Source organism: Neoarius graeffei, chromosome 24 (genome assembly GCF_027579695.1).
Source record: "Neoarius graeffei isolate fNeoGra1 chromosome 24, fNeoGra1.pri, whole genome shotgun sequence".
In the NCBI taxonomy this organism is placed as follows: Eukaryota; Metazoa; Chordata; class Actinopteri; order Siluriformes; family Ariidae; genus Neoarius; species Neoarius graeffei.
Genome location: NC_083592.1, coordinates 17112603 through 17168057, shown reverse-complemented (window position 1 = coordinate 17168057; position 55455 = coordinate 17112603). Strand labels below are relative to the sequence as shown.

At 41.1% G+C, this 55455-nt stretch overlaps 1 protein-coding gene across 1 annotated transcript; it reads right to left on the bottom strand.

Annotated features, from left to right (window-relative positions):
* Positions 1 to 26028: 26028 nt before the first annotated feature.
* zcchc8 (zinc finger, CCHC domain containing 8) lies at positions 26029 to 44611 on the bottom strand. The gene is made up of 14 exons (XM_060906825.1): positions 44422 to 44611; positions 37156 to 37198; positions 36991 to 37065; positions 36779 to 36884; positions 34587 to 34664; positions 34370 to 34473; positions 34173 to 34238; positions 31512 to 31572; positions 31286 to 31422; positions 30812 to 30954; positions 30601 to 30710; positions 28633 to 28719; positions 28440 to 28554; positions 26029 to 28310 (listed from the first exon to the last, which is right to left on the bottom strand). Exons 1-14 carry the CDS (start codon positions 44603 to 44605, stop codon positions 27442 to 27444), a joined length of 2178 nt encoding a protein of 725 aa, XP_060762808.1. The 5' UTR covers positions 44606 to 44611; the 3' UTR covers positions 26029 to 27441.
* Positions 44612 to 55455: the final 10844 nt, after the last annotated feature.

Below are 55455 nucleotides of genomic sequence, written 5' to 3'. Positions count from 1 at the left end.
CGAAGCCAGAAAAGGCTGTGACGAAGCTTAAACCAATCACATCACTCTTTCCTCTGACGTATGCGACGCGACGGGGCTAACTGGTAGATTAAACTCTTACCGAAGCCGGTCGGGAGTAAGGCGAAAACGTCCTTCCTTTCAATAAATACCTCCAGGGCTGCTCTTTGCTCCGTTTTCAATGAGAACTTCCCGTTGAATGCTTTCAATACAGCATCTATGCGTAATAGATGTGGAAGTGTGAATGAAGCGCTTCCGGCATAGATTCTGTAAACAATCTATGGCTTCCGGTCGCAGTTCTACTACGTCAGTGCCTTGAACACGCCTCTACCCAGGGCCGTTGGAGATGCTCAGAGTTGATTGGTTCCCGATTTTTCGGGAGCTTGGAAGAGCTGTAGATAGCTTGCCTGGCCAGACTAAGCTCGCAACAGGCCCTCGTGTTGCGTCATGCTTAGTATGGGCGGGCCCAGGCTAACTCCCTCCCACTGCCTATCATGCACTATTGAAAAAAGCGCCACGATTTGGATTCACCAGCATGCCACTCGCTGTTTGAATACAGGCTAGCAGCAATACTAAACTCTGCAAAATAGGCTAACTGTGCGCAGGAGTCTTGGTTCCCGCTGTAACACAGTGTTACGAAAATAAATTGTGCAGTCATCCAAACCATGAATTTACATTTAGTATATCAGGCTACCAGGCCGCCAAAACAATGGTTTGAATGACTACAATTTAGAGAGCACAACTCTGTAACTGAACAGGTGCATTGGATATTTCCCAGTGAGGTAATTTAAAAAGTCTCTGGGTAATTGTTCAAGGAAAGATGAATCCCGCGCACTGTCCTTTCCTTATTGTTCCCGAAACGTTGCACTTGTGGTAAGGAGGACAGTGCGTTAGCCACGACCGAAATGTTGTGAGCAAAGTTCCTGTGGAAAGGAATGCACGGGATGCATATTTCATTTAACATTTATTTTCGTAACAATCTATTATAGCGGGAACCAAGACTCCCACGCCAGGGATGTTTACTGACATTTACTTATGTATTGCCTTTTCAATGTATTAAATTCATATTCTGCTGCTAAAATTACGCCAATACACCTAAGGTGACTTGACTTGGACTTGACTTGACTTATTATAGGACTTGACTTGACTTGACATAGCCTGTGACTTGACTTGACTTGACTTGACTTGCCCAAGACAAAAAAGACTTGGGACTTACTTGGGACTTGCACATGTGTAACTTGGTCCCATCTCTGGACCAGTGTGCTTTTTTCATAATGACTGAGCATATCAGCCAATATTTTGTTTCAGCCAAACAGAAAACTAAAGCGTATCTATACTGAAAAAAAAGATATCCAGATAGGATACACTATATGGCCAAAAGTTTGTGGACATCTAACCATCACAATCATATGTGCTTTTTGAACATCCCAATCCAGATTTGGTCCCCCTGTTGCTGTTATAATAACCTCCACTCTTCTGAGAAGGTTTTCCACCAGATTTTGGAGCATGGCTGTGGGGATTTGTATTCATTCAGATATTTTATCAAATATCTTACATCTACACATCTTATATCTTACATCACACACGAGTATTTATCATGCCATAGACAAGTGTGTGATGAAACATGAAACCATAACAAATTTATGCATTAGCATAACCCAAGGGTAGCATCATAAAGAAATTTATTCATTCTTACTTTCAGGAAGTGCTTTATCCTGGTCAGAGTTGTAGTAAATCCAGGGCCTACCTCGGGACAACTGGGCATCAGGCATGCACCCTAGATGTCAAGTCAAGTCAAGTTTATTTCTATAGCGCTTTTAACAATAGACATTATCGCAAAGCAGCTTTACAGAATTTGAATGACTTTAATCATGAGCTAATTTTATTCTTAATCTAAGGGGGGGGGGGGGGGGGGGTCGTGAAAACACAGGTTGTTAGGTATTGCCCAAGGTCACCTGAATAAGTAGGAACAATATACATATTGCACTGAGTACAAGCAGGGACTCCGGCAACTAACTATGACAGCATAACTAAAAGGGGAGAGCCAGAAGGTAACACAGGCATGAGGGAGCCCCTCATAAAGCAGCCAGCCACTACACTGTCAACAAACTCGAGTGAGCAAGCGAGTGGGGGACTGACAGCATCCATAGATCCCAGTTTACCAAAACACTCTATGTCTGAGAACCCTCCAGATCTACTCCTTTACCTCATAAACACCATGAACAAAAGGCTTGACTAAACAGATATGTTTTCAGCCTAGACTTAAACGCTGAGACTGTGTCTGATTTCCGAACACTACTTGGAAGGCTGTTCCATAACTGTGGGGCTTTGTAAGAAAAGGCTCTGCCCCCTGATGTAGCCTTCACTATATGAGGTACCAGCAGATAGCCTACACCTTTTGATCTAAGTAGGCGTGGCGGGTCATAGAGGACCAGAAGTTCACTCAGGTACTGTGGTGCGAAACCATTCAGTGCTTTAAAGGTCAATAGTAGTATTTTATAATCAGTACAAAATTTGATTGGGAGCCAATGCAGTGTGGATAAGACAGGGGTGATGTGGTCATATTTTCTAGTTCTAGTAAGGACTCTTGCTGCTGCATTTTGAACTACCTGGAGCTTGTTTATGCACTTATTGGAACATCCAGACAGTAAGGCATTACAGTAATCCAAACTGGAGGTAACGAAAGCATGAACTAGTTTTTCCGCGTCATGTATATGTAATATTAAATTTCTCATCTTAGCAATATTTCTGAGATGAAAGAAAGCTATCTGGGTAATGTTATCAATGTCAAGTCAAGTTTATTTGTATAGCGCTTTTAACAATAAACATTGTCACAAAGCAGCTTTACAGAATTTGAACGACTTAAAATATGAGCTAATTTTATCCCTAATCTATCCCCAATGAGCACGCCTGTGGCGACGGTGGCAAGGAAAAACTACCTCAGACGACATAAGGAAGAAACCTCGAGAGGAACCAGACTCAAAAGGGAACCCATCCCCATCTGGGCAACAACAGACAACATGACTATAACATTAATAGTCCTAACATAAAGTCAGCTTCGTTGATTCTATAAACCCCCCACCGACGGAAACCCGAGCGCAAAACCATTCATGACAATCATAGTCCCAAAGTCAGCAAGTCAACTGCAGTCCTAAAGTCAGCAAGTCAACTGCAGTCCCCAGCCACAAAAGCACCACTGCAAGAGTCCAGAATGCCCTACAGGCACGACCCCCAACTGTCCACATGGGGCCGCCCTCCACAGGAGTGATGCGAGCAATGTGAGTTTTGAATGAAAGACTGGGGTCAATAATCACTCCAAGGCCTTTTACTGCTGCACGTGAAGAAACAGAAAGGCCATCCAGAGTTACTGTGTAATCAGAAAACTTACTTCTAGCTGCATGTGGTCCTAGTACAAGTACTTCAGTCTTGTCAGAGTTAAGCAGAAGGAAGTTAATAAGCATCCAGTGTCTAATGTCCTTCACACATTCCTCAATTCTATTAAGCTGATGTCTCTCATCAGGTTTTACAGAAGCATACAACTGTGTGTCATCAGCATAGCAGTGGAAACTAATACAAAGTTTACGAATAATATCACCCAGAGGTAACATATATAAAGAAAAAAGCAGTGGACCCAAGACAGAACCTTGTGGAATGCCAAACTTTACCTCAGTATGTCTCGAAAAATTACCATTTACATCAACATACTGACAGCGATCAGTTAAATAAGACCTGAGCCAGGAGAGAGCCATTCCCTTAACTCCCACAACATTTTCTAGTCTATCCAGAAGAATGGAATGATCAGTGGTATCAAATGCTGCACTAAGGTCAAGCAACACAAGCAGCGAGACGCAGCCCTGATCAGACGCCAACAGTAGGTCATTTACTACTTTAACCAGAGCTGTCTCTGTGCTATGATGAGGTCTAAATCCTGACATACATTTCATGGATGTTATTCCTATATAAATATAAGCATAACTGCTGTGCCACAGCTTTTTCAAGGATCTTGGAGATAAAGGGGAGGTTTGATATTGGCTGATAATTGGACAGCTGACAGGGATCAAGGTCAGGTTTTTTAATCAGGGGTTTGATAACTGCTAGTTTAAAGGATTTGGGTACATAGCCAATCCTAAAAGAAGAATTTATTATTTTTAGAAGCAATTCAATTACTTCAGGTATTATCTGTTTGAATAGACGTATAGAGGGCGGCACAGTGGTGTAGTGGTTAGTGCTGTCGCCTCACAGCAAGAAGGTCTGGGTTTGAGCCCTGTGGCCGGCGAGGGTCTTTCTGTGCAGAGTTTGCATGTTCTCCATGTGGGGGTGCTCTGGTTTCCCCCACAGTCCAAAGACATGCAGGTTAGGTTAACTGGTGACTCTAAATTGACTGTAGGTGTGAATGGTTGTCTGTGTCTATGTGTCAGCCCTGTGATGACCTGGTGACTTGTCCAGGGTGTACCCCGCCTTTCGCCTGTAGTCACCTGGGATAGGCTCCAGCTTGCCTGTGACCCTGTAGAACAGGATAAAGTGGCTAGTAAGAATGAGATGAGATTCTCAATTTTGTCATTAAAAAAATTAATGAAGTCATTGCTACTACATACTACAGGTGTGCATGTGTCGATAGTGGACTTATTCCTGGCTAATTTTGCTCCAGTATTAAATCGGAAACTAGGATTATTTTTGTTATCTTCTATTAGGAAGGAGAGATATGTTGATCTAGCAGCACTAAGAGCTTTTCTATACTTCAGGAAGCTCTCCTTCCACGCTAATTTGAACGCTACCAGTTTTGTTTGACGCCATTTACGTTGCAATTTTTGAGTGGTCTGTTTTAAAGTGCAAGTGTCATCATTATACCAGGGTGCTAATTTTTTGTCTCTGACCATTTTAAGAGGAGTTACATTATCTAAAGTATGGTGGAATGTTGACTCTAAGCATTCAGTTGCCTGATCAAGTTCTGCAGGGGCTGACAGTGACCCAATCAAAGTTGATAACTCTGGGAGATCATTTATATAGCTCTGTGCAGTAGTTGACGTGAATGTACGTTTAATACAATAACGTGGTGAGGTGCATATATTATTACTCAGACATATTTTGAATGAGATGAGATGAGATAATGATCTGAGATAACTTCAGACTGTGGAAGTATGACTATATTTTCTATGTTTAACCCAAATGTTAGTATTAAATCGAGGGTGTGACCACCATTATGGGTCGGCCCTATGACATTCTGATTAATCCTTACTGAATCTAAAATGGACACAAACACTGTTTTCAAAGGGTCTTCTGGGTTATTGAAATGAATATTAAAATCTCCAACAACTAAAGCTTTGTCTAAGGAAATAACCAGGTCTGAGATAAAATTTGCAAATTCAGAAAGAAACTCCGAATATGGCCCCAGGGGCCTGTCAATAATAAGTAATGGAATTAACTGGGTAGACCTATTTTTCGAGGCTACATACATTATATAAGTATGAAGAACTTCAAATGTATTAAATTTATAACCAGGTTTTTGTGTTACACCTAGATAATCATTATAAATAACCGCGACGCCTCCTCCTCTGCCAGTTAGATGAGGCTGGTGTATATAACTGTATCCAGGAGGAGTTCATTCACCATTAGCGCTTTAGATGTAAGAGATCTAATATATATTAGCCCCACCTTTAGATCAAAGGTGCTGGCAGCAGCTGTACAGTCAGTATGATCTAATTTTATATTGATTAGGTTACTGGAACAAACTCTCTGAATATTTCTACTTCTTTGTTGAGCCTTCCCAGATACTATATGGCCACACTGCATTGAGATGGGGCCAGAGCATACTACAGCATCAGACATTGCCTTTGCTAATTTAAACACCTCTATAAAGTTACTCTTAGTAACCTCAAACTGATGAAGGCATATATCATTCGCTCCTACATGGATAACTATCTTTGAGAACCTGTGCTTGCCAAGGACCCTAAGATTACCTGCTCTGTCTGGCGCCCTGGCTCCTGGTATACACCTGACTAAAGCTGCTGGTGCCCCTAAAGGCCTAGCTAATTTCACATGCTGTATGATAGAGTCCTCTATAACCAGAGCTCTTTCAGGTTTCTCAGCGGGTGCATCACTAAGGAGAGCAAACCTGTTCGACACGTGAAGCGGAGAGGAGTGGCGCTCCCATTGGCGAGCCTCAGCGGTAGCTTTGGCTCTACGCTTATGCTGCTGAGTCATCACCCGTTCACCCCACTGTAAGGGCTCTAATGCCGGAGTTGGGGGATTACTAACTCCACCTAGGGCATCCAGACTTTCCCCTGCAGAAACTACACTGTTCTCATTCCCACTAGTCTTCTCTAAAGCCTGGATACGCACTTCTAAAACTGCAATCTTCTCCATCAGAGAGCTAAGTAATCTGCACTTATCACAAGTAAAGCTGTCACTAGTGACGGAGGAAGAATGACTAAACATCCTGCACTCAGCACACTGAAGAAGCTGAAGGTGTGCCATGATGAAAAGATTCACGTATCTTGGACTGTGAAGATATGACTCCATTCCACTGGAAGGTACTATGCACACACACACACACACACACACACACACACACACACACACTTATTCATGCCAGGAGCAATATAGCATAGCCAAGCCACCTACTGCCATGCTTTTGCAAGGTAGGAGGAAACTAGAGACCAAAGAGGAAACCCACATCAACACATTACAGCCCCCATAATTAAAAAATAAACAAGACAAATTTATTTTTTTTTAGATTTCAATTTTGGCATCTACCTAAGATTATAACAGCACCAACAACAGTTGTAAGAAAAATATAACCCCAATTCCAAAAAAGTTGGGACACTGTGTAAACTGTAAATAAAAACAGAATGCAATAATTTGCAAATAATGGAAACCCTATAGTTAATTAAAAATAGAACAACATATCAAATGTTGAAACTGAGAAATTTTATTGTTTTTTGAAAAATATATGCTCATTTTGAATTTGATGTCACATGTCTATCGTGGAAATTGCTGTATGGGCTCAGGAACACTTCAGAAAACCATCATCTGTGAAAACAGTTCATTACTGCATCCACAAATGCAAGTTAAAACCATATATAAACAATATCCAGAAACATCGCCACCTTTTCTGGGCCCAAGCTCTTACGATGGACTGAGGCAAAGTGGAAAATTGTTCTGAGGTCTGATGAATCAAAATTAGAAATTCTTTTTAGAAATCATGGACATCACATCCTCCAGGCTAAAGAGGAGATGGCCCATCCGGCTTGTTGTCAGCATTAGTGCACATGACATGGGTAGCTTGTACATCTGGGAAGGCATTGTTAATGCTGAATGGTATATACATATTTCAGAGCAATATACTGCCATCCAGACAAAATCTTTTTCAGGCCTCCTTTTTTCAACAAGACAATGCCAAACCACTTTCTGCACATATTAAAACTGCACGGCTCTGTAGTAAAAGAGTCCAGGTGCTAAATTGGCCTGCCTGCAGTCCAGACCTGTCTCCCATTTAAAACATTTGACGCATTATGCAGAGCAAAATATGACAAAGGAGACCCTGAACTGTTAAACAGCTGAAACTGTATATCAGGCAAGAATGGGACAACATTTCTCTTTCAAAACTATCGTGGTTGGTCTCCTAAGTTCCCAGATGTTTACAGAGTGGTGTTAAAAGTAGAAGTGATGCAACACAGTGGCAAACATGTACCTGTCCCAACTTTTTTTGAAACATGTTGCTGACATCAAATTCAAAATGAGCATATATTTTTCAAAAAACAATAAAATTTCTCAGTTTCAACATTTGATATGTTGTCTTTGTACTATTTTCAATTAAATATACAGTTTCCATGATTTGCAAATTATCGCATTCTGTTTTTATTTACAGTTTACACAGCATCCAAAGATTTTTTTTTTTTGAAGTGAGGTTGTACATTGGTATGAAGTAAGGCTGGGGCTGATTTCTTTCTAGAGCAGACTGTAGATTCATGCAGTCCATCCTTGAATGTCAGTCACATATGATATATTTGTATTTTTGTCCTCCATGCCAATGCCAAAGACCCATTTTATGAAAATTTAATGGACAGTAAAGTAGTCTGATTCTGAGTCACATAATTTTTCTGTTGTGGTTACCAGCCAGACTGAATTTCTGGCTTCAGTGCACAACACTAATGTAATGAGAGATGGAAAAGAAGAAGAAGAAGAAGAAGAAGAAGAAGATACTTTGATGCTTATGTACTTTCTCTCATATGGCTGATTCCACTTGAGCTTCTCTTGTAGACAAACCCCTCTAGCTATTCTGGATTGGGCCTCAAAGTATTTAAGAGCAGAAAAGCCCACACAAAGACCCCAGGGTGACCCCAGCAATTATAGAGTGAGCATCATATGAAATACAAATATAACACAGAGTGAAACAACCCCAAGCATTGATCTCCATTTGGACTGATATTTTTCAGCCTGATTCACTGACACATCTGTAACATGCAATCAGCAGTTTAAGAGTGTTATGGGGACACCTGAACTGAAATGGACATTGTTAATATTGAACAAACACAAAACAGGGCACAGTAAACCCCATGTTACTGTTGGGGTGACAACAGCCTGAGCGAGGAATTGTATAAAATCTTAATTATAAAAGATTGTTCATTCTCAAAAACAAGGGAGATATGTGACAGAGATATCTGTTTGGCATATTTGCAACTGGTACAGGCTGGTTTGATTGCTATTTGTTTTGGATAGTTCTAGTTAAATCCTTGAAACTTATCTTCGCTCGCACATCTGCTCTCTGTTTCCATCAGGTTATCCTGACCAGTGATGTAATATTTCATCACCCATTGACATTATCCTGTTATACATAGATAGCTTTGTCAATCACATCTTCCAATCATATAGCTACAACACATTCTTGAATGTTGATACATACTCATGTTTGTCCTACAGTAAACTGAGAAACATCTCTGAACAGCTGTATCTGCGTCAGTGACTGTTGCTCTTGGATATATCTGTGAGGCAGAATCTCCAAGGTGGCAGATGTCATTCCTAGAGCTTACCTTGTCAATTCAACCTCCTTCAGTACAGACCTATTAGTTTTCTAGGGGCTCATCCGGATTTTCATGTGGAAGGTAAGAAATTTTTTTTAAGTATCTTAGGTTCTGGGGCGGCACGGTGGTGTAGTGGTTAGCGCTGTCGCCTCACAGCAAGAAGGTCCTAGGTTCGAGCCCCGGGGCCGGCGAGGGCCTTTCTGTGCGGAGTTTGCATGTTCTCCCCGTGTCCGCGTGGGTTTCCTCCGGGTGCTCCGGTTTCCCCCACAGTCCAAAGACATGCAGGTTAGGTTAACTGGTGACTCTAAATTAACCGTAGGTGTGAGTGTGAATGGTTGTCTGTGTCTATGTGTCAGCCCTGTGATGACCTGGCGACTTGTCCAGGGTGTACCCCGCCTTTCGCCCGTAGTCAGCTGGGATAGGCTCCAGCTTGCCTGCGACCCTGTAGAAGGATAAAGCGGCTAGAGATAATGAGATGAGATGAGATCTTAGGTTCTCTTCTAGCCCTGTGATGACCTGGCGACTTGTCCAGGGTGTACCCCGCCTTTCGCCTGTAGTCAGCTGGGATAGGCTCCAGCTTGCCTGCGACCCTGTAGAACAGGATAAAGCGGCTAGAGATAATGAGATGAGGTTCTCTTCTTCCATCTGGAGAGCTGAGATTTGGTTATTCCAATTGCACATGTACATGCATCGTATAAATAGTCCTATGGTGTTTCCTGGGGCGATTGGTTGAAATAGATTTGATGATCCCAATCATGCGCTGATTGGATGGAACATTGTTGGTTATCCCAATTGTGGGCTAGTTGGATGAAATAATAATAATAATAATAATTTCAATTTATATAATGCCTTTCTCACACCCGAGGTCACCATACAATTAGGGAAAGGGAGAAAAAAAGGGTCCACCAAAAGAGGGTCAGGATGTAATTCCAATGGCATAGCTACCCACAGTCCCACCAAAAGGTGCACAAAGATAAATCCCACACCACCTGCACAGCTGCTGTGACGCTGCCAGGCAACATCACCCAGAACACCGTGCCATGGATCCACAAAGCGAGCATGGAAGCACCGCCACACAGAGCGGCGGTATGTCCCAAACCACCTGCACAGCCAACACAACACCACTGGGCAACATCGCCCGGAACACTGCACCAAGCACAGAAGCATCGTCGCATAGAGCGGTAGACAACCCTGATGTTAAAAGAGCAATGAGCTCATTGCAGTCCATAGTGAGGAGCACAGGCATCACCCACGGCAGACCAAGGCCCGAAGGGAACTAACACCCAAAACTGGGTCCGGACAACCCGGACAATTGGGTCCACAACCGGCAAACAAAACTTATCTCAATCGTGGGTCGATTGGATGAAATAGTTTTGGTTATCCCAATCGCATACATATGTTCATTGTATAAATAGTCCTATAGTGTTCGCCCCCTTGAATTGCCACCTTAACATGGTGGAGGGGTCTCAGTGATTCTAGAAGCTATGTTGTCGGGGGCATTTGCCCCGGTAGGGTCTCCCAAGGCAAACAGGTCCTAGATGAGAGGTCAGACTAAGAGCAGTTCTGAAGAGGCAAAGGCTAGGAGAAGGGTACTCCAAAATCAAATCACCACTGTCTCATGGGTCAACCCTGTTGGGAGGGACTTCGGGAGTAAACCCCGAGGAAGAATCCAGAGCCAGAGTCCCTAAGGCAGCTCAACGCCATTCTCGACTTTGTGCTGGCAACTCCTGCGGCTGATCTGGAGCCGATTGTACTTGTCCTTGCTTCTCCATTGGATCACTCCAGCGATGCAGAGAAGGGGGACATGCTACCTGGGTAACAGCTTGTCCTCCATATACTTACCCTGGCCTTGTGCTTTGGAGAGGAAACTTCAACATTGCAAGCACCTTGCAGTGGCAACAACACGGGAAGGAGCAGTCTACCAATAATAAGTCTTGTGCTCATTGGCGAAGAACTGGATGTCAGGGGCTCCTTCTGATGGTGGGAGAGGCCCTCGCGCCTCATTGGGCAACTACTGCCCGCCTTAAGCTGGGCAGCTCCCAGACAATAAGGTGTTGCTCCACCACGGCCTGCCAACTGCATTGGGTGTATGTAGTTTAGGACCCAATTCCGAAAAGCAGCTCGTCAACCCTACACCAAGCAACAATCGCGAGAAGAAACCTTTTGCCCTAAAGCCAGGCACCTGGAACGTACAGACAATGATCCCTGGCCTGACTGATGACTTTGAGTTTGTAGATGATGCTCGCAAGACTGCAGTCATCGACTTGGAGCTTAGCTGCCTGAAGATGGACATCGTTGCATTGCAAGAGACCAGGCTGCTGGAATCTGAATCCTTGAAAGAGAAGAACTTCACCTTCTTCTGGCAAGGGAAAGCAATAGAAGAGACAAGAGAACATGGAGTCAGTTTTGCCATCCACAACACCTTGCTGAATTCCATCATACCACCTACTGAAGGATCAGAGAGGATCCTCTTTCTACAGCTCCACACCTCAGCTGGACCTGCGCACCTCATTAGTGCATATGCACCAACACTTATCTCTGCTAGTGAAATAAAGGATCGGTTTTATGATGACCTCAGCACTGTGGTTGAAAGAATCCCCAGAAACGAGGCCCTGTTTATCCTCAGTGACTTCAGTGCCAGAATTGGCGCAGACCATGATTCCTGGCCATCTTGCCTGGACCATTTTGGAATCGGTAAGGCAAATGAAAATGGCCAGCACCTGTTGGAGTTCTGCTGTCACCAAAACCTCTGCATAAACAACACCTTCTTCAACACCAAGCCACAACACTGGGTCTCCTGGTGTCACCCCGGCTCCAAACACTGGCATCAGCTTGACTTGATTATCACCAGACGTAGCAGCCTCTCAAACATCAGAGTGACTCGTAGCTACCAGAGTGCAGTGTGACACAGATCACTTGCTTGTAGGAAGCATGATCAAGCTCCAGGCAAAGAAGATCCACCAGTCCAAGAAACCCGGAAGACCCCGTATTGACACAGGGAAGACTCGCATCCAGGAAAGAGGAGAGGAATTCAATCAAGCCCTACTGAACAGCCTAGAAAACCCACCCTTGGGCAACACACCACAGAGATGGGCTCACTTTCAAGACTCCATCTACCAAGCAGCCATGTCAGTTTTTGGAAAAAAGACAGCCAGAACTGCTGATTGGTTTGAAGCCTCCTCAGAAATCCTGATGCCCTTTATTGAAGAGAAGAGGGAATCCCTGATTGCATACAAAAGCAACCCAATCCAGGAGAATCTGGAAAGTTTTAGATCTGCCCGAAGCAGAATGCAATCAACAGCCAGGCAATGCAATGCGCTAATCAATATTGGCTCGACCTATGCAAGAGGATCCAAGATGCTGCAGACATGGGCAACATAAGAGAAACGTACAATGGAATCAAGATTGCTCTCGGACCAATGCAAAAGAAGTGTGCCCCACTGAAGTCCTCCACTGGAAACACCATCATGGATCGAGACCAACAAATGCATTGCTGGGTTGAGCACTACTCTGAACTCTACTCCATAGAAAACTCTGTCTCAGCTGAAGCCATGAATACCATAGAAAGCTTTCCTGTCCTGGACAACTTGGATAGAAAACCAGATCTTGATGAACTGAATGAAGCATTGAAGGCCCTTTCATCTAGAAAAGCTCCCAGAGAAGACAGCATCCCTGCAGAGATCTTGAAGTGCCTCAGCAACACTGCTCACCTAGAGCTCCTGGAGATACTGCGCCTCTGCTGGAATGAAGGTCAGGTACCTCAGGACATGAGAGACTGCAACATCATGACTCTCTACAAAAACAAAGGTGACCGTAGCAATTGCAACAACTATCATGGGATTTCTCTGCTCAGCATTGTTGGCAAGCTCTTCGCTAGAGTGGTACTGAGAAGACTCAGAGTGATCACAGAGAGAGTGTACCCTGAGTCACAGTGCAGATTCAGAGCCAAGAGGTCCACCATTGACATGGTCTTCTCCATCCGACAACTACAGGAGAAGTGTAGAGAGCAACAAAAACCACTCTTTGTTGCCTTCATTGATCTTACCAAGGCCTTCAACCTTGTCAGCCGGGATGGTCTTTTCCAGATCCTGGAGAAGATTGGATGCCCACCCAAACTCCACAGCATCATCGAGTCATTTCACGCCAACATGAAAGGCACAGTTGTCTTTGATGGCTCAACCTCAGAACCCTTCACCATCCATAGCGGCATGAAACAGGAGTGCGTGCTGACTCCAACTCTCTTTGGCATCTTTTTCTTGTTGCTTCTCAAGCATGCTTTTGGCTCTTCAGCTGATGGTGTGTACTTAAGAACATGGTCAGATGGGAACTTGCTCACCCTTTCCTGTCTGAAGGCCAAGACTAGAGTCAAGCAGAGGTGCCTCCGAGACTTTCTCTTTGCCAACAATGCTGCCATAACCACTCACTCAGCCCTTGAGCTCCAGAGGATGATGAACTTCTTCAGCGAAGCCTGAAAGCAATATGGACTCACCATTAGCACCAAGAAAAAATGCAAGTCATGGAACAAGGTGCAGATGCAACACTGAACACCAGAATTGGAGACCATGCACTTGAAGTAATCCACGAGTTCACTTACCTGGAGTCAATGATAGCTGACAACCTATCCCCGGAGAGCAAAGTGAACCATCAAATTGGCAAAGCAGCTACCGCCATGTCTCGCCTGAACAAGAGAGCCTGGACAAACAAAAAGCTGAAGGAGAAGACCAAGGTGCAGATCTACAGGGCATGTGTGGTGAGTACTCTCCTATATGGAAGTGAGACGTGGACCCTAAAAGCAGCCCAAGAAAAGCGACTAAACACCTTCCACATGCGCTGCCTTCGAAGGATCCTCAAGATCACTTGGAGGGACAAAGTCAGCAACCAAGCGGTTCTTGAGAGGGCAGGAGTCTCCAGCATGTACTACCTCTTGAAACAGTGAAATATGAGATGGCTTGGTCATCTGGTTCACATGGACAATGGGCGCATCCCAAAGGACCTCTTCTATGGAGAACTGATAATTGGCAAACACCCAACAGGCAGACCAAAGCTGCGTTACAAAGACGTCTGCAAGTGTGATCTCAAAGCCCTCAGGTTTAACCTCCAGCCATGGGAGACCCTCGACAGAACTGCTTGGAAGCACCATGTCAGACAAGGCTACGAGAGCATGAAGAAACCCTGGCGTGTCAGTCTGCTGAAAGAAGACAGAGGAGAAGGACACAGCAGCAGCAGCAGCTCAGAAGGAGCAGTCTAACAACAACCATGTCTCCCCAACCTGTGGGCAAGACTGTACCTCGAGAATCGGCCTCTACAGCTACAGCCGACGTTGTACCACCCAAAGCGCTGGATGCCAACAATAGTGTTTCCTAGAGCCGATTGGAAGAAACTGTGATTTTGATTTGTCTGATTTTGATTTGTCTGATTTGCCCAAATTATCCTCATCTCCAAGTGTTTCTGGAAATAAGAGGGTCGTTGAATGGATATGGTTTCAGTGGTGTTCCCAGAGACAAGTTGAGAGGTTTATACACTCTAAGCTGAGAATTATTTCCCAATATTATAATTATTATTTTCCAATAATTTGTTGAAATTTTTACCTCACTGCACCTAGGAAATTCTTTTGTGTGTTGTGTTTTGTGTGTGTCAAGCTTGGTGGAAGTGGTCAGTCTGAGTAAATATAAGACTCCAAATCAATTCATGTATGACAAAGGCTTTGGCTATTTTGTGCAACCTTTTGTTGATAATTTGGTCGGATGGATGGAGGGTCAACTTATTCTAGGTTCTTTTGATGAGAGCTGTTTTTTTAAGCATTAGTTTGATGGTAAATAATAAGCTACCATGGCCATGCTCATAAGACAAAGGTTCATAACAATGACAGAGAAAAGATCAAAATCAACCAAATCTACCTTGGTGGTGTGCCCGTCCATCTGTTTCTGTATCGTCTGTAAATGCATGTGTGTGAGCTGACTCTCCCTCCTGAAAAAAATGTAAACAACACTGTCTACTTTATGCAAGCTGTAATGTTTGAACAGATAAATTTCAATCTGCTTCTGACCTCTCTCAAGTAAAAGATGTTAAACAACATCAGAATGAGTCCTGTACTGCTTTCTTTACATATTTCAAACTGCATGGAAGGAGCATGTTTTGGACGGTAGGCATTTCACTATACTTTTCATAAGAATCTTTTTGAATATCTTGCTTCCTGAACATGTTCTTGTTTTGAGAATTTCTACTGCAGGTACCCTCAATGACATGACCATTGAAGAAGTAAGCCACAAGACTCAAGACTTGGTATGGATTTTGAAATTGTAATCTTTTCTGCTGAAAAAAAAAAACTTCAAAAAATAATTGGTTTGCTCAAGTTCTCTTGTTCAGGAAAACTTTTTAAGGAAAACATTTTCAGATTACATCACTGAATGTCCTGTGATGACCTGGCGACTTGTCCAGGGTGTACCCCGCCTTTCACCCGTAGTCAGCTGGGATAGGCTCCAGCTTGCCTGCGACCCTGTAGAAGGATAAAGCGGCTAGAGATAATGAGATGAGATGAGATCACTGGATGTGATGAGCTCAAATTGTCAGATTGAGCAGTATTTATCCTAAAATTAAGATGCAATCTTATTGTAGAAGAGCTTCTAATCTCATCTCATCTCATTATCTCTAGCCGCTTTATCCTTCTACAGGGTCGCAGGCAAGCTGGAGCCTATCCCAGCTGACTACGGGCGAAAGGCGGGGTACACCCTGGACAAGTCGCCAGGTCATCACAGGGCTGACACATAGACACAGACAACCATTCACACTCACATTCACACCTACGGTCAATTTAGAGTCACCAGTTAACCTAACCTGCATGTCTTTGGACTGTGGGGGAAACCGGAGCACCCGGAGGAAACCCACACGGACACGGGGAGAACATGCAAACTCCACACAGAAAGGCCCTCGCCGGCCCCGGGGCTCGAACCCAGGACCTTCTTGCTGTGAGGCGACAGTGCTAAAGAGCTTCTAATGTGAAGATAAAAAAAATCTAGTGACTCCTAGATTGCTCTCTAGAACAGTGCATTGAGAGTTACTGGACTTGATATTTAGAAATATAATAAAAGAATGAACTCCACAAAAACATATTCATTATAAATTAGACATGACTTCAGTTTCTGCATCACTTTATCATTCCTAGCTCCCCTTTGTATTTATGAAATTCAATTGTTCCACCTCTTTTGAACAAGGTTGTACTGTTCTGTGCATACCAAATATCCTATCTTTTGCTTCTGCTGTTCTCTTTGAGTATGACCTGCAGGACGACACACATGCTGAAGTCCCTGTTCCTCAGATTTTGAATTGGGTGCCTCAAACTCTCTGAGCATCGCACCCCAATGAGGTTGGACATGTACAGGTACTCCCATACACTGCCAGTCTGAAAACATCTCATCTCATCTCATTATCTCTAGACGCTTTATCCTGTTCTACAGGGTTGCAGGCAAGCTGGAGCCTATCCCAGCTGACTACGGGCGAAAGGCGGGGTACACCCTGGACAAGTCGCCAGGTCATCACAGGGCTGACACATAGACACAGACAACCACCCATATGAAAAAGAACAGTAAAGAACTTATAAGAGTTTACCACTCTCTTAGTAGTAAATCCTTATAAATATAAGGATAAATCCTTATAAGGATTTATAAATAAATATATATGCCATGTATGATTTACTCCTGAAAGTGGCCCATTTTGCATTTTTCTCATACAAATTTTTTATGAAAATCTAGTATGTATGAAGTGAACATTGTGCATGGTTTTTACAGATAATGTGTATGATGAATTACACCGTCTTTGTATGCTTCATGTAATGTTTGTAGTTTTAAATTATATTTTACAGTTTAAAATGTATATGCCTTTTATATGTAAATCCAACACAAACATATGTGGATTTACATATAAAAGGCATATACATTTTAAACTGTAAAATATAATTTAAAACTACAAACATTACATGAAGCATACAAAGACGGTGTAATTCATCATACACATTATCTGTAAAAACCATGCACAATGTTCACTTCATACATACTAGATTTTCATAAAAAATTTGTATGAGGAAAATGCAAAATGGGCCACTTTCAGGAGTAAATCATACATGGCATATATATTTATTTATAAATCCTTATAAGGATTTACTACTAAGACAGTGGTAAACTCTTATAAGTTCTTTACTGTTCTTTTTCGTATGGGACACTCACATTCACACCTACGGTCAATTTAGGCTACGTTCACACTGCAGGCTGAAGTGACTCAAATCCGATCTTTTCGCCCATATGTGACCTGTATCCGATCTTTTATTGACAATATGAACGACACAGATCCGATTTTTTCAAATCCGACCCAGGCCGTTTGGATATGTGGTGCTAATTCCGATTCCTATCCGCTCTTTTCATATGCGACTTCAGTCTGAACCGCCAGGTCGCATTCATCCGACTTACACGTCATCAACAAGCCACAAACGTCACTATTCTGCGCTGAAGTAGGCGGCGGGTCTCTCAAAAAAAGTTACAACAACATGGCGCATAATCACGGGCGCAGATAGAGGGGGGGATTCGTCCCACCCAGATTTAAATTCACCTCGCTCGGTCCCCCCACTTATAGGGAGAAAAAAGCGTCTATGCTGTCTTTCTTTGCATAAGGCAAACCTCACGGAAAAATCAAAAGACTAATTACCATTCGGTTTATTGAGGTGCACGGCAGTGTATACATAGTTGCAACAAATCACATAAAACAAAACAAAGACTGATATTCGGTTGGTTGAGCTGCGCAGACTGCACAGGTTGCGAGCTCGAGCTTGGTTGCTATGGTTACTAACAAGAAGTTTGACAGGCATATCGGGGTTGGGGTTGGTTTGCTGGCAGCTTTGTCCCCCCCAGTTTTTTGTCCCTCCCAGTTCAAAAAACGTATCTGCGCCCCTGCGCATGACATCAATGCGAGGGACGCTTCGGGCTGTGAAGGTTCTGAATCTTCTCAATGGAAGGACGCAGAGGTTAGGGAGCTGATTTCCATTTGGGGGGATGCAGCTATTCAAGCTAGATTGGATGAGTCATACCGCAACCGGGCGGTTTTACTTCCGTAAACACTGGCCATGCTCACTGCGTGTGACGTCGTCGTATCCTGCAATGCGCATGCGGAACACTTTCAGGTCGCTTTTCGTTCATACTGAGGATCACATACAAGTCGCATATATTTGTTAATGTGAACGACCTCACAAAAAAATCGGATTTCACAAAAAAATCGGAATTGAGCATTAAGCCTTGCAGTGTGAACGTAGCGTTAGAGTCACCAGTTAACCTAACCTGCATGTCTTTGGACTGTGGGGGAAACCAGAGCACCCGGAGGAAACCCACGTGGACACGGGGAGATCATGCAAACTCCACACAGAAAGGCCCTCGCCGGCCACGGGGCTCAAACCTGGACCTTCTTGCTGTGAGGCGACAGCGCTAACCACTACACCACCGTGCCGCCCATCTGAAAACATCTGTTCCTGTATATTGTAAACAATATCTACTGTCCTCTGAAAATGAGAAAGGCACTGAACCTGTGATTTTGTCACTGTTATCACAAGATGTTTTGGTCCCTTGTTCTTCTCCATATAATACTCCAGTTAACCCTGTAAAGAAATCAAACATGGCCTGGAGATTTACTCAGGACTTGAGACGCATTAATCAATTGGTTATTCCTGTCAGCCCTCCTATACCGGATGCAGTTTCCAGTTTATTATCTATTCCTAGTCAACATACCTACTTTACTGTCATTGATCTTTGCAATGCATTTTTCAGTGTTCCAGTGAGTGTTGAGACTCAACCCATATTTGCCTTTACTTTTAAGCAGCAACAATACACATGGACCTGCCTATCTCAAGGGTTCATTGACTCCACCATGGTCTTCTCTGTTGTTGTTCGAGACTCATTCACCTCTCTTACCCCTTTTCCACCAAATCAGTTCCAGGGCTGGTTCGGGGCCAGTGCTGGTGCTGGTTCACAACTCGTTCAACTTCTGAGCCAGCTGAGAACCAGTTTGCTTTTCCACAGCTCGCGGTGCTAAGGGAAGACACATCATTACGTCGTTGTATACATCATTACGTCGCTGTATACATCAGTTACGTCCCTACATTTGCATAAACCTTGGCGTGAATATCAAAGCAAAAACAACACGGAAGAAGCAGCAGCAACAACAATAATAATAATAATGGATGACTTCGCGTTTGTACAGCTGCTGCTTCTCGTCGCTTAAAAATGGCGATCTTTCGCGGTCTTGTTATTGTTGTTGGTCTTAACAACTCCGCCCCCCCGCTGACGTAAGCGGTTCTTTCCTCTGGCCCAGCAGAGAGTTGGTGCTAGCCTGGAACCAGTTTTTCTGGCCCCAGAGCCAGTTCTTTGTCAGTGGAAACAGAAAACCCGGTTCCAAACTAAGCACTGGCCCCGAACCAGCCCTGGAACTACTTTGGTGGAAAAGGGGCATCTGACCCTCCCTGATGGCTGCACCTTGCTTCAATATGTGGACGACATTCTACTCTCAGCTGAAGATGAGTCCAATTGTGAAAAAGGCTTTCTAGCTCTTCTTGGGCACCTGACTAGGTGTGGATTTAAAGCCTCATGGTCCAATCTGCAGTTTTGTCAGCCTTGGTGTGATACCTCGGTTTTGACATCTCTCAAGGTGAGCGTCATCTCTCATCTGATTGACTCTCTGTGATACTCAAGGTGGCTCCCCCCTCAAATAAGACTGCCATGTTGTCTTTTCTCAGACTCATTAACTACTGTCATCAGTACAGTCCAGACTGTTCTTATCATGACAAGATCTTGAGAAAGTCCTGTCTCAAAGAGCAGTCCAATGACATTGTATGGTCTTCTGAAATGATGCACTCATTCTGTTATCTGAATCAGTCTCTCACGTCAGCTCCAGTACTCAGTCTGCCTGACTACAATCTGCCATTCCACCTGTATGTCTTGGAGGCCGTGGTGGGGGTTCTGGCCCCAGAGCATAGTGGAGGTTATAATCCTGTAACTTATCTATCAAAGATGCTGGACCTTGTGGTCCAGGGTATGTCCGTGTGTTTGCATGCTGTTACAGCCTCCACTCTCATAGTGACTGATGCTGAAAAACTGGTATTATCTCACCCTTTGATTTTACATGCATCACATCAGGTATGAAGAAGAAAAGAAGAAACCTTTATTCATCACATGCACACTTCAATTTCAAACAATATACAGACCCAACATATGACCACGAAGTGGTGTTCTAGTGATGAGTCTATTCTGTGTGCTATTCAGAACTTGTCTATCAAGCCTGTCACATCAGCTAACACCCCAGATATTTTGTTCCACCGCCTGTTGTCATCCTGCAGATCCAGTCCAGCTCCAGCATGATTGGAACATGAGTGTAGAGATGAAATTACCTCCACCTTGTCACTGAGGTCCGAAATGTCTCAGATTCCCTTTGAGCATGATGTGCACATGTTTGCTGATAACTTTTGTTCAAAACCTCATGGTTCATTTTTTCTGTGTGGGTATTCTGTTTGCTTTCCACCTAATTTTCTTCATGAAGCATATTCTTTACCTTACAGGTCCGCACAAGTGGCTGAACTTGTCGCTTTTTCACATGCTTGTACCCTGTTTGCAGGTCAGACCATGACTATTTATACAGAATCACATTATGTCTTTGGGGTAGCTCGTGTTTTTGGGAAAATTTGGCACTCAAGTGGCTCTAAGGCCGTTGATGGTAAACCTATATCACATGCCTCTCTTGTCGCAGATATTTTGGAAGCATGCTCCCTGCCAAAATAATTGTCCATTGTCAAAACCAAAGGTCATGACGCTGGTGACTTGACTGAGGCCAGCAGGAAACACTTAGCAGATCAAGTCAATAAATGGGCAGCCAAAGAGTATAAACCTTGCCCATACTGTATGTTTCTGAATCACCCATTTATTCAATGTTTTCTTTTTTTTCCCCTCATGACTGCCTAGACATAGCTTTTTTTTTTTACAGACATAGGCTATTGAGGCTGACTTAATGTTCTGGTGTTCCCACTCATGCTCTCCTGGACCTGACAGCATCATCAGAACCTCTGATGGACATATTGCTCTACCAAGGTCTGTACTCCCTTTTCTTGTGTGACATTTTCATGGTATTTCACATGCCACACAGAGGAGTAACTGAACAGAACATAGATAAATTTTGCATTGTTGACATCCACAAAACTATAAGATTGATGTTGGACTCTTGTCTGATTTGTGCCAGGGCAAATGTTTAAGATAAAACAGCCAAGCATGATGCTCTGCCCCCACCTAGTGGCCCTTTTCAATGTTTGCAAATTGATTTCACTCATATGCCTCCTGTGAGAAATTGGAAATATTTGCTTGTGATTGTTGACATGCTTTCTAAATGGATTGAAGCTTTTTCATGTGTGAGGGAAAATACTCGTACCTTGGTTAAGATCCTGGCAAAAGAAATCATTCCTAGATATGGCATTCCTCTTTTGATTGACAGTGACAATGGTATGCCACTTGTCTCAAAGGTAACACAGTAACTATGTAGGTATTTGAGTATTGACTGGAATTATCACCCACAGAACTCAGGGATAGTGGAAAGAATGAACGGAACAATCAAAGATCAATTGACAAAGGTCATGATGGAAATTGGTAAAAACTGGGTTGACCTTACCATCCATCCTTTGTGAAATTAGAATGACTCACAAATTGAGACCAAAATTGTCTCCTTTTGAGGTAATAATGGGCTGACCATTCCCAACCCCTTGGACCAAAGCTAACTCTAGTGTTTCATTTACAGGTGATCTGGACATGATTGTTGGGAATTAAACTTAAGCTTTAATTGAGAAATTGAATAGTGTACATGGTGATGTCTCTGTGCCTCTCCATCTGCCCACAGGAAAGCTTACTCACTCAGTTTTTTCCAGGTGATCAAGTATTAGTGCAGAGCCTGAATGAGAGCAGCGGTCCTCACTGACTCCTAGCCACAGTGGATACACACAAACGGTCTGAAAAAGTGTCCTCAATTGTCCCTCCCTGTTCACTTTTCACACTTTGACATGAGCAATTCAGCAATCAAGAAGTCCTTAGGGGACCTCTTCTCATCTTACCTTTTCACATAAAAGGTAGATAGTTATCTTTGTAGTAGCATTCTCATAACAATAACTTATGACCTGTGTGCTGGCACAACTTGCGAATGGCACTTATATAATCGTATCATTGCATGACCTCAAACTTAAAGACAAGGAAAATCCAGTGTGATCAAGCATGCATCAGGTCCTTTCAGGATCTAAGAGGGTATTGATAGATAGAGTGGGGCAAAAAAGTATTTAGTCAGCCACCAATTGTGCAAGTTCTCCCACTTAAAAAGATGAGAGAGGCCTGTAATTTTCATCATAGGTACACTTCAACTATGAGAGACAGAATGGGGGAAAGAATCCAGGAAATCACATTGTAGGATTTTTAATGAATTAATTGGTAAATTCCTCAGTAAAATAAGTATTTGGTCACCTACAAGCAAGCAAAATTTCTGGCTCTCACAGACCTGTAACAACTTCTTTAAGAGGCTCCTCTGTCCTCCACTCGTTACCTGTATTAATGGCACCTGTTTGAACTCATTATCAGTATAAAAGACACCTGTCCACAACCTCAAACAGTCATACTCCAAACTCCACTATGGCTAAGACCAAAGAGCTGTCAAAGGACACCAGAAACAAAATTGTAGACCTGCACCAGGCTGGGAAGACTGAATCTGCAATAGGTAAGCAGCTTGGTGTGAAGAAATCAACTGTGGGAGCAATTATTAGAAAATGGAAGACATACAAGACCACTGATAATCTCCCTCGATCTGGGGCTCCATGAAAGATCTCACCCTGTGGGGTCAAAATAATCACAAGAACAGTGAGCAAAAATCCCAGAACCACATGGGGGGACCTAGTGAATGACCTGCAGAGAGCTGGGACCAAAGTAACAAAGGCTACCATCAGTAACACACTATGCCGCCAGGGACTCAAATCCTGCAGTGCCAGACGTGTCCCCCTGCTTAAGCCAGTACATGTCCAGGCCCATCTGAAGTTTGCTAGAGAGCATTTGGATGATCCAGAAGAAGATTGGGAGAATGTCATATGGTCAGATGAAACCAAAATAGAACTTTTTGGTAAAAACTCAACTTGTCGTGTTTGGAGGAGAAAGAATGCTGAGTTGCGTCCAAAGAACACCATACCTACTGTGAAGCATGAGGGTGGAAACATCATGCTTTGGGGCTGTTTTTCTGCGAAGGGACCAGGACGACTGATCCGTGTAAAGGAAAGAATGAATGGGGCCATGTATCGTGAGATTTTGAGTGAAAACCTCCTTCCATCAGCAAGGGCATTGAAGATGAAACGTGGCTGGGTCTTTCAGCATGACAATGATCCCAAACACACCGCCCGGGCAATGAAGGAGTGGCTTCATAGGAAGCATTTCAAGGTCCTGGAGTGGCCTAGCCAGTCTCCAGATCTCAACCCCATAGAAAATCTTTGGAGGGAGTTGAAAGTCTGTGTTGCCCAGTGACAGCCCCAAAACATAACTGCTCTAGAGATCTGCATGGAGGAATGGGCCAAAATACCAGCAACAGTGTGTGAAAACCTTATGAAGTCTTACAGAAAACGTTTGACTTCTGTCATTGCCAACAAAGGGTATATAATAAAGTATTGAGATGAACTTTTGTTATTGACCAAATACTTATTTTCCACCATAATTTGCAAATAAATTCTTTAAAAATCAATATGATTTTCTAGATTTTTTTTTCTCATTTTGTCTCTCATAGTTGAGGTATACCTATGATGAAAATTACAGGCCTCTCTCATCTTTTTAAGTGGGAGAACTTGCACAATTGGTGACTGACTAAATATTTTTTTGCCCCACTGTATATCTGTTTGGCATGCTTGCAACAGGTACAGGCTGGTTTGATTGCTACTTGTTTTGGCCGATTATAGTTAAATCCTTGAGACTTATCTTCACTCACACATCTGCTCTCTGTTTCCATCAGGTTATCCTGACCAGTGATGTAATGCTTTATTACCCATTGATGCTACCCTGTTATACATAGATAACTGAGCTTCGTCAATTACATCTTCCAATTATATAGCTACAACACCTTCTTGAATGTGGATACATACTCATGTTTGTCCTACAATAAACTGAGAAACATCTCTGAACAGCTGTGTCTGCATCAGTGACCGTTGCTCCTGGATATATCCATGAGGCAGAATCTCCTAGGTGGCAGATGTCTACATGCCTAGATCCTACCTTGTCAATTTAACCTCCTTCAGTACAGACAGATCAAAACCAATCAATCTGTCACAGCCAACCCAGGAGTCAATGGAGCAAAACTGGCCAAGGGAGGAATGGCATATGCTCTTTCCTGTCATAGTGTAAGTAGCCAACCATAGGCATCTGTGAGCTCATGTATGCAGAACAGGGTAGACAGCATTTTCCTCCCACTGCGACACAGAAGATGCCTTTAACAGGCTTCATATGTCTCATAGGAAGCTACCATATGACAGCAGAGAGCTGGCTTGGGTGCATGAATTAGCAATGATCAAACTGGGGAGAAAAGGTAAATGTAATTCAGCTTTACTTGACCTTTTACCTTGTGCAACAAATTTAAAACAATGCTTACCTGTGAAGCCAAAACTGGGCCTGCATCTACCTAACTTAATGTTCTTATGTACCACACTGCACAACTCTCCCTCTGGTCCTCCAGCACTGCTCAGTTGGTCCCACCATCTCTCAGGATACAAGGAAGGCATGCAGCAAGGCTTTTCTCTGTTCTGGCACCAAGGTGGTAAAATGAACTTCCGATAGACATTTGAACAGCTGTCACTGTCTGTCTTCAAAGGACAACTTAAAGACTTACCTCTTTATGAAGTATTAAATTAGCACTTTGTTAGTATTATTTTTTTTTAACCCAGGTCTCGTGTGTTGTTCATATCATACTAACCTCCCCAACAGGGTTTTTGTACTTTTGATCCCTGACCTCATGAAGCAGTACGAGGATGTATTTATTGATGGAGACTGCCAAACAGTTCTGCAAGTTGCTCTGGGTAAGGCAAATGATGTAAATATTTATTTACCTCTTCTACCCGTGTTCTGTATTGATTTATAATCCCACTCTCCACCCTCACCCAAAATTGGAAGGGTTCCCTTTTGAGTCTGGTTCCTATCAAAGGTTCTCACGGATGTCATTTCAGGGACTTTTTCATTGCCACTGTCACCTCTTACCATGTCAGTGATCCTTACTGATGGCACAACCTCAGCAGGTGGTGTGTTTTGACAATAGTCAGTCCAATGTCTTATCTTTATCCATCCATCATGAGTAACCTTAAATATTCAAGTCACACCACACCAAGAATACCTGAACAAAACTTTGAGACTTGTCCCTTCCAAATTAGATGGAAAGATATTACACCTGCTGTCTACAGCAACTTCAATAGCATTAAGTATTTATTTAAATGCATCAACAAAAAAAAAGTGGCAGTCCATTTTCTTTATTTTTAAACCCTGCTTCTCTTGCTCATAAGAAGAAACAGTTAATGAATGAATATATTAGTAAAACCCTAATCTATCAACTTGTTTCATTTTAAACCACCATAACCAATTATAACAATGTGAAGGAATCCGTTTTAGGCTTTTGTGCTTACCATCAATTACATGAAAACAGAAGGGACAGAATTAACATTCTGGATCAGACTCTAAAAAAATAAGAGGTTTAACCAGCAAGCACAATGTATCCCACTGCTAGATCATGACTAAATATGTATAGCTGCAGGAACTGATGATCATGAAGTATAGACTGCCACAGACTTTGCTTTGTCATAAGCAGGAGTGTGCTGATGTATGGCTTTAAAAATGGGAAGCTGTTAAAAGCTTTGTCTGCAAAAATTGATGACTTTGGATTTTCATTGACTATACTATTAACATTTAGATACAATTCCATGCTTAGGTGAAAGAAACTACTCTTTCATTAAAGCTACTGTATTTTTATTCATTCATCTTCAAGATTGGGAGTATGGCAGGAATACGGCAGGAATACACCCTTGGTGGTATATCAGTCCATTGCACGTGCGCGCGCACACACACATACATAGACAGACGTACACACATTCAGATACAAGAGTAATTTAGAGTAGCCCATTCACTGACCAGATGATGTTTGGGAGGAAACTGGAAAACCCCACATTGACACAGTACGAATATGTGAAGCTCCACAGAGATGGTATATCAAACCCGGGACCATAGAACTGTGAGGCAACAACACTACCCACTGCACCATCAGGCTGGTTTACTGCAGTCTTCTATCTTAAGTAAGGGATAACATACAGCAACCCAGTCATTATAGCAAACAAAGCTCTGCCGGGGTGATGCAGGACCCCTACGCAATGCAGAGATGTCTTCAGTCACCCTGAAGGGGTTTAGTTTGCAAAAATGGCTGGGTTGCTCTACATTATTCCACTTATTACACGGCTACTTTCTAAAAAAACAATATTTTGACACAAAATACTGATTTAAAAATGACTTTATTGATTTAAAAAATTATTTTATTGCTTCTGCTAATGACGTAGTCCATAGCAGCGGTCTGTTATACATAACAGTGATCTGTTACAAATAACTAACAGACCACAGAATGCTGTAACTGACGGATCAGCATTGAGTATTCAAATGAGCCGTGTAATAACTAATGTGAACCTAAAAAATGAGCTGTTTTGTGTGGGGTCCCTTAATTTACGGAAGTAGAGACAGCTACCCAAGTTGCTAATTGTAAGTCAGAAAAGTGCGTGTTTGATTTTTATGATCCCTTAAACAGATGGACCTTGGCCATAAAACATTTATGAATAAAACTAGTTTAGGATAGATCCCATAAAAAAAAAAATGTAGCCTTAAAAATAATTTAGTGTTAAAAATAAATGGCAAACATATTCCAGCAATGGCCACTTTTAAAGAAACTCTGTGGCAGGGGAAAAAAAACTGGATGACTTTATAGCTTTGTAAGTGAATTATCACCAGAAATATTAGAAACTTGGGTCTAAGAGGACAAAAACGGAGAAATTGTTTATAAAACTGTACATACATAAAACATAAGTCTAAACCATTGCTTACAAAAGTTGTCTTCAGTGGAATTATAAAAGCATGAGCAAATTACTTGACCTTTGTTACTGAGGTCAACTTCAGTGAAGTGGGGGAAAAAGAATTGGTATTTTGTATAAAAATTGCAAAACAAGGATGGGAAAGACTTTGACATCAAACTCGATAGATGTAGTTCAAAATTACCCCATCGGATCATGCCGGAACAAAGAAAGAAAGAAAAAAAAAGGCGGCGTTCCGTTCAAAGAAGGTATTCCCTATTCATACATACAGTATAGACAATCTAGAACTCAAGAAGTTAGCTTCTTGTTTTTTGCCTGATTTCGAGGGGATTCTTTGAGCAAGTCTCGAATTTTTAGGTAAACTCCTGTTGCCTCAGCGACTTCCGTGAACTCCGGCGTGTCTTCAAAAGGAATAATACCTTCTGCGAACTTGCTTCGGTGTGGAACGCCTGTTATTTTCTTTACAACAGGTTCATCATCTTCCACTGCTTGTGAATCTGACACAAGTGTGCTGTTTTCTTCAGGAACTTCACTTATTCTGTTCTTTTCAGGGTCAGAATTGTTACCCTGAGTAACCTCATCCAGAACAATTAGCTCATCAAAAGACTCTGCACCTGTGTCTTCATTAAAAGCGTCGTTGACCTGACCACTGCTGCTTTTGTCTTCCTCAGCACTACTTACTGGTGCTTCAACGGGTGAAGCAGGTATGCTTGAAAATTCATGGTCCTGGTCAGAGAACTCCAATGCCTTTGACCCAGATTCTTCCACTCCACATGCTAACTCAGCATCAGGCTCTGCTAATGGAGACACACGGGGCGAGCCCACGTCAGGTGTGCCCACGGCTCCAGCCTCAGAATCACTGTTGCCGTTATCAGCGCTTTCAAGCGCTGCCCACAGTAGCCGCTGCTGCTCCTCCAGCTCCTCTAACGTCAGCCCGTCCTCTGACTCCTCACACCCCGCTCCGCTTCTACCTGATAGAACTGGAGAACCTGTGTTTGTGGGCGGTGTTGGAGGAGGCGTTCCTTTAGGGAGAGGTGGTGGGGTGGGCGTGATTGGAGGCGTACCCAGGGGTAAGGGTGGAGGTGTGCTAATGAGTGGAGAGTCAGGAGGAAGTGGAGGCTGAAACTGGAAATCGTCTCGGCTGGGAGTGCCATGATCTGTTGACACACACAGACACACACGTGCGCGCACCACCATTTACAGTTTTCTCCTTACCCCAATGGTAGTTGATCAGTAAGGTCATGTTGTTGACCTCAAAGAACATATTTAAAACATCCCTGCCATACCCGAGTCTGTGTCCATATCTGAGCTTCCACAGACATCCGAATTCGACCGCTGTTTCTTGGTCTGCTGTGGTGTTAATTCAGACTCGTGGCACCTTTTCAGACATTTGGAATCAGGCTGTTGACAAACAGATGGTCAAGATTTACATACACACAGATATAAAATTATCCAGAAACAGAAATGAAATGCGTTTACCGCTGGATACATATTTGACAACTGAGCAGCAAATGTCGGCTTCCAGTGATGAGGTTGCATTGGGATGGAACCAAATGACCGGTAATCCTGGAAAATACAAAATAAAACCTTTCCATCAGCCAACTTCTGATCAGTTTATTTCATGATTTCATTCTGTGCAGTAATCCTTCATGGCACGAGACCTTGCCATGGTGAAGGGGCTTGTGTAATTTGATGAGCTTCAGGGTCACCAGGAGCTTACTGCCCCAGTGAGAGACAGATCTGAGAGGTCGGTCATAGCAAGAGCCCCTATTAAAGGCACAACCCCGATTCCAAAAAAGTTGGGACGAAGTACAAATTGTAAATAAAAACGGAATGCAATAATTTACAAATCTCAAAAACTGATATTGTATTCACAATAGACAACATATACAACATATCAAATGTCGAAAGTGAGACATTTTGAAATTTCATGCCAAATATTGGCTCATTTGAAATTTCATGACAGCAACACATCTCAAAAAAGTTGGGACGGGGCAATAAGAGGCTGGAAAAGTTAAAGGTACAAAAAAGGAACAGCTGGAGGACCAAATTGCAACTCATTAGGTCAATTGGCAATAGGTCATTAACATGACTGTGTATAAAAAGAGCATCTTGGAGTGGCAGCGGCTCTCAGAAGTAAAGATGGGAAGAGGATCACCAATCCCCCTAATTCTGCGCTGACAAATCGTGAAGCAATATCAGAAAGGAGTTCGACAGTGTAAAATTGCAAAGAGTTTGAACATATCATCATCTACAGTGCATAATATCATCAAAAGATTCAGAGAATCTGGAAGAATCTCTGTGCGTAAGGTTTCAAGGCCGGAAAACCATACTGGGTGCCCGTGATCTTCAGGCCCTTAGACGGCACTGCATCACATACAGGCATGCTTCTGTATTGGAAATCACAAAATGGGTTCAGGAATATTTCCAGAGAACATTATCTGTGAACACAATTCACCGTGCCATCCGCCATTGCCAGCTAAAACTCTATAGTTCAAAGAAGAAGCCGTATCTAAACATGATCCAGAAGCGCAGATGTCTTCTCTGGGCCAAGGCTCATTTAAAATGGACTGTGGCAAAGTGGGAAACTGTTCTGTGGTCAGACGAATCAAAATTTGAAGTTATTTATGGAAATCAGGGACGCCGTGTCATTCGGACTAAAGAGGAGAAGGACGACCCAAGTTGTTATCAGCGCTCAGTTCAGAAGCCTGCATCTCTGATGGTATGGGGTTGCATTAGTGCGTGTGGCATGGGCAGCTTACACATCTGGAAAGACACCATCAATACTGAAAGGTATATCCAGGTTCTAGAGCAACATATGCTCCCATCCAGACGACGTCTCTTTCAGGGAAGACCTTGCATTTTCCAACGTGACAATGCCAAACCACATACTGCATCAATTACAGCATCATGGCTGCATAGAAGAAGGGTCCGGGTACTGAACTGGCCAGCCTGCAGTCCAGATCTTTCACCCATAGAAAACATTTGGCGCATCATAAAACGGAAGATACGACAAAAAAAGACCTAAGACAGTTGAGCAACTAGAATCCTACATTAGACAAGAATGGGCTAACATTCCTATCCCTAAACTTGAGCAACTTTGTCTCCTCAGTCCCCAGACGTTTACAGACTGTTGTAAAGAGAAAAGGGGATGTCTCACAGTGGTAAACATGGCCTTGTCCCAACTTTGAGATGTGTTGTCATGAAATTTAAAATCACCTAATTTTTCTCTTTAAATGATACATTTTCTCAGTTTAAACATTTGATATGTCATCTATGTTCTATTCTGAATAAAATATGGAATTTTGAAACTTCCACATCATTGCATTCCATTTTTATTTACAATTTGTACTTTGTCCCAACTTTTTTGGAATCGGGGTTGTACTAAATTGTAGAAAACAGATACACAAACGATACAAAAGCAATCCAACACCACCGTACACTTACATCTCTAACACTGGAAGGTGCAGACACATTAAAACCAGGGAAATCCACTAGCTTTGAGACATCATAGGATACGTTTTGTTTCAGGCTGTTTGAGTCTTCCTCTTCTGATGCTTGGAAGAGAAATTTTGCACAAGGTTTTACTATATCAATCTTGGGCCATTTTGCACACAAATTCTCAGCAAATGAAACAGGTTTTTGGGGAAAGACTTACTTTTACCGTCATACAGCATCAAGCCCGAGTTTTCCGTCTCCGCTTCCTTTAACCAGCCAGGCGGGTAGCCCAGCTCTCTCATGCGATAAATAAATGGAGGAAGTGTGTTAGCAACAATGCCGAGAGCATCCAAGAGCTCCTTACTGCAAAAAGAAACCATGAAAATATACATAAAACGTAATCTATACTATGTACAGTATATATATACACATATAGCTGTATTTTGTACGACAGGGCATTATAATATTAAAATTTGGAAGGCACTTTGATGAGAGATTTAGAAAAAATAATTGGCACAGCACTACATTGTCATTTCTATATATAATCAGATAAATAATTTTGGAAATGTGAGAATTAACAAAATCATTGGTTGTGGTTCTTCATTTTCCTACTTTAAAAGCACGAACACAGACTAATAAAACCTTTTAAACAGCCTCTATAAAAGTGTGTGTGAAGTAGGAGTTCATTAGTGACCTCACTACTCCTGGCTTGAACTTAGAGAAGCGCTCCTCCACCTCCTCTGCATGGTACCGCTGGTTACTCTGAATGTTTCCTTGGTTGACTTGCGCAAACTCTTTTCGCTTCGCGTTGATTCGTGCCATGTCTTTGGGCTAGAAAAAAGGCAGGATTTTCACGAATTCATAAACACCCATCTACTCAATCCATTCATTACGGCAGCTGGCATGTTCAACAGGATTACCTTTGGACAGTCTCGTAGTTGGTGGTTGTCGGCACCGCAGTTAAAGCAGCATGGTTTAGGCCTGAAAAAAGACATCACACAAGTGAATATGAAACAAACATACTGTGTTATTGTTTATATAATGTTATTGTTTTTTGTATGGTGGACATGCCTCATAATCCATCAGTAACAATAAATGGATTAGAAATATGTAATAATAATAATAATAATAATAATACAGGTAGTCGTCGACTTACGACCTATGCGACTTACGACCGATCGACTTTACGACCGTCTGGTTATGACTGGCAAGTGTTTCCCAGCTGAGCGTACACCAGTTTCCGCCCCAGCTCCCGGCAGCGCCTCTCGCCGCGTACAACAGTTTCCGCCCCAGCTCCAGGCACATGCGCAGTCTCTCTCGCGCACTCTGTCATACAGTTTCCGCCCCAGCTCCTGGTTTATGAAACAAGCAAATCCTCCCGCCAGCCCGAGCACTGCAACAGCTGATGATGACGTAGACGACCCACAGCCAAGCACCAGTGATGCCAGCAGTCACCAAGTTTTGTATTTTGCTATGTTTTACATTTGTATTTTGGTATGTTTCAAACTAAAATGTTTTCTATTTTTCACACCTGTATTTCGTATTTTTTGTTTTGCACATATTAAACGAATTGTACTGTACGCAGTGTAGTATGCAGTGTTTGACTTAAACCAAATAATGAGCCAAGGTAATGAAATAAGAAAAATGTTGATAAAATAAGACTTTAAGATGATTACAATATCATTACACATCACAATATACTTGCGTTCATTTAACATAGGCCGACTTACGACCAGATCGGTTTACGACCCGTCAGTCGTAACCAAACGCAGTCGTAAGTCGACGACTACCTGTAATAATAATAATAATAAAAAACGATGTTCCCAAATGTTCTGGTACTTTGTGTAGTGGAAAAATGAATTATGTTATGAATGGGTGTTTTATACAAACATGTTTTTAATTTACTTAATTCTTTCATATTCAGTCACCAAAACCTGTCCTGGGAACAATGGCCACAAAGTAGGAATACACACAGAATGGGACACCAGTCCATGTGCGTGCACACATATGCGCACACACCTAGTGGCATGTTCTTGGGAGGTGGGAGGAAACGCAAACACAAGAATGTGAAACTTGACACATACAGTAACCCGAACTGAGGATCGAAAAAGGAGTCCTGGAGCTGTGAGGCAGCAAGGCTACCCGCTGCACCACCCCATGGTTAATTTCTTTGATTTAAATATTAGTTACTGTGCTTCACTGTAATTCTACTTGTCCTTTTCTCCCCCTCTTTCTAGCAACGACCTAAAAGACAGCCACAGTTATAATAATAATAATAATAATAATAATGGGCGGCATGGTGGTGTAGTGGTTAGTGCTGTCGCCTCACAGCAAGAAGGTCCGGGTTCGAGCCCCGTGGCCGGCGAGGGCCTTTCTGTGCTGAGTTTGCATGTTCTCCCCGTGTCTGCGTGGGTTTCCTCCGGGTGCTCCGGTTTCCCCCACAGTCCAAAGACATGCAGGTTAGGTTAACTGGTGACTCTAAATTGACCGTAGGTGTGAATGTGAGTGTGAATGGTTGTCTGTGTCTATGTGTCAGCCCTGTGATGACCTGGCGACTTGTCCAGGGTGTACCCCGCCTTTCGCCCGTAGTCAGCTGGGATAGGCTCCAGCTTGCCTGCGACCCTGTAGAAGGATAAAGCGGCTAGAGATAATGAGATGAGAGATAATAATAATAATGATAATAATAATAAGCCCTGTGATGACCTGGCGACTTGTCCAGGGTGTACCCCACCTTTCACCCATAGTCAGCTGGGATAGGCTCCAGCTTGCCTGCGACCCTGTAGAACAGGATAAAGCGGCTAGAGATAATGAGATGAGATGAGATAATAATAAGTAGTAGTAGTTCAATTTATATAGTGCCTTTCTCACACCCAAGGTCGCTTTACAATTGGGAGGGGGGAAGAAAGAAAGAGAGTCCACCAAAAGAGGGTCAGGATGTACAGTAACTCCAATGGCATAGCTACCACAGTCCCACCAGGCGCATGAAGATAAATCCCACACCGCCTGCACAGCCGCTGGGCAACATTACTCAGAACACCGCGCCATGGATCCACAAAGTGAGCACAGACGCACCACCACACAGAGCGCCGGTATGTCCCAGACCACCTGCACAACCAACATGATGCCACCAGGTAACATTGCTCAGAACACTGCACCAAGCACAAAAGCACCACCGCACAGAGTGCTGGACAACCCTGATGTTAAAAGAGCAACAAGCTCACTGCAGTCCATAGTGAGGAGCACAGGCATCACCCACGGTGAACCAAGGCCTGAAGGAAACAGACGCCAAAACTGGGTCCGGAGCGACGCCACAATCGGCGGACAAAACACTCAAACGAAAAACAAACATCAAACTACACAAACACAAAAAAGAAAAACAAAAGGGGGAAAAAAGAAAAATGAATGAAAAGCTCTAGTGAGAAGCGGCAGCCAAAACACACACAGCGTACTCCCAACCGGAAATGGTTCCGTTCACATGAAATGCCACTCACTCAGAATAATCCAATCAGACCAGACAAAACAGTTTTTCCACAATTTTACAGAAATCTGAATCGTCATGCCTCGCCAACAGTATTACATACCTCTTCTCCTTGATCTGCACTTCCTGCCCTTCCAAAGCAATGACCTGGGCAAACACTTGCTGATACCTTTTGTCATTCAGGAAGGCATAAACAGTGATAATATACACACAACAGAAGGGAAAAAAACAAAAACAAAACCACACACAGGTCATTTTAAGGACAAAATAATTTGCATACAAATATGATCTTAAGGATACTTTGGAACGTCCCATCCTTCTGTCAGCTGGGGATTTTCATTTAGAAGGGGCTGACCGAGTTTATCCAGGCAGAAGGTGGTGAAGTACAACACGCTCCCGACCACCTGCACAACAAGAAGAGAGGAAAAAAAAAAAGCACATGCATTATTAAGAAAATTGATTCCAGAGAAACTGATCTCTGTGCATTTCTATGGCACAATTTCTAAGAAATACTCACACAAAAAGCATCTCGAATGTGTTTTCCAGTTGAAGCAGCATTTGTTCCCTGGCTTTCCTCCATGACAAAACTCGAGTTCTGCATAAGGGAAGTGTAAAAGAAATTGGGAAATGATTAGAAAGATGAAACCTAAATCACATGCAGTATCACATTGAGGTTAGAAATTTACATTTTAAGTAAACTGTTGATCTTAATAATGCGCTTTCACTCAATGGTAACTGTTGTACTTTTCAGGAAAAGATCAGGCTTTGAACATCATATTTTGTGCCAACACTGGTCCACACCCCCACTTCCCCTTACTGTATCATGCATGCCATTTAATAGGTCATTGCTCTTGAGTTGAGTTATCTCAGGAAGTCTGGCTATATAAAATTAGATTTATAGAGTTAATTATTAGCTACTGTTAGCTAATGATAATGAATTTGTCACGCTAATCCATCCATTTTCTATACTGCTTATCTGTCGGGGAGAAGGTGGACCCAAAGGAAGCCCACACAGGCATGAGGAGAACATGCAAACTCCATACAGAAAGGCCCCAGTTGGCTGCAAGGTTCTAACCCAGAACCTTCTTGCTGTGAGGTGACAGTGATAACCACTGCACCACCTTGCTACCCCTGTAACACCAATTTACTTCATATAATGAAGATAAGTTGAGAGTAGTTCAGTTCTGTGAGCACTGACACGTGCTCTTCATTACCCTTCACTGTCCACTGTCTACTATTCATTCAAGAGTCAAGTTAAAGTCAAACAAAACCCAAAAATAAACATCATTTGCTGATCATGGTAAGTGTCCTGATGTGCCCTCCGCACGTTTAAATTTAAAATAAAATTTTACAAGTGTTGCCAGGCAAAACAAACCTCGCCCGGCAGCACTTATTTTATACCTACATATTGATAATGGTAATATTTCTCAATCATCAGCTGTCAGGTTATAGTCCTATGAAAATCCATGACCTTTCAAAAGGTCATGGCAGCAACCGAAAGCCCATATGGGACTTCTTATATGTTGATAATGGTACACATTTTAACCATTTTAAAATGGTAACCATTTTAAAGGTTATTACGTTGGTAAAAATAGGCTTACCTAGACGCAACCATTTGCACTGAAATTAGATATCTGCCCGTGATGTTAACAGCACCCAAGATTGCCGTTTACCTTCATTATACACAGCCATAAAATAAAGGCTTCTAATTAAAAAAAAATTTCCGGGCACCACTGTTCTCTCTCTCTCTCTCTCTCTCTCTCTCTCTCTCTCTGTGTGTGCGCGTTTTCACTGCTTCAGATGGGTTAAATACAGAGAAAGAACTTCACTGTGCTGTAATGTACATGTGAGAAATAAAGGCTTCTAATTCTAAAAATCTAATCAGAAATGTTCTGTAACCATGTGAATTTTACTGGCAACAAAATACGCACATCAACAGACTTCACTTTTATGAAGTTTAAATCTTACTTGGCAAGATAACGCATATACAGTACTGACACATAATAGTAAACAACCCTGTTGCCATAGTAACATGATTTGTGCCTTCTAAAAAGATCACTTTTCTCAGTGAATAAAAACAAATAAAAGCATACCACATGAAATAATCAACGATTGGGCTTATTTTTACACCCAAGGGCTTGACTCTCAGCATCTTTAGGGTTATTTACAACAATTTAGAAGCGATGTGTCGACGAGATCCACTAGTCTCGGTAAGTCATGAAGGGTGTAAGTGACATCCCGATTTGTACTCAGAGCGCGATATTTGAACCTCAGAGAAAGTAAGATGGCAGCACCCAGGGACATTGCTCTTCTTTTAAAATAAAATCTGTACACAGGTACAAATATGAACAAGTGAACATTCGAATGTCTTGTATAGATATTATCTGTCAGTATAAAGGAGTTTATTTTTGGGTTTTGTTAATCTTTAAAGTAGAAAAATTATGGCCTAAAGAAAAACAGTGTAGACACACAAAACTAATTATTAGTATTCTAAAAACATATTACTAAATACATTAAAATTTTAAATTAAAACTGTGATTTTGAATTTTTTTCTATTTTTAACAGCAATCTGCTATTCGTTTTAGTGGAAAAACATAAAGCTAAAGCAAAGTTTAAAAAAACACCCCAAGTTTAAATATATAAAACCACACCAATACATTTAAATGTGGAGTTTATTACCTAAAAACACAGGATTTTATGAGATTGTACCTGTGGTTGAGCGTGTAAAGCAGAAGCTTGTTGGCCATTATTCTGCTGATACTGGTGTTGCTCAATCAAACTGAAGACGTGGTCTTCAATGTCTTGCCGGCACTGTCTGAACACACAGGCACACACAAATCTCAGCGATGAACCATTTTCATCAAACCAACCGCTATTCAAGCATGAAATAAAGACGAGCAACTAAAATAACGAACACTTACTTTGAGATGCTGTTATTTCCAAAGAGAATCTGGCAGAGAGGACCATCAACTTTTGAATTGACAATGCTGATACCTCTGGAACAGAGTTCATACGAGCACATTTGGTCATTCAATCAGCTGTGAAGACAGTAAACTATTTGCTAAGACAAACATTAAGAAACTTACGTAGGACGACTTAGAAAATTTAACTTTCTCTTCAGTTCCTCATGTGAACCAGTGGTTAAGGAGGAAAAAGTAGAATCTGGGACGCAAGCCTACGGCATCAAATCACACAGAGCTCTGATTTTTATGATTAACATTAATCAATTCTGGGTGAAGACACTGATGGTGATTTTGAATCCAAAGAAAGTTCAGTTGAGAGATGAATGGTCTAATAATCAGACCAGCGAATGAGGGCGGAGATTACCATTAACTTATATGGAAGGTTTTATGGTTATTATTAATACGTAAAAACAAATATAAAGAATGTGTACTCGAACTGCAGGAAGTGCTACTAACATGATCACCACTGTTAAAAATCTACATCTGTATGGATTTTAAAGTGGAAAGTACTCTCTCCCTTGTCAGGTCACAGCAACACTGGCCAATCATGGGCATCTGAGTTCATGTATGCAGAAGAGGGTAGATAGCACTTTTCTCTGACTGTATCCCGCCGCCCTGTGATGCAGTCTTTTCACTTCATGTAGCTCACAGGAAGTAGATGTTAGCCTTCACCCTCTGTGAATAAAAACTACTTTTTATTATTCCCCATAAAAAACTTGAATCTTATCTGAGCCTGCTTCAAACAAACGTAAATTAAATTTTCTTAAAATGTGAATAACATAAAAGCATGCTATTATAGTCTCATTGGTGCCTTAATAAACAAAATTTTTAATTGCACAAAGCTACCAAATCGCTCCACTTTTCCAAAAGCAGCCATCCCACCAGAACAACCTGCCTCGGTGTAAAAGACGTTCACACCATGCTGGAGGATGTACATTCATTCATTTATAAACATACGTATTTATATGTACTACTAGAGCGGCGGCTGCCATTATCGACACCTTTTCAGATTTACCAAAAAAAAAAAATTTACACAAAGGTGAGTTTCAGTTACAACAGTTATTGGTTAATTAATCAACCGGAAGACCCTCCTTGCGCTTTGATCTTGTCATCCGATGACACAGCTCATTACCTGAGATGGAATTTTTTTTTTTAGCACGATCAGCAATTTGAGGAAAACCCGGCTGTTATCATCGCAGGTAAGCATAGTGGAAAGATCATGGACATGTTTTTATTTATCAAATTCACCGATATTTCATGATATTCTTGTCGAAACCTACTTTTTTTTTCTTACTCTTTGATTTGACAAATCGCCATTTTGTATCTAAACGCATTTGAGAAGTCACGTGAGGTGCCGATAATAGTGATCACTTTCACCAGTGTCCACCATTATCAACACCCTGTGGAATTAAGTGACATTTACAACTGTTATGGATCGATCTTTGTGTAACATTGTTGAAGTAGATGAAGTACTTTAAAAAAATAAAAGCGCTCTAATTTATAACTTTTTTCTGATTCATAACAAAATGGAATGTTTATAGAGTATCTGGAATTCTATTGCAATCAATAGAATTAGACCAGAATTAAATTCCTAGCATATAAAAAATTACATGGTTGAAATATTCAGAGTTTTCCAATCAGAATTTTTTTTTTTGCAGTTTGTAGTAAATATCTGCCACATATTACAATAATATCAGTCGAAATTTTTATTTTTACATCTAAAAATATAAAGTTTTGGTTCGAGGAATGACCTGCGACCTTTGACCAGGATTTTCATGTGGTTACAATGTCAATTCCTGTTGATATTTATTGATAAACGACAAAACTAGAAATTAATACAAACAATGACAAAGGATTAACAAAATGTGATTTACGAAAATACTTAGAAAGTGGGCAGAAAGTGGAACGAAACTATTTTCTGACACAGGTTAAACATTATCAATTCATTTGCTTACAAACATTAGAATTACTTCCTCATTTACATAGACATCGATATATTTATACAAAAGATATTTTTACTAAATATAAGTGTATGTAAAACAAATTTTAAATAAAAACTATGGTTTGTTAACTTAAAACCACATACTGATTTAAAAAAAAATAATAATCAACTGGATGTCGATAATTGTGGAACGGTGTCACGTGATCTGATACACTAAGTAATCGGGAATCAACTATTTTTTTTTTCCAGTGGAAGTTTCAGTAATTATTCATGCACAATTTACGTATTGAAAGTCTTTTCTGATTTTGCAATGGCCAAAAGATTGTTAAAGCATATACGCAGAACCATGGACTCACTTTTTGTTTATAAATGCCTTGAGACCTCAAGAATGGCATAGCAAAAGCGTTAACAATAAATCTAATATAGCAATTTTTACGATTAAAGTGATTCATATAGGTAGCGGTCTGAGTGAATGACCTAGACATCTGTGACGTCACAGCAGGAAGTCTATCAGTCTCATTGCCATTTCCGCTATACTAAAACACAGAGCTGACTGCAACTCTAATCTTCCATTTTGAGCCAATTTATCGCCATGCCACGTAGATGTTTTGCTGGCGGGTGCAGCAACACAACAGATTTTGGTCTATAACGATTTATGTTGCATTCATGGCCCAAGAATGTTCAAACTGCAAAGATTTGGACGCGTTTTGCAAGAAATTCACAGATTGGGCGCCTACAAAGTGGTCTCTCCTCTGCTCTGCACATTTTACTAAGGACTCATACGAAACCTCTGATCTGCTGAGGAGCGTTGGCTATAAGCCTGTATTGAAAGAGGGTGCAGTACCAACAATTAAAGGAAAAGAAAACTACAAGAAAAGGAAAGTAAGTTCAGTTGCACCAGTTCTCCCGGAGCGCGAGCCGAGCAGTAATGGTGGAGTACTCGGTATGGAGAAAATGGAGAATGAGTGGACCAGTTGTCAGATTTCTCCACTGGATATGCTTGCCTCAGCAGCAATATCTTGCCCTTACATGGAAGAAGCAAATGAACGAAGAACTGAAAGTCAGATTGTTTCCAAACAATCAGCCACAAGGTCGGCCTTCAAGAAGCGAGAACACAGACGGGTAAGATGTGACTCTCATTTGGTTACATAACAAAAAACAACACCACTTGTTGTTTACCTGCATTTAGATTAATACATGTAACTTGTATTGTGTATTTAAGTTACCGGTATAAAATTATTTAATTTGCTTCAGAATGTGATTGTCTCAGTTCATCTGATTATTTAATTAGCCTTTTATGTTTTATCAGTGAAAATGCATGCATGTACATGTATGTACCTGTTTCAATGAGAGTCACATGAGGCTGTCAGTTCAATTCCATCCAATTCTCTAGACAGCTTTGTTCTCTAGCTTTATTTCGTAAGGTGGGGGCCTCCGTGTTACTATCGGATTCACTTTCCAATGATACGAACTGATACGGTTCTATGTGTATAGCAGTAGCATGTAGACACACTCCAATTTCAGGACTATCACAGTCAGATGTATTACTATCTGAGGAATCTGAAGAATTTCCAATAAATCCGAATGGAGAGGCCATTGCAAGCACTCTCGCCTGCCAAGTCTGGCTTTGGTCTATAGCACCGGTTACCGCTGTGACGTCATGCACTCAGGGCTCAGCTCGAATGCCAACTTTGTGGTCAATTTTAACTCTCCAAAAATATATATTTTTTTATTCCCAATTATGCAGCATACAAGAGTCAATGATGGAGATGCTATCCACTCAGAAACGTATTTAAAAAATAAAGGTTCTGCGTGTATCATTTAAAGTGCATATCACGGGTAAATTCAGGAGCAAGATCAATGTAATTCTCCTATTTTATATTAAACTTTGGTCAAATATCTGTCACATTCTGCATTTTGTGCAGTTTTTTTTACCTTGCGCAATACCAGAAAAATTCAGTTGAAATCAAGCCATTTGAGGCGAATTGGTCCGCCTCTGAAAAAACTTGCCGTTTGGATTTCCTGGCAAACAGTGATTTTCATGATGTCACGTGCGGGTCGCCTCCTTCTGAATCCTATGTCAGCGCTGGTTTGTTTATGAGAAAACGACCTGGTGGTTTTCTGCAAATTTCTTCAACGTTATCGCGTAATTATTAAAATGGTTAACAGATGTATCGTAGGAGGGTGTAGCAACACCAATCATGATGGGATTAGTACTCATCGTTTCCTACATTGCGCTCAGGTGACAATTCCATATTTCAATTCAAAATCGCTAGCTGCTAAACTTGGTCTACACAGGCTGTGCACTGAAACCGTGCAAAGCTTGCGCAGCCTGCTGGCGCTTCCGCAGATAGCGTCACGAATCTGGCTCCAGACTCCTTTGGGATTTTTCCAGATGCGTTTTGTTATTTTATTTTTTTCTGCTGTAGCCTTGTGCAAAATTACCCTTCTGGATGAGTGTGTAAAGCGACATTCTTTCATATAAAAAAACAAAACAAAAACGAATTTGGTCCAGGATATGCACTTTAAGGTGTCGATAATTGTAGTCACCGACCTATTTAATTTCAACATGAAAGTATTAACAGTAATTATTTAATTTTTACTAGTATATCATATGCTTTTTGTAAGACACCCGGAGCAAAAAAATGTGTGCCTCGTGACCTGAAGTCAGAGTCAGAATTTAAAGTGCATATTCTGGACCAATTTCGTGTTTTTTTTTTTTATATGAAAGTATGTCCCTTTACACACTCATCCAAAAGGGTCATTTTGCACAAGGCCATCTGTCTACAGCAAGAAAAAAATAAAATAAAACGTGTCTGGAAAAATCCCAAGGGAGTCTGGAGCCAGATTCGTGACGTCACCTGCGGAAGTGCCAGCAGGGTTTCAGTGCACAGCCTGTGTAGACCAAGCGCTCCCATTTCTCTCTCATAGTCTGGTCTTTTGGAAAATGACGAGTACTAATCCCATCATGATTGGTGTTGCTACACCCTCCGATGATACATCTGTTAACCATTTTAATAATTACGCGATAATGTTGAAGAAATTTGCAGACACCCACCAGGTCGTTTTCTCAAACAAACCAGCGCTGACGTAGGACTCAGAGGGAGGCGTTCTGCAGATGACGTAACGAAAATCAATGTTTGCCAGGAAATACAAACGCCAAGTTTTTTCAGAGGCGGACCAATTCGCCTCAAATGGCTTGATTTCAACTGGATTTTTCTGCTATTGCGCAAGGTAAAAAAAAAAATGCAGAATGCGACAGATATTTGACCAAAGTTTAAGGGTTGTTTTACAATCAGGGTACAAAGTTTGTGTCACAGGGGTCCAAAATTCAAATTGATTCAAACTGGTTCTTGTACCAGTTTTTAAGTGAAGGACAAGTTAAAGAACAGATTTCAGGTAATTTTTTGACATGTGTGTATGGTAGTTTTGTGTAATCTACTATAAGATTTGAGAAACAAATTAAGTGATTCTTGGAGAGGACATTTTTTTTTGACAATTCAGAATCCACTACTTCCATAGTGATTTTAAATATAAGGCTGTAAGCTTTGTGTTAGTTGTCTCTAATATTTATGTCCCAATATCTTGACCACATTTTAGGATGAAAATAATAATTTTAGATATGTTATTTTTAGGGCTGTCAAACGACTAAAATTTTTAATCGCGATTAATCTCATAAAATTATGTAGTTAATTGCGATTAATCACAAAAAAATCTTTAAACATCTGTTTAAATTGTACTCAAATACATTTCTACATCAGAGCAAACATTTGAATATATGCTCTGATGCTCCATATCAATTATAAGGCTCATCTTCTCTATGATATAGGCCTAATGCACAAATATTTGGCATTCGGGTTTTGATATTAGATCTAGGCATGCAGCATATTCTTTCCAATGTAGCCTATCAGACATCTGTTGGGCATAGGCTATGTGCAAAATACGATTTGGAGAAACAACAGACTATATATTTTTTCTCAACTGTAATGGCTGCAAGCTACACTTCGAAGAGCAAAGAGGAAGTAGTTTGACTCCTGCAAGTTCATTCAAGTGAAGCAGTAGGCTATTTGGAAATCGCTAGGCTACCTACAATCTACAGGTGGAGAAAAGGGAATGTGCGCATTCCCGATCGTAGCCCATCAGATATCAACACATTTCGCCCGGGAAAGTGAAAGTAAACGGAACTCGCACCGCATCGCATATGCAGACTACAATTTAACTGACCATGCTGCGGGTTTATTTGACAAGTTGTAGAGCTACGTTTTACCACAAAGTTAATGTTATAACTAGCTTTATTTTGCATGCTAGTCACCCGCGAAAATCTGCATTGTTCCTTACCAAGATGAGCCCAATTCACTGTTGTTTAAATACCCTGCGATAACAGCATCATTTTTTTTTAATCGCGATCAAATTAAATTGCGTTAACACCACTAATAATGCGTTAACTTCGACAGCCCTATTTATTTTATATTGAAAAATTAGCTGTCTCGGAGAGGACATTTTTTCGACACAATTACATACTAATTTGATCAAAATAGTCTGAAAACTTACTGGCATTCAACATTAAAACTTAACTATGTTTCCAATGATATGGAACCAAATATTTGTTTTATGGTATAAAGAATGATTTAAGTGCATCCCTTTTGGAGCTACCTGTAGTAAAAAAAAAAAAAAAAAAAAAAAGCACTTTTTCTAAATGACTCGAGTAATTTTGCTAAATATGACATATATTGCCATACATTCACCAAAAATAACGTTATCACCAAATTTTTTTTTTGCATGGTAAATAGAGCTATCACAGGGCTACAATAAACAACCAAGTTTATTTAGTCAAGCCTTTTGATATTGAAGATAATAAGTGTTAAATGTGATTTTTAGCTTGCGTACCCTGATTGTAAAACAACCCTTAATATAAAATAGGAGAATTACATTGATCTTGCTCCTGAATTTACCCGTGAAATGCACTTTAATGTTTTCAGGAGAAAAGTAAAGGAGATGAACTGCCCCTTTAACGTCTAGGTTGCAGTGAAGGTGCACAGAGGAAACGAAATCGAAAGTCCTGCTGGTTCTGTGGCGCACAAGTTACTTATTATTCAGTTACAAGTGAGCTATAACGGTGAGAGTTAGATATAAAAGGTTTAGAGTTTGATTATAAGGGTGAAGGTTCGAGATAAATGCAGTGACTGAAGGCAAGTAAATAAAGTGAAACAGGACGGATTTATAGCTTGAGCCCGCTGTGTTGATGTCGGTTATGTGTACAGTGCATTAAAACTGCTTTAGAAAGATGAGAACTGTGCTGTCAGCGCACCCGCTTATCCCACCCTTTAAACTATTTTCATAAACAACAAACACTAAACATAAAGTCTCTCAGGCTTTTTAATTCCGCGCGCGCTGCTTGTAGCTTAGCCTTAGCTTCTCCCCTCTCTGCCCCTGTGTATGAAGGATATTCTCCGTTTTCAGCCGAGTGATAGTCTCCTCACACTCCTCTATCCTCTCCCGGAGATCCGAAGCTTCTTCATCATCGGTAAACCTGATGTGTTTTGCGACAGGAGTACCTGCTTCAAACTGCTCGAACAGCTCACTGTCGCCGAAATCCACCTCCATGTTTGTTAATTTCCTGTTTAGCGACATGAGGTCAAAGGATGATACGAAGGCGCGCTTGAGCGCTGATTGGTTGAGAGCGTTTACGCACGAGCCGCGTCCCAAACCGCACAGTAGCAAAGAAGGGAGAGGGATAAACAGAGGTTTATTAATATACAGCCAGTAAACCAGCTAAGCCAGGGCTTTTCAAAGTGTGGGGCGCGCCTCCCCTAGGGGGCGCCAGAGTTCTTCAGGGGGGCGCAACGTGAGGAAAAATAAACCAGAATAAGTTACTATTGCGGACATTTAGCGAACTTCAGCTAGCCTTTGCCAGAGACAAAATGGATCGATTTTTAGTACCTAAAGCTACAGTGAGTGAGGAGACAGAGTCTGGGCCAAGCAAAAAAAGAAGGAAGTATGACCACGATTATTTTAAGTTTGGATTTTATGGACTGGATCTGAAGATGCTCCACTGCCACAGTGTGTTGTCTGCCAAGAGGTGCTAGCTAACGATGCTATGAGATGTTTAAAATGTGTAAAACAAGACGTTTTAAAAAAAAGCACAGATGTTGAAAATGTGTAAAAAAAAAAAAAAGATGTTTTAAAAAGCACAGATGTTTAAAATGTGTAAAAAAAAGATGTTTTAAAAAGCACAGATGTTTAAAATGTGTAAAAAAAGAGGTTTTAAAAAAGCACAGATGTTTAAAATGTGTAAAAAAAAGATGTTTTAAAAAGCACATGTTTAAAATGTGTACAAAACAGGTTTTAAGAAGCACATATGTTTAAAATGTGTAAAAAAAGAGATGTTTTAAAAAGCACAGATGTTTAAAATGTGTAAAAAAGAGATGTTTTAAAAAGCACAGATGTTTAAAATGTGTAAAAAAGGATGTTTTAAAAAGCACAGATGTTTAAAATGTGTAAAACGTGCCTATGCCATCCAGCTCTATTCCTGTGTTGATAAGAAACAGAATACATAGAGCACATTTAACCCTGGGGGTGAACCAATCTAATCTCCTTCCTGTTTTAAAACAACATCAGAGTGCAAAAGCAGATACTATTTCTAGACTTTCTGTAAAGCTAGCTCTTCTGAATGTTAGATCACTTTTAAACAAGTCATTTTTAATTAATGATCTTATTTGCAAACACAATCTTGATTTTTTGCTTCTAACTGAAACCTGGCTGGATCAAGCAAACAGTGCTTCCACCCTTATTGAAGTAGCTCCCCCAAATTTTAATTTTTTGAATGTTACCCGACAAGGGAAAGGTGGAGGGATCACAAATATATTCAAAGTCTCTTTTCAATGTAAACAATCCTCACTAGGTGATTTTATGTCCTTTGAACACTTATGTGCACTTGTTACATGCTCTCCTAACACATTATTATTAACTATTTATAGGTCTCCAAGACATTCAGCCAAAGTCTTTCTTGAAGAGTTTGGTGAACTGTTATCAGTCATTTGCTTAGAGTTTGATTGTCTTATTATATCTGGGGATTTTAACTTGCATGTAGATAATACTGATAACATTTATGCCAAAGAACTACTTGCAATTATCGACAACTTCAACCTAGTACAACATGTACAGGGGCCGACTCACTCTCGTGGTCATACTCTTGACCTCGTCATCACAAAGGGTCTTACTGTTTCCAATACTGTTGTTGACCTGGCCTTATCCGATCATTTCTGTGTTTTCTTTGATGTTTCTATGTCTCCTCACATTCAGAATAGCTCAACGACTATAGGTAGGAGAGTCATAAAAGACAACACATGTGCTCTCTTTGAGCAAGCTCTCTCGCAGAAATCAACCAAAATGTCAGACTCTGTAGATGATTTACTGGAATTTTTTAATTTAAATATGACCCAAATTATGGATGATATTGCTCCATTCAAAATCAAAAGAGTCAATGATAAGCAGAAAGCACCATGGAAGCAGTACCCGGCTGTTAAACTGCTAAAAAGAGAATGTAGAAAGACTGAAAGAAAATGGCACAAATCTAAACTTCACATTCATTATCAAATCCATAAGGAGATGCTTTGTAATTATAATTATGAAATTCGTAAAGCAAGACAGTCTTTCTTCTCCAACATCATCAGCAGGAATATGAACAATGCCTGTGTGCTATTTTCAACAGTAGAGAAGCTAACTAATCCCCCACCACAATTAGCACCTGAACTTCTCTCAGTTAATAAATGCAATGAGTTTGCATCCTTTTTCAAAGGTAAAATTGATAAAATACGGCAGAATATTCCTCATAATATATCTCAGTTGCAAAAAATTGAAAAACTGCAATCACCAATGACACAGATAGATAACTTCAACACAATGTCAGAATTTTGTTTAATTGATTGTGAGACTCTTGAAAAAAACTGTACAAAATCTCAGTTCCTCAACATCTGAATTGGACATTCTGCCCACCAACTTTTTTAAGTCTGTTCTTCATCTTATAATTACAGATGTGCTTCAAATTATAAATACATCCCTGGAGACTGGCGTTGTTCCTGTGTCCCTAAAAAAAGCCGTTGTAAAGCCCCTTCTTAAACAAAATAATCTGGATCCTTCAGTATTAAATAACTACAGGCCAATATCAAATTTACCATTCATTGGGAAAGTCCTTGAAAAAATTGTCTTCAATCAATTAACTGCCTTCTTGATAGCAAACAGCTGTTTTGATAATTTTCAGTCAGGATTTCGTGCCAATCATAGCACTGAAACAGCGCTGATTAAAGTTATAAATGACATACGTCTTAATACTGATGCAGGCAAAACATCGGTCCTGGTATTACTGGACCTCAGTGCAGCTTTTGATACTATTGATCACAACATACTGCTATATCGACTTGAACACTGGGTTGGATTGACTGGTAAAGTTATCAATTGGTTAAATTCATACTTAAAAGATAGAAGCTTCTCTGTTACCCTGGGAAATTGTTCCTCAACGTCAATGTCCTTGACCTCTGGTGTCCCCCAGGGGTCGATTCTTGGACCATTACTTTTCAACCTTTATATGCTCCCACTTGGGCAAATTATCAATAAAAATTCAATTTTGTATCACTGCTATGCAGATGACACCCAAATTTATTTCACTCTATCACCTAATGATTATGCCCCCCTTGAATGTCTCTACCAGTGTATCGATCAAATCAATAGCTGGATGTCACAAAATTTTCTTCAGCTGAACACAGATAAAACAGAAGTAATTCTATTTGGAAAAAAAGATGAAAGACTCAAGATTACCACTATTCTTGACACAAAAGGGATGAAAACTAAAGAAATGGTTAAAAATCTTGGTGTTTTCATTGACAGCGAGCTAAACTTTGACAGTCACATGAAAGCAATCACTAAAACGGCATTTTATCACCTAAAAAACATTTCCAAACTAAGAGGACTTATGTCAAAAAATGATCTGGAAAAACTAATACATGCCTTCATCTCTAGTAGGGTTGATTACTGCAATGGCCTTTTCACAGGCCTGCCAAAAAAGACCATCAAACGACTTCAGCTGGTTCAAAATGCAGCGGCTAGGGTTCTCACACGAACAAAAAGAACAGAGCACATTACTCCAATTCTAAGGTCCCTTCACTGGCTTCCAGTAAGCTACAGAATTGACTTTAAAGTATTGCTGCTGGTGTACAAATCTCTAAATGGTACAGGGCCCAATTACCTCTCTGATATGTTGCAGCGGCCTAACCCAATCAGATCTACCAGATCAAAACAGAAAAATTTACTATTAAAACCAGTTGTTAAAACAAAGTATGGTGAAGCAGCTTTTAGCTACTATGTACAGCTATGGAACCAACTGCCAGAGGACATTAAAAATGCTCCTGCTGTTGGCAGTTTTAAATCTAGGTTAAAGACCAAGCTGTTTTCAGATGCTTTCTGTTAAATAATTAATATTGTCTTCTTTTTTTATAATTTTTACTTTCTCTGCATGTTTTAAATTTACTTTAATTTTAACTTTATTCTATTTTATTCTTTATTCTATTCTGCTGGGTTTTTTTTTTCCTTCTCCTATTTCTACTTTATTTTATGATTTTATTTCTACTATTGTTTAATTCTTATTATTTTCTTTTAATTCTTTTAATTCTTTTAATTAATTGTTTTAGAATAAAAATAAAATTATTTTATGTAATTTTATTTCTCTATTGTTTACTGTTTTTGTTTTTACTTCTGTAAAGCACATTGAACTGCCATTGTGTATGAAATGTGCTATATAAATAAACTTGCCTTGCCTTGCCTTGCGTAAAAAGAATTTTTTTAAAAGCACAGAAAAGCCAGTAAGTTAAAAAGCCAGTAACTTAAAATGTGTACAAAAAAAAGATGTTTTAAAAAGCACAGATGTTTAAAATGTGTAAAAAAGATGTTTTAAAAAGCACAGATGTTTAAAATGTGTAAAACAAGATGTTTTAAAAAGCACAGATGTTTAAAATGTGTAAAAAAAGATGTTTTAAAAAGCACAGATGTTTAAAATGTGTAAAAAGAGGTTTTTTAAAAGTACAGAAAAGCCAGTAACTTAAAAAGCCAGTAACTTAAAATGTGTACAAAACAAGATGTTTTAAAAAGCACAGATGTTTAAAATGTGTAAAACAAGATGTTTTTAAAAAGCACAGATGTTTAAAATGTGTAAAACAAGATGTTTTTTAAAAAAGCACAGATGTTTAAAATGTGTAAAAACGTTTTTAAAAAGCACAGATGTTTAAAATGTGTAAAAAATATGTTTTCAAAAAGCACAGATGTTTAAAATGTGTAAAAGAAAAAAAATGTGTACAACAACCATTTTTTTAAAATACGAATGGAACATTAAGTATAGCAAAAACAAAAATTGTAAGGGGGGGCGCTGTTGTTTATTTGCTCTCTGGGGGGGCTGACTGTCCCACACTTTGAAAACCCCTGAGCTAAGCAAATGGACAGACCATCTCATGAAAACATCTCACTCCATAATGGGGGGGGGGGGGAGTGTTTGTTATTTTAAGAATTTTGACTTTTCCATGTTTTACCCCCCTAGAAATATGGAGATGGTCCATCTATGTGGGAAAATGTCAAATTTTATTAAATTGAACCTTGCTAACCCCCCTGTACATACCCTCTGAAAGTTTCCATTCTTACAATATGACAAAATACATTACAGTGCTGTTTGATATTAGAATGCTGCTTTTTTTAATGTGTTTTAAAGTTATCGATGAATGCGAACCTCTTCAGGTATGCCACTAGGTACGTCTACAACATTTTCAGTGCAGATGATCATTATTTTAAGGTAATAAGCTTAGTGGTAAGTAACCTTACATTCAAGTAAATTAAACATATGGTAATGCTGCTCTTTTTCAGCAAGTTTTAAAGTTATTGATGAATGTCACACTCTTCAGTAATACCTCAAATATGAACTATTTTTAAGCACAGAGGATCATTACTTAAGATTTAGTTTTAAGAACCAGGATGCACAAATGATTCATATCTGAATTATATCTCCCAGTGTATTAAATAGTCATTATTTGTATTCTTGCAGGTAAATAATGGCTTCTGTTGCAACACGGTCAAAAGCTAAGAAGATACTAGGTGTAGTAGAGTACATAGAGCAGGCTGAGTTCCCTTCTGGGATGCTTCCAACAGGGAAGGACATCATTCAGAATATGCTCTATCTGCTGCGGCCGAAGCGTGCTGGTCAAGCACAGAGATCCAGGGATGCTGCTGCTAAGTTGCTGGCAGAACTTGTTCAAGAGCACTGGTTATTTTGTAACTTATACACCATCCACACCAGACATATAAAGAAGCATATCTTGAAACTTTATGGAGAATTTGTTACTCTGATTCAAACCCGTAAACAGAAACAAAATGAGGGTTTCTAACAACTCTTTTGGTGAAAAATGTTATTACTATGATTTTTGATGTTATATTTAAGAGTTATTTCTGTTAAGGAATGCTTATATTAGTGAAAAAGGCAGTTTTTGACTATTTGGAGGGGTTATTAACTTCAGAGGGTATGTACAGGGGGGTTAGCATTTTTCAGTTGGCCAAATATTGGTATTTCCATACTTAGATAAACCATCTCCATATTTTGGAGGGGGTAGAAAATTTTTTTTGGTCTAAACCCCCCCCCCCCCCCCCCCCCCACCACCACCACCACCACCAATCCATAGTTGTCCCAAAGAAGAACTTAAAACTGGAGGCCGTGTTGCTGACTCTTTTCAGGGGGAAGTTAATAATGCATACTCAAATGTCACTAGATTACCTCATTGACGTAATTTGCATAGCCATTGAATCGTCATGATTATCCATCCATCAACGACAACCGCTTATCCTGTGCAGGGTTGCAGGCAAACTGGCACTTATCCCAGCTGACTATGGGCGAGAGCCGGGGTACACCCTGGACAAGTCACCAGGTCATCACAGGGCTGACACATAGAAACAAGCAACCATTCACACTCACATTCACACCTACAGTCAATTTAGAGCCACCAGCATGTCTTTGGACTGTGGGGGAAACCGGAGCACCCGGAGGAAACCCACACAGACACGGGGAGAACATGCAAACTCCACACAGAAAGGCCCCCGTCGGCCACTGAGCTCGAACCCAGAACCTTCTTGCTGTGAGGCAACAGTGCTAACCACTACACCACTGTGACGCCCTTGTCATGATTATTTGCACATCAAAACATGGTACATTCTTTCTTCCAGAAAGAAGTCATCTTTGGCCATGGACCACAGTGAACTATTTAAAAACAGATATGAAGGAAATGGTGATGGATGGAGTTGATTTTATTACTCACAAAGAAGAGAGTTCTTCTTGTATTTCAATCATAGTTGACTGTTTTACTGCAGATTTGTTAGCTAGCTCAGGAGAGCCACCCAAGGTGGATGTCAAGGACACAGAGCATCTCCTACCCAACCATGAACACCTATGGGCAATTTAGAATTGCCATAATGACATGTCTTTGGACTGTGGGGGAAACTGGAGCACCCGGAGGAAACCCACACAGACACGGGGAGAACATGCAAACTCCACACAGAAAGGCCCCCGTTGGCCACTGAGCTCGAACCCAGAACCTTCTTGCTGTGAGGCAACAGTGCTAACCACTACACCACCGTGCCGCCCTTGTCATGATTATTTGCACATCAAAACATGGTACATTCTTTCTTCCAGAAAGAAGTCATCTTTGGCCATAGACCACAGTGAACTATTTAAAAACAGATATGAAGGAAATGGTGATGGATGGAGTTGATTTTATTACTCACAAAGAAGAGAGTTCTTCTTGTGTTTCAACCATAGTTGACTGTTTTACTGCAGATTTGTTAGCTAGCTCAGGAGAGCTACCCAAGGTGGATGTCAAGGACATAGAGCATCTCCTACCCAACCATGAACACCTATGGGCAATTTAGAATTGCCATAATGATATGTCTTTGGACGGTGGGGGGAAACCCACACAGGCATTTGGAGAACGTGCAAACTCCACACAGAAAGGCCCCCGTTGGCCATGAGGTTCAAACCCAGAATCTTCTTGCTGCAAGGTGACAGCGCTAACCACTGCACCACAGTGCTGCCCAGAAGATAGTTTATAACGAAGAACAAAAATGTTTGATGGTGGGACAAACACTGATGATCACTGATTGGTCTTTAGGAAACAATGGTGATCACTGGTTGGTCACTGGGAGCATCAGCTCCAGTAAGTGTAACTTATTCAGGCTTTATACACTGGTGATGAGTCCAGTGGAACTGGTCTCTCAACCTCTATAACAGTAGCTCTGATTAAGCTGGAGAGCCGTATCCAGTGCAAGGCATTCTTTAACATCTGCTCAAAAGGTCACGAGATTTGTTGCTAGGTTTTTTTTTGTTTGGTTGGTTTTTTTTAAAGAAATTTGCTGAAGTGGTCTAAAAAGTAACCAAATGAGAGTCAAACTCACTCAGTTGGTTACACTGAGTAGAATTATCCATCAGTACTGGGATCCCACAGTTTTTACTCTCATGCAGGAGGTGGGCAGTAAGATATGAAGCTTGCAAGACAAAAAAACCCACCAAACCCACTCATGTTAAGACCACATACATGAATGCCTGCACTGCACTGTGTGACATATTTACCACATTTATTCATTCATCTTTAGTAACTGCTTTATCATGGTCAGGGTTACAATGATTATAAATTACTAGTCTGTTTGTCTGTGAAGATTCTCAGTCATCCAGGTCATAGTAAACTGTGGGTGGTAAGAGAGAGCAACTGGACTTGCTTGAAGATTCTTGAAGACGTTTCACCTCTCATCCGAAAGGCTTCTTCACTTCTGTCTGACTAATAAGGAGTATCAGGTATTTATCCTCTCATGGATGAAAAGCAATCCTAAGGTGTCACTGAGTCATCCTGTTGGTGTGGGTCACTGGGGGCTGGGTGTGAACGGTCAAGAGAGTCGTTGGGGTGATCAGTGGGTTGTTGGGGTGATCAGTGGGTTGTTGGTTCTCTCTGTCCTCCTGTGAGTCACTCAGTGCGTTTACATGCACATAGAGAGAATCGAATTTCTGCCGTTGCTCGACTGAAATCGAAGTTCAAAATGCCATGTATACACCTTAATTCGGCTGAAATTGAACCGAACTTGATTTCTCGGAATCGAGCTACACGACCTAGATTATGCGATTTCTGCCGAGCTACTTAGTGCATGTATACCCTATCGAGCTAGTAGTCTAGCTACTTACTGCCCCTTCCGGAAGTGATGAGTGACGAGACCACAAGCGGGAAACACAACAGCCTCGGTCAGCATGACAACGAATCATGAAATCTTTTCTTTTTGTGGCATTGTTTGCACTGTTAAAATTTAGCTCACTTACTGTATCACCAAATACATCTGTACAGCTGTTGCATAGCTGTGAATTGTGTACATAAACAAGTCATTGTATTTGTGTGCATGTATATATGTGTGTATGTCCAACATCTGAAGAATGTCAATAAAAACAAAACAATTGAACTTTGTGTGTTTATTAAGACATAAGTTAAATTGTAAGCAAAAAAAAATTTTTTAAGCAAAAAATGGACTTCAGAAAAATATACAATTGTGCAAAATAAGTTGTCTTACAAAACAGTGGTCTGCGCAGGACAGTTTGTAGCCATACAGTCTGTTAGAGCAAGCCTAACAGCTTGAACACGGAACTGGCCAGTGTTGCCAGATTAAGTGCATTTTGGCGGATTTGAACATGTTTTGGGCTGGAAAACGTCAGCAGTATCTGGCAACACTATAGCTCTTCTTCATGACGACAACCGGAAGTGTACAACACGATGGGGCATGTAGCGCCACCTGTGGCTCGGGTGCACAATGCACCTCACACAATAGCTCGATTTCACAGTTGCATGTAGGATTGGATTTCTCTGGCACCCCTGCTGGGACCCTTTGCTCGATTTGGATGTGCATGTAAACGTACTGACTGAAAACAGCTGCACACCAAAACCCAGACAGTACTGCAAGCAGGTACAATAAAAAAGTAATAACTGCAGGAGCAGTTCACCTCTACCTTAAAGCTCTACATTTTCAGTTTTACACTTTTACAGTTTGCTAAGGCTATAGTCACACCAAAGCTCACAATGCCTTGTGATGGGTTATCAATGAAAATAAGGCATTTGGTGGCAATGCTCCCCCAAGCTTCAGGAAGTATTCTCAAACCCATCCCAAAGCGGTATTTGCCGCTTAGTTTGTCAATGAAAACATCTCCACCAAATTTCAAACCATGCATTGAAATTTTCGCGATGTTTTTGGCCACTTACAAGGGAAAGACACACCAAAAAACAACTTGCGAAGCTCGAAAAACATTTGCTGTCCATTGCATGATTGGTGGTGATGCTACCAATTTTTCATCACCAAGTATTCACAAACCCATCGCAAGCTGTAGTGTGACCTACAGGGCCTAAGTGTTTGAATATGAAGTATTTATGGAATCGAATAAGATGTTGTTGGTGACATGATATAAGTACATATTGCACATAATATACATTGGGCAGTGTAATTTATTGCAGGCTAGCTGTGAGAGCTGGTCTCTTGCTTGGTTACTCTCTCTTTTTTCTTCCTGGCTTCCTCCAACAGCATCTTCTTTGGTCTCTTCACCTCCACTAGGATGTCTGTAGAGTACTGATTTAGCTTCTTCTTATAAATAGTATCGCTACCTGATTTTGGATGCTGCCCGTGTGCCCAAAAAGTGTTATGCAGTTCTTGCAAGAAGTCTCCAGTACGCACCACCAGGGTTACATAGTGTGATAACTAGCGAACTCATCTCATTATCCCTAGCCGCTTTATCCTGTTCTACAGGGTTGCAGGCAAGCTGGAGCCTATCCCAGCTGACTATGGGCGAAAGGCAGGGTACACCCTGGACAAGTCGCCAGGTCATCACAGGGCTGACACAGACAACCATTCACACTCACAGTCAATTTAGAGTTGCCAGTTAACCTAACCTGTATGTCTTTGAACTGTGGGGGAAACCGGAGCACCCGGAGGAAACCCACACAGACAACATGCAAACTCCACACAGAAAGGCCCTTGCCAGCCACGGGGCTTGAACCCGGACCTTCTTGCTGTGAGGCGACAGCACTAACCACTACACCACTGTGCCGCCTAGCGAACTGGATTCAGTTTCAAATTAAAAACAAGCTGTTCTTCCTATTACAAGTCAGTGTACCATCGAAATTATTTTGGAGCTGATATTTTCTGGTAATATTTCAAACATAATGTTGCTTTAAACACTGGCATTTAATTAAAATACTGCACCTGTAGGGGGCAGCAGCTTAAAGGGCTTGAAGAAAAGGAAACCAAAAAGATCCAAACAGCACAGTTAGTTAATTTTGTTTTATCTAAATGCACTGGGGGCGGCACGGTGGTGTAGTGGTTAGTACTGTCGCCTCACACCAAGAAGGTCCTGGGTTTGAGCCCAGTGGCCGACAGGG

Coding starts and splice junctions, on each gene's coding strand:
- zcchc8 (XM_060906825.1), bottom strand. CDS start 44,605: ATGTCGCTAAACAGGAAATTAACAAACATGGAGGTGGATTTCGGCGAC. Junction 37,066..37,155: donor AATTTTCTAAGTCGTCCTAC/GTAAGTTTCTTA, acceptor ACTCTGTTCCAG/AGGTATCAGCATTGTCAATT. Junction 30,955..31,285: donor TTCAAGCCAGGAGTAGTGAG/GTCACTAATGAA, acceptor TTCTTTTTGCAG/TAAGGAGCTCTTGGATGCTC.